This window comes from Myxine glutinosa, chromosome 8 (assembly GCF_964187855.1).
Source record: "Myxine glutinosa chromosome 8, kmMyxGlut1.1, whole genome shotgun sequence".
Lineage (NCBI taxonomy): Eukaryota > Metazoa > Chordata > Myxini > Myxiniformes > Myxinidae > Myxine > Myxine glutinosa.
This window is the reverse complement of record NC_136268.1, coordinates 98970938-99043026: the sequence shown is the minus strand read 5'-3', so window position 1 is coordinate 99043026 and position 72089 is coordinate 98970938. Positions and strand designations below refer to the sequence as shown.

The following is a 72089-nucleotide window of genomic DNA, read 5'->3' as shown; positions in this document are numbered from 1 at the left end:
TGCGTCCCCACTACAGGTATCAGTCACTAACTAATCTTAACGTTACCTAAGGTCATCTTCTCTAGATCCCTACACACAATATCCTAACCCACCCGGGCTAGTTTTCACTGCCATACACCCCATAATCTAGTGCTCCTTTGCCCCCCACCTGTGAGGGATGGTGGATTTGCCATCCCACCACATCGGGGGTCTCTCACTACCAATTTTGCACATCAAATTTCAACAAATCAAAAATTTGGCCAATCACTGCCCATCATCTGCCAATCACTACTGCCAATCCTTTGCCAATCATCAAATTTTGTTTTTCTCTAATTTTGGGTCCAAAACACTAACCTCATCACCCAGTCGACTCACTAATACCTCTCGGTGCGCCAATCCCTGTCCAAAGCCCGGCTTCGTGAAGCCAAGCAATGGATGCTGGTTGTTTTGTGCCAGCGGCTGGATGCATCCCGCATTCGGTGCAGGGAAGGAGGTTTACCCGGCCCGAGATCCCACGCATCACCTCGGCGTGGAGCCATCCAATGTCCCGATCTCGACCTGCCGGCACGTCTCAACAAAACGTGGTCGCCATAACGACCCTTCCTATCCTGCCGCCCGCTCCGCCTGGTGGAGCACGGACGCGGCCGTTCAAAGCGAGGCCCAGCACGCACCGAGGGCCCGATTCGGCTAAAAGTCGCTCTAACCTCTAACCCGTGTAACGTCGATGCTTCACCTGCATGCTTACACCCCGCAGCCCGTTCCTTGCTCACACATCCAGCCGTGCCCATGCTCCTCGTACCTTTCCTTACACACCCAGGTACACTCATTCCACTCACAGCCTTGGTCACACACCTGACCACCGAACATTTTGGCACACATTCGTTCGTAGCACACCTCACCAAAACACCTCTTCGCGCCCCCTCCTCGGTCACCTCCTCTGTGACAATCACAGGTGTGCTCTCATTCGCACACCCAACCACGTGCCTCACCACCAACTCCAGCGTGCATTCCCACTCACGCTCTACCATTCCAGGTGTGCATCCTTCCATCCCAGGTGTACATCCTCGCTCACCTGTCACAACTAACTCACGCTCCATGTCACTCTCACTACTTTCACCTCCATTCCTGACAGCGCACTCACCCTTACTCTTGACAGCACACTCTTTCCCCATGCACCTGTCCGTCACACACCTTTCTCGCGCACACTCTCCCGTCACACCCTCTGTAACACTCACCACAGGTGGACACTCTTCCTTACTTCTGACAGCGCACTCTTTCCTCATGCACCTGTCTGTCACACACCTTTCTCGCGCACACTCCTGCGCACACTCTCTCGTCACACCCTCTGTAACACTCACCACAGGTGGACACTCTTCCTTACTTCTGACAGCGCACTCTTTCCTCATGCACCTGTCCGTCACACACCTTTCTCGCGCACACTCCTGCGCACACTCTCCCGTCACACCCTCTGTAAAACTCACCACACCGCGCTTCCATGTGCCCCCTCGCACACGCGCTACGACCGACTCACTCTCGCCAGCACACTCACTCCTTGGCACGCACTTTTTCCTCACACACCCGAGTCGGACTTTCTTGCACACCTCCATTTTCGCACACCAGACCTGTCGCACACTTCACCAACGGCCTCTCACGAACACCCGGGTCTATCTCGACCCCCAAGCTTATTAAATCCCCTGGCGCATCATACGCACGACCATATTGGTCACCACTTACACCGGGTCCTCTTCCTCTTCGCTTCTCCTCCATCACCTGCGAATCCCTCATCCGGTTAATGAGCACATCACGATCCAAACACAGACTTTGGACCAATTCTTTTATCTCCTCTTTTATCTCTTTGTTATCCCCTCTCCGTCGCTTCTTAATTTCGCTCACCCCTTCTTCCACTTCTTCTAATTTGTGCCTCACCTCTTTTATTCCCCGGTACGTCTCCTCAAGCTCATCCTCTAAGGCTACCTTGACCGTTTCCATGTGCGTCCTCACCTGCCGGTCCTTCGTCTCCATTACCTCTATCACCTCGTCCAACCTCGTTGTCAGTCCCTCACGTACCATCTGACATTCCCTCTTCGTCGCTACCAAGTCATCTTTTAGTTCTTTCTGTGTCGCCTTTAAACCTCCTAATACCGCAGTGTTCCTTTGAACCTGCTCCGTTAGTCCTTTTTGTCCCTCCGTCAGCTGTTCCACCTCCTGCGTCAGGACCTCTATGCCCCCTTGTAACTTTACAGTCCCCTTTCTCACCTCCTTCTCCATGTGCTCCTCACAGTGCCTCACCTCCTCGCGCACTCCTCCGACCTCCTCACTCACTCCTCTTCTGATCTCCTCTCCCGTCACTTGCATCTCCTGCCCAGATGCCACCCTCATCTGCTCCATTTCCTCCCTGTGAGCATCCAGTTTGGTTTCTACCCCCATTCTGACCCCCTCTATCTGCTGCTCCATTTGTTTAACTTCCCTTTCCGCTTGGTCCCTCATGTCCCTCAATTTGCCTTCCATACTGTTTTCTAACCCCTCTAACCCATTTTTCACTCCCTCTATCTGATTCTCCTGGGCAGCCATTCTATTTTCTACCCCCATTAACCCATTTTTCACTTCTTTTATCCCGTTGTCTAACCCCTCAAAATTATTGTCTATCTTCCCAAATTTCTTGTCTAACTCCTCAAAATTATTGTCTAACCCCTCACTGGTACCCCTCGCTTCGTCCCTCATTACCCCCATTTGCTCACTCTGAGCCCTCGCTTCGTCCCTCATTACCCCCAATTGCTCACTCTGAGCATCCATCCGGTTCCCCATTTGTTCCCTATCAGCCCTCATTCCCATCATTATTCTGCTTTCCATTTCTTCATTATTCTTGTCCATAAGGGCCTTCATTTGCATAAAAAACAAATTCCAATCCACCGGGGGCGCTGCCACGGTCGCTGGCGCGGTGATCAGCGAGGCGCCATTTTGCGCGCCCGCTTCTTCGTGCGTGACGGCGCTATTTTGCGAACCTGCCGCCCTCACTGCTTCGCTCTCCTCCTGTCCCTCATTTTGGTCCTGGATCGACCCTGCTTCACTCTCCCCTACCGGACCCCAGCTGTCTTGATCCGCCATAGCGCGACTTGCAAAATTCGAGTTTCGTAAAACAAATACAAATTTCGGCCGCTCCAAATTTTGACCAAATTTTTTTTTTTCTCTATTCGTTTTTTTTCTTCAAAATTTGGTCGGGCCTCGAATCTCACTCCCGACACCAATTGTTACTGATACGACTTTGATGGTATGGTGGGCCGAGCGGGATGGCCGCCGTATCCGTACAAGTTACCCCGATTGCACCCGGGGTTGACTAATCGCGCTATGCTAGACCAATGAAGGAAAAAGAAGACACCCGGCTGGGTTATAATGACACAATACGACACCAGGGGTTCAGTTCTCAAGACCTCCGGAGGAGGTTATATTAAGGCGGAAGGTTAGATTACAGGGACAAGAGGGAAACATAGGAAGGTGGGCACTTAGACACAACCTTATATTATTCCCGACAGACCACAGAGAAACAGGACAAAAACTGACTCACACGGGGATTGATGGCTAGGAAAGCGGGTATTCGATGGCCAGCACAAGGTGCACCTTGTGCTCAGGGACAGGATGGCGCGGCCCAACAGATGCAGGAGGTCTCTCAGCGCTCGAGGTGGCGTCTTGTCGTCTCAAGCTGGGGGCGCATCTGACGTCACGTCCGGCAAGCGGCTGCGTATATCCGGCGGGGAGTGACACGCCCTCGGCTCGTTAGCTCCGCCTCGTGGAATCGGCACGTTGCTTCTCATTGGGTGCGTGCGGGGGGGTTACTGGCTCCGCCCTTGATGAGGAGCTGACAGCCAGCCCCTTCGGGGTAACCCCGTGGAGCGCATGGTCTGGAGCTAATCGAGCCGGTGTGAGGACGCATCCTCCCCCGCTCCGCCGCCATCTCCTCTGTTGTTGTTGTAATTGTTGGTGTAGTTGTTGTTATTGTTGTTGTTTGGGGAAGAAGATGGGAGGAGGTATGGGAAAGGTCCTAAACTCACTACTGATGCCATATAATCACATTCTGGTGCAACGAAGAGTCATAATTAATGGAGACGAGGCCTTAACTGACATAGAATAAGAATAACTAGGAAGATGTCCGAAAGTTGTCTACGTGTGGTGCGGTGGACCTGGGCACGACATTTAATGGGGGAATAAGGGGAAGGTCGGCTCTACTGATTGTTATTTACATGCAATGGGACTAGGGAATGGGGGATCGGGGAAAGTTGGGGAGTATTGGAGAAAATAGGGGAATATTTACAAGCGGATATGGAGGCCAAATTCCATATTCGCAACAATATATTTGGATGTGGGGTCAGCCAGTGCTGCCGCTGGCCAGCAGGCAAAATGTAACCACCATGAAGTCAATAACTCCATAGCTTTTCAATATCCAACACATCTCAAAATCAGCGACGGGATAAGCTTTCAATCACTCAGCTGGGCAGCACCGGGTATCCCTCCCACACCCTCCCTCGACCCCCATTCCCATAGGTAGCCTCTGCTAGTCTATACTATGAGATGTTTGCGTGTCTGTCTGTGTGTCGCCATGTTTCTCAGAGATGGCCAAACGGATCTTCTTGAAACCTCAGAGGTTCATCAGTGAGTGCCAGGGAGTGTTTCCGGGGGTAGGGGGGGGGGGGGGGGGAAGGAATTTTTTTTTTAAAGTGTTGGAATGTTTTTGTATTTTTTTAAAATCTGTTTTCTAGTGCCTAAGCCTTTGAAGCTCTGTGAAAGGTAATATTATATGATCTCCAACCCCATTCCCCAGGGATGGGTTTTAGTCTCTAACACACACAAAAAAAATTTGATTTGTTGTAAATGCCAACAGGATTACAACAGCAAACAGGATGTTGTTATTCCCCTGCTGGTATTAATAAGGCAATTATCTGCACGTGTATGTGTGTACGTGTGAAAATCATATCTAAAAAAAATAAGGCTGGGCCGAGTCCACCAAATTTTGCATTCGTGTTGGTAGTGCCCAGGGTCAGTTAAAGGGCGTAAGCCCCAGACACTCCCTGTGCAAGAGGGTGGGGGAAGACAACTTGTAATTTTTGCCTGTACACGTGCCACAGTGCAAGTGGATTACTGACCCCTGCTGTAAACAGGGGGAATTATTATTCACGGCACAAAATATATTTGCCCCACCTCCTCCATTATCCCCTTCCCTCCCCCTCTCCAGGCTGCTCCTGAGAGGGTACTTCTAGTAAGGATCCAATTGGTGATTTTTTTTTCTTATTGTCGATGTTTTATGATGATTACTGTGGACTGGCAGGATAGCCTAGAGTCCTAAACCCGAGAGGTACACACACTCTCTAAGGTGACGAGCCTCGGTTTGAATCCTGACCCAGCTATAACCTGTCATCCCGGTGTTTCATAGGCATGGTGATTCATCAGTGTGTGTGTACCGTCCCTCGGGTAGACCTTCGATTGGCATCCCATCTGTCGACATTCGTTGGTGGACGTTGAAGATCCCACGGTGTCTTTTGAGAAGAGTAGGCGAGCTATCCTCAAGGGATCCACGCTTGTCAAATTACCTTGCTACCATGAACACCACGAACAAATCCCAAATTCCTGCCTGGACTGCAGGTAACAAGTGTCCTGGTCTTGGTGGAGGCTCCTTGATGCCAACAGGGTTAGAGGACAGCACCGGATTTACAGGTGCAGTTACAAAAGACTTGTCCTTACACTACTTGTTATGTTAAAGTGTGATCGCTGTCAGGCAGCGGCTTCTGCACCTGCACCATAAATAAATTGACCAGGTAGTTTGCATTTTCCACGTGATTGGGATTCTTCAGATACAAAGGAAACAGAAAAGAACAGGATATTACTGTGTACTTTGAATCGTGTCCATGTCGTGAGCTGTATATTAAAGGATTGGTGGAAAATGAATGTATTAAATCGCAACCTCAACTTTAAACATCACTCGGTGAATCTGATTTGTTTTGTCGATTTTTTTTTTTACACCTCTTTACCTGTGCTGCTTTACAAATCCCATAAACCTATGGAAATAGGACTGTACTTTGTTATTTCGTTAATTGTTTTTTTTTTGTGAATAATTCGGCGAAGACTCGTAATAGAGCACACACACACACACACACACACACACACACACACACACACGCACACGCACACACACACTCGTATGACTTGAACCGGTTAAATCAGATAGGTGTTTTTTAGGAGACACCATCTCCTTACTGGATGGACGTTGGCTCCCTATGCAAGCTCATCCGCCCTTTTCCAGGTGTTGTTTTTGGTCCTGGCAGGGTGTGTCACAGTCACCCTTCCCACTAGCAAAAGCCAGTGAGGGGTGTCGCTTTAGTCAATGGCCACCCGACCATGTGACAGGTAGCACTGGATTACATGTTACCAGTGGTGGTCCCAAAAGACTGAGCTGACCTGACTTGCTTACATTCAAGTCTGATTACCTCCGCCACCAAAGGTGGATGGAGAACTTGTGTTTTCACCCGCCTGTCTGTTTGCTTGTTTGTTTGTGGGCAGGATGTCTCAAAAATATGTGACACGGACAAAATTATTCGATTTTGGTGAAGACCGGATCTGGATCTGAGAATTTTTTCAAAGATTCTTCACCATTGAGAGATAGGGCTGAAACCATGATACACCAAGATATCTCAAAAAGTTGTGACACGGACAAAATTATTCGATTTTGGTGAAGACCCGGATCTGGATCTGAGAATTTTTTCAATGATTCTTCACCATTGAGAGATAGGGCTGAAACCATGATACACCATGATATCTCAAAAAGTTGTGACACGGACAAAATTATTCGATTTTGGTGAAGACCGGATCTGGATCTGAGAATTTTTTCAATGATTCTTCACCATTGAGAGATAGGGCTGAAACCATGATACACCATGATATCTCAAAAAGTTGTGACACGGACAAAATTATTCGATTTTGGTGAAGACCCGGATCTGGATCTGAGAATTTTTTCAATGATTCTTCACCATTGAGAGATAGGGCTGAAACCATGATACACCATGATATCTCAAAAAGTTGTGACACGGACAAAATTATTCGATTTTGGTGAAGACCGGATCTGGATCTGAGAATCTTTTCAATGATTCTTCACCATTGAGAGATAGGGTTGAAACCATGATACACCATGATATCTCAAAAAGTTGTGACACGGACAAAATTATTCGATTTTGGTGAAGACCCGGATCTGGATCTGAGAATTTTTTTCAATGATTCTTCACCATTGAGAGATAGGGCTGAAACCATGATACACCATGATGTCTCAAAAGTTGTGACACGGACAAAATTATTCGATTTTGGTGAAGACCCGGATCTGGATCTGAGAATTGTTTTCAATGATTCTTCACCATTGAGAGATAGGGCTGAAACCATGATACACCATTATATCTCAAAAAGTTGTGACACGGACAAAATTATTCCATTTTGGTGAAGACCCAGATCTGGATCTGAGAATTTTTTCAATGATTCTTCACCATTGAGAGATAGGGCTGAAACGATGATACACCATTATATCTCAAAAAGTTGTGACACGGACAAAATTATTCGATTTTGGTGAAGACCCGGATCTGGATCTGAGAATTTTTTCAATGATTCTTCACCATTGAGAGATAGGGCTGAAACCATGATACACCATGATATCTCAAAAAGTTGTGACACGGACAAAATTATTCGATTTTGGTGAAGACCGGATCTGGATCTGAGAATTTTTTCAATGATTCTTCACCATTGAGAGATAGGGCTGAAACCATGATACACCATGATATCTCAAAAAGTTGTGGACGGATTGGGCCGAAATTTGATGGAGAGGTTGAGTTTGTTTTTCTGTTACGGCAATGTTGGAGCATCACTTGATAATAGTCACCAATGGGAGGGAGTTAATGTAGAGGATTCTGTGTGGATTGAGATTAGGAATTGTCGGAACAGCAAGGTGCTTGTACGATGCATTTATATGGCTCTTAGTGTGAGGGAGGAGCAGGAGGGAAGGATTCATGAAGAATTCAGAAAGGCCTGTAGAAAGCACAGAGTGTTGATTATGGGCGATTTACATTTGCCAGGGATAGATTGGTTCCATCAACGGGGAAAGTGCAGAACAGAGGAGGATTTTCTAAATCTATCCCAGGATTGCTTTTTAAATCGGTTGTAGAAAAGGCCACGAGGGGGAGTGCGGTTGTGTTAAATCTTTTTTTAAGCAATGGTTCCATTATGGTGGTGGTGAAGTTAATCACCTGGGGACAAGCTACCACAGCATAGTGTGTGCAAATATATTGTTGAGATGTTGAATTTGGAATACTAGGGTAAGGTTTCAGATTTCTCCAGATTGGGAAAAGGTAACGCGCGGACAGTCTGCATCAGAGAAATGGGCAACCTTCAATGACAGCAAATGTGTAAGGAGCAGAGTAGGTTATTTATCCATTCCTCCACAAGCTGACATTCCAGTGAGGTATAAAGGTAGAGGGAACCTTCTAATAGCTGAGAGTTTCTGTCACCTGGATGGTGAGTAAGGGCTTCTTGTGAAGATCCAAATAGGAGTGGAGGAAGTAAAGAAACACCTCGAAGAACTAAGGGATGATAAACGAGACCAACGAGAGGATTGGAGAGTAGCAAATGTAACCGTTATTTAATAAATTTATTAGAGACAAGAATTGGGGAATTATAGACCTGGTAGTTTGACTTCAGTTGGAGGGAAGGTGTTGGAATCAATGAAGGAACGGATAGGGAATCATTTAAATCATTTCAAAATAATTAAAGTTAGTCTCCATGGGATTACTCATTTATTGGAATTCCATGAGGCAGTTTCTGAATGGGTGGATGAGGGAGGTGCAGTGGATGTAGTTTATGTTGATTTTCAAAAAGCTTCTGATAAGGTCCAACATAGAAGGTTTTTACCAAGGTGAGGGCTTTGTGGAGTCGTTGGTGGAGTAGCTAACTGGATTGGAAACTGGCTTAGTGATGGGAAGCAAAGGGTGGCTGGTCGTGCAGCTAAATGGATTGGAAACTGGCTTAGAGATGGGAAGCAAAGAGTGGCTGATAGAGTAGCTAACTGGATTGGAAACTGGCTTAGAGATGGGCAGCAAAGAGTGGCTGGTAGAGTAGCTAACTGGATTGGAAACTGGCTTAGTGATGGGCAGCAAAGAGTGGCTGGTAGAGTAGCTAACTGGATTGGAGACTGGCTTAGTGATGGGAAGGAAAGAGTGGCTGGTAGGGCAGCTAACTGGATTGGAAACTGGCTTAGTGATGGGAAGCAAAGGGTGGTTGGTAGAGTAGCTAACTGGATTGGAAACTGGCTTAGTGATAGGAAGCAAAGAGTGGCTGGTAGAGCAGCTAACTGGATTGGAAACTGGCTTAGTGATGGGAAGCAAAGAGTGGCTGGTAGAGTAGCTAACTGGATTGGAAACTGGCTTAGTGATGGGAAGCAAAGGGTGGTTGGTAGAGCAGCTAACTGGATTGGAAACTGGCTTAGTGATGGGAAGCAAAGGGTGGTTGGTAGAGTAGCTAACTGGATTGGAAACTGGCTTAGTGATAGGAAGCAAAGAGTGGCTGGTAGAGTAGCTAACTGGATTGGAAACTGGCTTAGTGATGGGAAGCAAAGAGTGGCTGATAGGGTGGCTAACTGGATTGGAAACTGGCTTAGTGATGGGAAGCAAAGAGTGGCTGGTAGAGTAGCTAACTGGATTGGAAACTGGCTTAGTGATAGGAAGCAAAGAGTGGCTGGTAGAGTAGCTAACTGGATTGGAAACTGGCTTAGTGATGGGAAGCAAAGAGTGGCTGATAGAGTAGCTAACTGGATTGGAAACTGGCTTAGTGATAGGAAGCAAAGAGTGGCTGGTAGAGTAGCTAACTGGATTGGAAACTGGCTTAGTGATAGGAAGCAAAGAGTGGCTGGTAGAGTAGCTAACTGGATTGGAAACTGGCTTAGTGATAGGAAGCAAAGAGTGGCTGGTAGAGCAGATAACTGGATTGGAAACTGGCTTAGTGATAGGAAGCAAAGAGTGGCTGATAGAGTAGCTAACTGGATTGGAAACTGGCTTAGTGATAGGAAGCAAAGGGTGGCTGGTAGAGCAGATAACTGGATTGGAAACTGGCTTAGTGATAGGAAGCAAAGAGTGGCTGATAGAGTAGCTAACTGGATTGGAAACTGGCTTAGTGATAGGAAGCAAAGAGTGGCTGATAGGGCAGCTAACTGGATTGGAAACTGGCTTAGTGATAGGAAGCAAAGAGTGGCTGGTAGAGTAGCTAACTGGATTGGAAACTGGCTTAGTGATGGGAAGCAAAGAGTGGCTGATAGAGTTGCTAACTGGATTGGAAACTGGCTTAGTGATAGGAAGCAAAGAGTGGCTGGTAGAGTAGCTAACTGGATTGGAAACTGGCTTAGTGATAGGAAGCAAAGAGTGGCTGGTAGAGTAGCTAACTGGATTGGAAACTGGCTTAGTGATAGGAAGCAAAGAGTGGCTGATAGAGTAGCTAACTGGATTGGAAACTGGCTTAGTGATAGGAAGCAAAGAGTGGCTGGTAGAGTAGCTAACTGGATTGGAAACTGGCTTAGTGATAGGAAGCAAAGGGTGGCTGATAGAGTAGCTAACTGGATTGGAAACTGGCTTAGTGATAGGAAGCAAAGAGTGGCTGGTAGAGTAGCTAACTGGATTGGAAACTGGCTTAGTGATAGGAAGCAAAGGGTGGTTGGTAGAGTAGCTAACTGGATTGGAAACTGGCTTAGTGATAGGAAGCAAAGGGTGGCTGATAGAGTAGCTAACTGGATTGGAAACTGGCTTAGTGATAGGAAGCAAAGGGTGGTTGGTAGAGTAGCTAACTGGATTGGAAACTGGCTTAGTGATAGGAAGCAAAGGGTGGTTGGTAGAGTAGCTAACTGGATTGGAAACTGGCTTAGTGATAGGAAGCAAAGGGTGGCTGATAGAGTAGCTAACTGGATTGGAAACTGGCTTAGTGATAGGAAGCAAAGGGTGGTTGGTAGAGTAGCTAACTGGATTGGAAACTGGCTTAGTGATAGGAAGCAAAGAGTGGCTGGTAGAGTAGCTAACTGGATTGGAAACTGGCTTAGTGATAGGAAGCAAAGGGTGGTTGGTAGAGTAGCTAACTGGATTGGAAACTGGCTTAGTGATAGGAAGCAAAGGGTGGCTGATAGAGTAGCTAACTGGATTGGAAACTGGCTTAGTGATAGGAAGCAAAGAGTGGCTGATAGGGTGGCTAACTGGATTGGAAACTGGCTTAGTGATGGGAAGCAAAGAGTGGCTGGTAGAGTAGCAAACTGGATTGGAAACTGGCTTAGTGATAGGAAGCAAAGAGTGGCTGGTAGAGTAGCTAACTGGATTGGAAACTGGCTTAGTGATGGGAAGCAAAGAGTGGCTGATAGAGTAGCTAACTGGATTGGAAACTGGCTTAGTGATAGGAAGCAAAGAGTGGCTGGTAGAGTAGCTAACTGGATTGGAAACTGGCTTAGTGATAGGAAGCAAAGAGTGGCTGGTAGAGTAGCTAACTGGATTGGAAACTGGCTTAGTGATGGGAAGCAAAGAGTGGCTGATAGAGTAGCTAACTGGATTGGAAACTGGCTTAGTGATGGGAAGCAAAGAGTGGCTGGTAGAGTAGCTAACTGGATTGGAAACTGGCTTAGTGATGGGAAGCAAAGAGTGGCTGATAGAGTAGCTAACTGGATTGGAAACTGGCTTAGTGATAGGAAGCAAAGAGTGGCTGGTAGAGTAGCTAACTGGATTGGAAACTGGCTTAGTGATAGGAAGCAAAGAGTGGCTGGTAGAGTAGCTAACTGGATTGGAAACTGGCTTAGTGATAGGAAGCAAAGAGTGGCTGGTAGAGTAGCTAACTGGATTGGAAACTGGCTTAGTGATAGGAAGCAAAGAGTGGCTGATAGAGTAGCTAACTGGATTGGAAACTGGCTTAGTGATAGGAAGCAAAGAGTGGCTGGTAGAGTAGCTAACTGGATTGGAAACTGGCTTAGTGATAGGAAGCAAAGGGTGGCTGGTAGAGCAGATAACTGGATTGGAAACTGGCTTAGTGATAGGAAGCAAAGAGTGGCTGATAGAGTAGCTAACTGGATTGGAAACTGGCTTAGTGATAGGAAGCAAAGAGTGGCTGATAGGGCAGCTAACTGGATTGGAAACTGGCTTAGTGATAGGAAGCAAAGAGTGGCTGGTAGAGTAGCTAACTGGATTGGAAACTGGCTTAGTGATGGGAAGCAAAGAGTGGCTGATAGAGTAGCTAACTGGATTGGAAACTGGCTTAGTGATAGGAAGCAAAGAGTGGCTGGTAGAGTAGCTAACTGGATTGGAAACTGGCTTAGTGATAGGAAGCAAAGAGTGGCTGGTAGAGTAGCTAACTGGATTGGAAACTGGCTTAGTGATAGGAAGCAAAGAGTGGCTGATAGAGTAGCTAACTGGATTGGAAACTGGCTTAGTGATAGGAAGCAAAGAGTGGCTGGTAGAGTAGCTAACTGGATTGGAAACTGGCTTAGTGATAGGAAGCAAAGGGTGGCTGATAGAGTAGCTAACTGGATTGGAAACTGGCTTAGTGATAGGAAGCAAAGAGTGGCTGGTAGAGTAGCTAACTGGATTGGAAACTGGCTTAGTGATAGGAAGCAAAGGGTGGTTGGTAGAGTAGCTAACTGGATTGGAAACTGGCTTAGTGATAGGAAGCAAAGGGTGGCTGATAGAGTAGCTAACTGGATTGGAAACTGGCTTAGTGATAGGAAGCAAAGGGTGGTTGGTAGAGTAGCTAACTGGATTGGAAACTGGCTTAGTGATAGGAAGCAAAGGGTGGTTGGTAGAGTAGCTAACTGGATTGGAAACTGGCTTAGTGATAGGAAGCAAAGGGTGGCTGGTAGAGTAGCTAACTGGATTGGAAACTGGCTTAGTGATAGGAAGCAAAGGGTGGTTGGTAGAGTAGCTAACTGGATTGGAAACTGGCTTAGTGATAGGAAGCAAAGGGTGGCTGATAGAGTAGCTAACTGGATTGGAAACTGGCTTAGTGATAGGAAGCAAAGAGTGGCTGGTAGAGTAGCTAACTGGATTGGAAACTGGCTTAGTGATGGGAAGCAAAGAGTGGCTGATAGAGTAGCTAACTGGATTGGAAACTGGCTTAGTGATAGGAAGCAAAGAGTGGCTGATAGGGTGGCTAACTGGATTGGAAACTGGCTTAGTGATAGGAAGCAAAGAGTGGCTGATAGGGTGGCTAACTGGATTGGAAACTGGCTTAGTGATGGGAAGCAAAGAGTGGCTGATAGAGTAGCTAACTGGATTGGAAACTGGCTTAGTGATAGGAAGCAAAGAGTGGCTGATAGGGTGGCTAACTGGATTGGAAACTGGCTTAGTGATGGGAAGCAAAGAGTGGCTGATAGAGTAGCTAACTGGATTGGAAACTGGCTTAGTGATAGGAAGCAAAGAGTGGCTGGTAGAGTAGCTAACTGGATTGGAAACTGGCTTAGTGATGGGAAGCAAAGAGTGGCTGATAGAGTAGCTAACTGGATTGGAAACTGGCTTAGTGATAGGAAGCAAAGAGTGGCTGATAGAGCAGCTAACTGGATTGGAAACTGGCTTAGTGATAGGAAGCAAAGAGTGGCTGATAGGGTGGCTAACTGGATTGGAAACTGGCTTAGTGATGGGAAGCAAAGAGTGGCTGATAGGGTGGCTAACTGGATTGGAAACTGGCTTAGTGATAGGAAGCAAAGAGTGGCTGATAGGGTGGCTAACTGGATTGGAAACTGGCTTAGTGATGGGAAGCAAAGAGTGGCTGATAGGGTGGCTAACTGGATTGGAAACTGGCTTAGTGATAGGAAGCAAAGAGTGGCTGATAGGGTGGCTAACTGGATTGGAAACTGGCTTAGTGATGGGAAGGAAAGAGTGGCTGATAGGGCAGCTAACTGGATTGGAAACTGGCTTAGTGATGGGAAGCAAAGAGTGGCTGATAGGGTGGCTAACTGGATTGGAAACTGGCTTAGTGATAGGAAGCAAAGAGTGGCTGATAGGGTGGCTAACTGGATTGGAAACTGGCTTAGTGATAGGAAGCAAAGGGTGGCTGGTCGTGCAGCTAACTGGATTGGAAACTGGCTTGGTGATAGGAAGCAAAGAGTGGCTGATAGGGTGGCTAACTGGATTGGAAACTGGCTTAGTGATGGGAAGCAAAGAGTGGCTGATAGGGTGGCTAACTGGATTGGAAACTGGCTTAGTGATAGGAAGCAAAGGGTGGTTGGTAGAGTAGCTAACTGGATTGGAAACTGGCTTAGTGATAGGAAGCAAAGAGTGGCTGATAGGGTGGCTAACTGGATTGGAAACTGGCTTAGTGATGGGAAGCAAAGGGTGGTTGGTAGGGTGGCTAACTGGATTGGAAACTGGCTTAGTGATGGGAAGCAAAGAGTGGCTGATAGGGCAGCTAACTGGATTGGAAACTGGCTTAGTGATGGGCAGCAAAGAGTGGTTGGTAGAGCAGCTAACTGGATTGGAAACTGGCTTAGTGATGGGAAGCAAAGAGTGACTGGTAGAGTAGCTAACTGGATTGGAAACTGGCTTAGTGATAGGAAGCAAAGAGTGGCTGATAGGGTGGCTAACTGGATTGGAAACTGGCTTAGTGATGGGAAGCAAAGAGTGGCTGGTAGAGTAGCTAACTGGATTGGAAACTGGCTTAGTGATAGGAAGCAAAGAGTGGCTGATAGGGTGGCTAACTGGATTGGAAACTGGCTTAGTGATGGGAAGCAAAGAGTGGCTGGTAGAGTAGCTAACTGGATTGGAAACTGGCTTAGTGATAGGAAGCAAAGGGTGGCTGATAGAGTAGCTAACTGGATTGGAAACTGGCTTAGTGATGGGAAGCAAAGAGTGGCTGATAGGGCAGCTAACTGGATTGGAAACTGGCTTAGTGATGGGAAGCAAAGGGTGGTTGGTAGAGCAGCTAACTGGATTGGAAACTGGCTTAGTGATAGGAAGCAAAGAGTGGCTGGTAGGGTGGCTAACTGGATAGGAAACTGGCTTAGTGATGGGAAGCAAAGGGTGGTTGGTAGAGTAGCTAACTGGATTGGAAACTGGCTTAGTGATAGGAAGCAAAGAGTGGCTGATAGGGTGGCTAACTGGATTGGAAACTGGCTTAGTGATGGGAAGCAAAGAGTGGCTGATAGGGCAGCTAACTGGATTGGAAACTGGCTTAGTGATAGGAAGCAAAGAGTGGCTGATAGGGTGGCTAACTGGATTGGAAACTGGCTTAGTGATGGGAAGCAAAGAGTGGCTGGTAGAGTAGCTAACTGGATTGGAAACTGGCTTAGTGATGGGAAGAAAAGAGTGGCTGGTAGAGTAGCTAACTGGATTGGAAACTGGCTTAGTGATAGGAAGCAAAGAGTGGCTGATAGGGTGGCTAACTGGATTGGAAACTGACTTAGTGATGGGAAGCAAAGAGTGGCTGGTAGAGTACCTAACTGGATTGGAAACTGGCTTAGAGATGGGCAGAAAAGAGTGGTTGGTAGAGCAGATAACTGGATTGGAAACTGGCTTAGTGATGGGCAGCAAAGAGTGGCTGGTACAGTAGCTAACTGGATTGGAAACTGGCTTAGAGATGGGCAGCAAAGAGTGGTTGGTAGAGCAGCTAACTGGATTGGAAACTGGCTTAGTGATGGGCAGCAAAGAGTGGCTGGTACAGTAGCTAACTGGATTGGAAACTGGCTTAGAGATGGGCAGCAAAGAGTGGTTGGTAGAGCAGATAACTGGATTGGAAACTGGCTTAGTGATGGGAAGCAAAGAGTGGTTGATAGAGCAGATAACTGGATTGGAACCTGGCTTAGTGATGGGCAGCAAAGAGTGGTTGATAGAGCAGCTAACTGGATTGGAACCTGGCTTAGAGATGGGCAGCAAAGAGTGGTTGGTAGAGCAGATAACTGGATTGGAAACTGGCTTAGAGATGGGCAGCAAAGAGTGGCTGGTACAGTAGCTAACTGGATTGGAAACTGGCTTAGAGATGGGCAGCAAAGAGTGGTTGGTAGAGTAGCTAACTGGATTGGAAACTGGCTTAGTGATGGGCAGCAAAGAGTGGTTGGTAGAGCAGCTAACTGGATTGGAAACTGGCTTAGTGATGGGAAGCAAAGAGTGGTTGATAGAGCAGCTAACTGGATTGGAACCTGGCTTAGTGATGGGCAGCAAAGAGTGGTTGGTAGAGCAGCTAACTGGATTGGAAACTGGCTTAGTGATGGGCAGCAAAGAGTGGCTGGTAGCGTAGCTAACTGGATTGGAAACTGGCTTAGAGATGGGCAGCAAAGAGTGGTTGGTAGAGCAGCAAACTGGATTGGAAACTGGCTTAGTGATGGGCAGCAAAGAGTGGCTGGTAGAGTAGCTAACTGGATTGGAAACTGGCTTAGAGATGGGCAGCAAAGAGTGGTTGGTAGAGCAGCAAACTGGATTGGAAACTGGCTTAGTGATGGGCAGCAAAGAGTGGTTGGTAGAGCAGCTAACTGGATTGGAAACTGGCTTAGTGATGGGCAGCAAAGAGTGGCTGGTAGAGTAGCTAACTGGATTGGAAACTGGCTTAGTGATGGGCAGCAAAGAGTGGTTGGTAGAGCAGCTAACTGGATTGGAAACTGGCTTAGAGATGGGCAGCAAAGAGTGGCTGGTAGAGTAGCTAACTGGATTGGAAACTGGCTTAGTGATGGGCAGCAAAGAGTGGTTGGTAGAGCAGCTAACTGGATTGGAAACTGGCTTAGTGATAGGAAGCAAAGAGTGGCTGGTAGGGTGGCTAACTGGATTGGAAACTGGCTTAGTGATAGGAAGCAAAGAGTGGCTGATAGGGCAGCTAACTGGATTGGAAACTGGCTTAGTGATGGGAAGCAAAGGGTGGTTGGTAGAGCAGCTAACTGGATTGGAAACTGGCTTAGTGATGGGAAGCAAAGGGTGGTTGGTAGAGTAGCTAACTGGATTGGAAACTGGCTTAGTGATAGGAAGCAAAGAGTGGCTGGTAGAGTAGCTAACTGGATTGGAAACTGGCTTAGTGATGGGAAGCAAAGAGTGGCTGATAGGGTGGCTAACTGGATTGGAAACTGGCTTAGTGATGGGAAGCAAAGAGTGGCTGGTAGAGTAGCTAACTGGATTGGAAACTGGCTTAGTGATAGGAAGCAAAGAGTGGCTGGTAGAGTAGCTAACTGGATTGGAAACTGGCTTAGTGATGGGAAGCAAAGAGTGGCTGATAGAGTAGCTAACTGGATTGGAAACTGGCTTAGTGATAGGAAGCAAAGAGTGGCTGGTAGAGTAGCTAACTGGATTGGAAACTGGCTTAGTGATAGGAAGCAAAGAGTGGCTGGTAGAGTAGCTAACTGGATTGGAAACTGGCTTAGTGATAGGAAGCAAAGAGTGGCTGGTAGAGCAGATAACTGGATTGGAAACTGGCTTAGTGATAGGAAGCAAAGAGTGGCTGATAGAGTAGCTAACTGGATTGGAAACTGGCTTAGTGATAGGAAGCAAAGGGTGGCTGGTAGAGCAGATAACTGGATTGGAAACTGGCTTAGTGATAGGAAGCAAAGAGTGGCTGATAGAGTAGCTAACTGGATTGGAAACTGGCTTAGTGATAGGAAGCAAAGAGTGGCTGATAGGGCAGCTAACTGGATTGGAAACTGGCTTAGTGATAGGAAGCAAAGAGTGGCTGGTAGAGTAGCTAACTGGATTGGAAACTGGCTTAGTGATGGGAAGCAAAGAGTGGCTGATAGAGTTGCTAACTGGATTGGAAACTGGCTTAGTGATAGGAAGCAAAGAGTGGCTGGTAGAGTAGCTAACTGGATTGGAAACTGGCTTAGTGATAGGAAGCAAAGAGTGGCTGGTAGAGTAGCTAACTGGATTGGAAACTGGCTTAGTGATAGGAAGCAAAGAGTGGCTGATAGAGTAGCTAACTGGATTGGAAACTGGCTTAGTGATAGGAAGCAAAGAGTGGCTGGTAGAGTAGCTAACTGGATTGGAAACTGGCTTAGTGATAGGAAGCAAAGGGTGGCTGATAGAGTAGCTAACTGGATTGGAAACTGGCTTAGTGATAGGAAGCAAAGAGTGGCTGGTAGAGTAGCTAACTGGATTGGAAACTGGCTTAGTGATAGGAAGCAAAGGGTGGTTGGTAGAGTAGCTAACTGGATTGGAAACTGGCTTAGTGATAGGAAGCAAAGGGTGGCTGATAGAGTAGCTAACTGGATTGGAAACTGGCTTAGTGATAGGAAGCAAAGGGTGGTTGGTAGAGTAGCTAACTGGATTGGAAACTGGCTTAGTGATAGGAAGCAAAGGGTGGCTGGTAGAGTAGCTAACTGGATTGGAAACTGGCTTAGTGATAGGAAGCAAAGGGTGGTTGGTAGAGTAGCTAACTGGATTGGAAACTGGCTTAGTGATAGGAAGCAAAGGGTGGCTGATAGAGTAGCTAACTGGATTGGAAACTGGCTTAGTGATAGGAAGCAAAGAGTGGCTGATAGGGTGGCTAACTGGATTGGAAACTGGCTTAGTGATGGGAAGCAAAGAGTGGCTGGTAGAGTAGCAAACTGGATTGGAAACTGGCTTAGTGATAGGAAGCAAAGAGTGGCTGGTAGAGTAGCTAACTGGATTGGAAACTGGCTTAGTGATGGGAAGCAAAGAGTGGCTGATAGAGTAGCTAACTGGATTGGAAACTGGCTTAGTGATAGGAAGCAAAGAGTGGCTGGTAGAGTAGCTAACTGGATTGGAAACTGGCTTAGTGATAGGAAGCAAAGAGTGGCTGGTAGAGTAGCTAACTGGATTGGAAACTGGCTTAGTGATGGGAAGCAAAGAGTGGCTGATAGAGTAGCTAACTGGATTGGAAACTGGCTTAGTGATGGGAAGCAAAGAGTGGCTGGTAGAGTAGCTAACTGGATTGGAAACTGGCTTAGTGATGGGAAGCAAAGAGTGGCTGATAGAGTAGCTAACTGGATTGGAAACTGGCTTAGTGATAGGAAGCAAAGAGTGGCTGGTAGAGTAGCTAACTGGATTGGAAACTGGCTTAGTGATAGGAAGCAAAGAGTGGCTGGTAGAGTAGCTAACTGGATTGGAAACTGGCTTAGTGATAGGAAGCAAAGAGTGGCTGGTAGAGTAGCTAACTGGATTGGAAACTGGCTTAGTGATAGGAAGCAAAGAGTGGCTGATAGAGTAGCTAACTGGATTGGAAACTGGCTTAGTGATAGGAAGCAAAGAGTGGCTGGTAGAGTAGCTAACTGGATTGGAAACTGGCTTAGTGATAGGAAGCAAAGGGTGGCTGGTAGAGCAGATAACTGGATTGGAAACTGGCTTAGTGATAGGAAGCAAAGAGTGGCTGATAGAGTAGCTAACTGGATTGGAAACTGGCTTAGTGATAGGAAGCAAAGAGTGGCTGATAGGGCAGCTAACTGGATTGGAAACTGGCTTAGTGATAGGAAGCAAAGAGTGGCTGGTAGAGTAGCTAACTGGATTGGAAACTGGCTTAGTGATGGGAAGCAAAGAGTGGCTGATAGAGTAGCTAACTGGATTGGAAACTGGCTTAGTGATAGGAAGCAAAGAGTGGCTGGTAGAGTAGCTAACTGGATTGGAAACTGGCTTAGTGATAGGAAGCAAAGAGTGGCTGGTAGAGTAGCTAACTGGATTGGAAACTGGCTTAGTGATAGGAAGCAAAGAGTGGCTGATAGAGTAGCTAACTGGATTGGAAACTGGCTTAGTGATAGGAAGCAAAGAGTGGCTGGTAGAGTAGCTAACTGGATTGGAAACTGGCTTAGTGATAGGAAGCAAAGGGTGGCTGATAGAGTAGCTAACTGGATTGGAAACTGGCTTAGTGATAGGAAGCAAAGAGTGGCTGGTAGAGTAGCTAACTGGATTGGAAACTGGCTTAGTGATAGGAAGCAAAGGGTGGTTGGTAGAGTAGCTAACTGGATTGGAAACTGGCTTAGTGATAGGAAGCAAAGGGTGGCTGATAGAGTAGCTAACTGGATTGGAAACTGGCTTAGTGATAGGAAGCAAAGGGTGGTTGGTAGAGTAGCTAACTGGATTGGAAACTGGCTTAGTGATAGGAAGCAAAGGGTGGTTGGTAGAGTAGCTAACTGGATTGGAAACTGGCTTAGTGATAGGAAGCAAAGGGTGGCTGGTAGAGTAGCTAACTGGATTGGAAACTGGCTTAGTGATAGGAAGCAAAGGGTGGTTGGTAGAGTAGCTAACTGGATTGGAAACTGGCTTAGTGATAGGAAGCAAAGGGTGGCTGATAGAGTAGCTAACTGGATTGGAAACTGGCTTAGTGATAGGAAGCAAAGAGTGGCTGGTAGAGTAGCTAACTGGATTGGAAACTGGCTTAGTGATGGGAAGCAAAGAGTGGCTGATAGAGTAGCTAACTGGATTGGAAACTGGCTTAGTGATAGGAAGCAAAGAGTGGCTGATAGGGTGGCTAACTGGATTGGAAACTGGCTTAGTGATAGGAAGCAAAGAGTGGCTGATAGGGTGGCTAACTGGATTGGAAACTGGCTTAGTGATGGGAAGCAAAGAGTGGCTGATAGAGTAGCTAACTGGATTGGAAACTGGCTTAGTGATAGGAAGCAAAGAGTGGCTGATAGGGTGGCTAACTGGATTGGAAACTGGCTTAGTGATGGGAAGCAAAGAGTGGCTGATAGAGTAGCTAACTGGATTGGAAACTGGCTTAGTGATAGGAAGCAAAGAGTGGCTGGTAGAGTAGCTAACTGGATTGGAAACTGGCTTAGTGATGGGAAGCAAAGAGTGGCTGATAGAGTAGCTAACTGGATTGGAAACTGGCTTAGTGATAGGAAGCAAAGAGTGGCTGATAGAGCAGCTAACTGGATTGGAAACTGGCTTAGTGATAGGAAGCAAAGAGTGGCTGATAGGGTGGCTAACTGGATTGGAAACTGGCTTAGTGATGGGAAGCAAAGAGTGGCTGATAGGGTGGCTAACTGGATTGGAAACTGGCTTAGTGATAGGAAGCAAAGAGTGGCTGATAGGGTGGCTAACTGGATTGGAAACTGGCTTAGTGATGGGAAGCAAAGAGTGGCTGATAGGGTGGCTAACTGGATTGGAAACTGGCTTAGTGATAGGAAGCAAAGAGTGGCTGATAGGGTGGCTAACTGGATTGGAAACTGGCTTAGTGATGGGAAGGAAAGAGTGGCTGATAGGGCAGCTAACTGGATTGGAAACTGGCTTAGTGATGGGAAGCAAAGAGTGGCTGATAGGGTGGCTAACTGGATTGGAAACTGGCTTAGTGATAGGAAGCAAAGAGTGGCTGATAGGGTGGCTAACTGGATTGGAAACTGGCTTAGTGATAGGAAGCAAAGGGTGGCTGGTCGTGCAGCTAACTGGATTGGAAACTGGCTTGGTGATAGGAAGCAAAGAGTGGCTGATAGGGTGGCTAACTGGATTGGAAACTGGCTTAGTGATGGGAAGCAAAGAGTGGCTGATAGGGTGGCTAACTGGATTGGAAACTGGCTTAGTGATAGGAAGCAAAGGGTGGTTGGTAGAGTAGCTAACTGGATTGGAAACTGGCTTAGTGATAGGAAGCAAAGAGTGGCTGATAGGGTGGCTAACTGGATTGGAAACTGGCTTAGTGATGGGAAGCAAAGGGTGGTTGGTAGGGTGGCTAACTGGATTGGAAACTGGCTTAGTGATGGGAAGCAAAGAGTGGCTGATAGGGCAGCTAACTGGATTGGAAACTGGCTTAGTGATGGGCAGCAAAGAGTGGTTGGTAGAGCAGCTAACTGGATTGGAAACTGGCTTAGTGATGGGAAGCAAAGAGTGACTGGTAGAGTAGCTAACTGGATTGGAAACTGGCTTAGTGATAGGAAGCAAAGAGTGGCTGATAGGGTGGCTAACTGGATTGGAAACTGGCTTAGTGATGGGAAGCAAAGAGTGGCTGGTAGAGTAGCTAACTGGATTGGAAACTGGCTTAGTGATAGGAAGCAAAGAGTGGCTGATAGGGTGGCTAACTGGATTGGAAACTGGCTTAGTGATGGGAAGCAAAGAGTGGCTGGTAGAGTAGCTAACTGGATTGGAAACTGGCTTAGTGATAGGAAGCAAAGGGTGGCTGATAGAGTAGCTAACTGGATTGGAAACTGGCTTAGTGATGGGAAGCAAAGAGTGGCTGATAGGGCAGCTAACTGGATTGGAAACTGGCTTAGTGATGGGAAGCAAAGGGTGGTTGGTAGAGCAGCTAACTGGATTGGAAACTGGCTTAGTGATAGGAAGCAAAGAGTGGCTGGTAGGGTGGCTAACTGGATAGGAAACTGGCTTAGTGATGGGAAGCAAAGGGTGGTTGGTAGAGTAGCTAACTGGATTGGAAACTGGCTTAGTGATAGGAAGCAAAGAGTGGCTGATAGGGTGGCTAACTGGATTGGAAACTGGCTTAGTGATGGGAAGCAAAGAGTGGCTGATAGGGCAGCTAACTGGATTGGAAACTGGCTTAGTGATAGGAAGCAAAGAGTGGCTGATAGGGTGGCTAACTGGATTGGAAACTGGCTTAGTGATGGGAAGCAAAGAGTGGCTGGTAGAGTAGCTAACTGGATTGGAAACTGGCTTAGTGATGGGAAGAAAAGAGTGGCTGGTAGAGTAGCTAACTGGATTGGAAACTGGCTTAGTGATAGGAAGCAAAGAGTGGCTGATAGGGTGGCTAACTGGATTGGAAACTGACTTAGTGATGGGAAGCAAAGAGTGGCTGGTAGAGTACCTAACTGGATTGGAAACTGGCTTAGAGATGGGCAGAAAAGAGTGGTTGGTAGAGCAGATAACTGGATTGGAAACTGGCTTAGTGATGGGCAGCAAAGAGTGGCTGGTACAGTAGCTAACTGGATTGGAAACTGGCTTAGAGATGGGCAGCAAAGAGTGGTTGGTAGAGCAGCTAACTGGATTGGAAACTGGCTTAGTGATGGGCAGCAAAGAGTGGCTGGTACAGTAGCTAACTGGATTGGAAACTGGCTTAGAGATGGGCAGCAAAGAGTGGTTGGTAGAGCAGATAACTGGATTGGAAACTGGCTTAGTGATGGGAAGCAAAGAGTGGTTGATAGAGCAGATAACTGGATTGGAACCTGGCTTAGTGATGGGCAGCAAAGAGTGGTTGATAGAGCAGCTAACTGGATTGGAACCTGGCTTAGAGATGGGCAGCAAAGAGTGGTTGGTAGAGCAGATAACTGGATTGGAAACTGGCTTAGAGATGGGCAGCAAAGAGTGGCTGGTACAGTAGCTAACTGGATTGGAAACTGGCTTAGAGATGGGCAGCAAAGAGTGGTTGGTAGAGTAGCTAACTGGATTGGAAACTGGCTTAGTGATGGGCAGCAAAGAGTGGTTGGTAGAGCAGCTAACTGGATTGGAAACTGGCTTAGTGATGGGAAGCAAAGAGTGGTTGATAGAGCAGCTAACTGGATTGGAACCTGGCTTAGTGATGGGCAGCAAAGAGTGGTTGGTAGAGCAGCTAACTGGATTGGAAACTGGCTTAGTGATGGGCAGCAAAGAGTGGCTGGTAGCGTAGCTAACTGGATTGGAAACTGGCTTAGAGATGGGCAGCAAAGAGTGGTTGGTAGAGCAGCAAACTGGATTGGAAACTGGCTTAGTGATGGGCAGCAAAGAGTGGCTGGTAGAGTAGCTAACTGGATTGGAAACTGGCTTAGAGATGGGCAGCAAAGAGTGGTTGGTAGAGCAGCAAACTGGATTGGAAACTGGCTTAGTGATGGGCAGCAAAGAGTGGTTGGTAGAGCAGCTAACTGGATTGGAAACTGGCTTAGTGATGGGCAGCAAAGAGTGGCTGGTAGAGTAGCTAACTGGATTGGAAACTGGCTTAGTGATGGGCAGCAAAGAGTGGTTGGTAGAGCAGCTAACTGGATTGGAAACTGGCTTAGAGATGGGCAGCAAAGAGTGGTTGGTAGAGCAGCTAACTGGATTGGAAACTGGCTTAGTGATGGGCAGCAAAGAGTGGCTGGTAGAGTAGCTAACTGGATTGGAAACTGGCTTAGTGATGGGCAGCAAAGAGTGGCTGGTAGAGTAGCTAACTGGATTGGAAACTGGCTTAGTGATGGGCAGCAAAGAGTGGTTGGTAGAGCAGCTAACTGGATTGGAAACTGGCTTAGTGATGGGCAGCAAAGAGTGGGTGGTAGAGTAGCTAACTGGATTGGAAACTGGCTTAGTGATGGGCAGCAAAGAGTGGTTGGTAGAGTAGCTAACTGGATTGGAAACTGGCTTAGTGATAGGCAGCAAAGAGTGGTTGGTAAAGCAGCTAACTGGATTGGAAACTGGCTTAGTGATGGGCAGCAAAGAGTGGCTGGTAGCATAGCTAACTGGATTGGAAACTGGCTTAGAGATGGGCAGCAAAGAGTGGTTGGTAGGGCAGCTAACTGGATTGGAAACTGGCTTAGTGATGGGCAGCAAAGATTGGCTGGTAGAGTAGCTAACTGGATTGGAAACTGGCTTAGTGATGGGCAGCAAAGAGGGGTTGGTAGAGCAGCTAACTGGATTGGAAACTGGCTTAGTGATGGGAAGCAAAGAGTGGCTGGTAGAGTAGCTAACTGGATTGGAAACTGGCTTAGTGATGGGCAGCAAAGAGTGGCTGGTAGAGTAGCTAACTGGATTGGAAACTGGCTTAGTGATGGGAAGCAAAGAGTGGCTGATAGGGCAGCTAACTGGATTGGAAACTGGCTTAGTGATGGGCAGCAAAGAGTGGCTGATAGGGCAGCTAACTGGATTGGAAACTGGCTTCGTGATGGGAAGCAAAGAGTGGCTGGTAGAGCAGCTAACTGGATTGGAAACTGGCTTAGTGATGGGAAGCAAAGAGTGGCTGATAGGGCAGCTAACTGGATTGGAAACTGGCTTAGTGATGCGCAGCAAAGAGTGGCTGATAGGGCAGCTAACTGGATTGGAAACTGGCTTAGTGATGGGAGGCAAAGAGTGGCTGGTAGAGCAGCTAACTGGATTGGAAACTGGCTTAGTGATGGGAAGCAAAGAGTGGCTGATAGGGCAGCTAACTGGATTGGAAACTGGCTGAGTGATGGGAAGCAAAGAGTGGCTGGTAGGGCAGCTCACTGGATTGGAAACTGGCTTAGTGATGGGAAGCAAAGAGTGGCTGATAGGGCATCTAACTGGATTGGAAACTGGCTTAGTGATGGGAGCAAAGCGTGGCTAGTAGAGCAGCTAACTGGATTGGAAACTGGCTTAGTGATGGGAAGCAAAGAGTGGCTGATAGGGCAGCTAACTGGATTGGAAACTGGCTTAGTGATGGGAAGGAAAGAGTGGCTGGTAGAGTAGCTAACTGGATTGGAAACTGGCTTAGTGATGGGAAGGAAAGAGTGGCGGGTAGAGCATCTAACTGGATTGGAAACTGGCTTAGTGATGGGAAGTAAAGAGTGGCTGATAGGGCAGCTAACTGGATTGGAAACTGGCTTAGTGATGGGAAGCAAAGAGTGGCTGGTAGAGTAGCTAACTGGATTGGAGACTGGCTTAGTGATGGGAAGGAAAGAGTGGCTGGTAGAGCAGCTAACTGGATTGGAAACTGGCTTAGTGATGGGAAGGAAAGAGTGGCTGGTAGGGCAGCTAACTGGATTGGAAACTGGCTTCGTGATGGGAAGCAAAGAGTGGATGTGAACGGGAGGATATCTGACTGGGAATATGTAATTAGTGGGATCAGTTCCAGGCCATTCATCTATCTATAATTCCAGTAATCTCTGTGTGTTTGTTTGTACGTTTGTACGTTTGTACGTTTGTTTGTTTGTCTGTGACCGCTGTTTCTCGACAACCACGGGTCCGATATACTTTTAACTTGCCAGGTATATTGCTGGGGACCCGAGGATGTGCCTTTTCAAGGTTTCATATTAATCGGACAATTACTTACCGAGCTATGTCCAAAAAACGATTCAACCAATCAGAGAGCAGCGAACTATCGCGTGTGCCGAACGTGGCGGACACACTCTGCCTCGGATGGCACATTTGAGAGCGTATTCATTTATTTCACATTTGCAAACTATGTTGGCGCTATGTTGGCGTTAAACTATGTTTTAAAACTAATAAAAACCATTTCATGTAAATAGAGGGGGGGGGGGGGGATTGTCACTGTACTCGCACGAGCAGATGGCGGAAGTGCCTGACCGCCAAGTGAAGTCCGAGCAACTCGCGGTCGAAGGTACTGTAACGGCGTTCGGGCGGGCAAAGCTGCCGGCTAAAGAACGCCAGCGGTTGCCAAGCTCCGTTTTAAAACTAATTAAAACCCCGGGGGGATTGTCACTGTACTCGCAAGCCGTTCGCCGTTCGCTTTGGCGTTGCGAATGGACCAAAACATTTCATGCACCAAACCATTTCATGTAAAGCGTTCGCCGTTCGCTTTGGCGTTGCGAATGGACCAAAACATTTCATGGACCAAACCATTTCATGTAAATAGAGGGGGGGATATAATTTTAGATATAGATATAGTACGGGCATGCCCTAGTATTCATAATTTCCATCAACTCGTGAGATACCCGTGCTACGCACGGGTGGGAGGCCAGAAGCAAACAGGCAATGCAGATACGGCGAATGCTAAAGCATGAAACCAATAAATTCCACATTCCTGTAGCACCTTCAGTCGCACATCAGACATGGACAGCAAGTTCGTGAAGGACTTCCATGAAAAACGTACCGGTTTGCAAACAAATGGGTACGTTCACGTATAGAAACATCGATCGTGGGTCCGTGGCGAATCTGCATATGGCGATCCGCGAAGTTCACGTTCCGAAAGTAGAAACCATCACGGCATGTCGTCATTCACTTGAACTCGATATCTCTTTTTTCATTCCAAACAACATAACTCCAATCACAAATTAATCACAAAATAAACTTTTAACAACATTGTTAATGTTTCCTTCATTGTGAAAACTACCAAGTCAACATTTAAAAGGATTTTGAGCCGATAGGTGTTACGGCCTCGACAATATCGATGGAGACAGCGATCTGTTGGCTTATACACCGCCCAAATAGCTATGTGGAATTCTCTCATGTAGAGATTAAACCCACGTCGTTTGAACTTTAGCCGAGGTCATTATTTACTTTTAATGATGTTTATATACGAATCAAAAAGAAGATAATTGGTTTTGGGTTGTCCTTTCCGCATATCTCGTGGGATTGTGAGTTGGAGAGACGACCGTTATGGCGGGGAGGGCATTGCCATTCTCTCAAGCAGGGATTTAACCCATGTCCTTACAAAATGTTTTTGTCCGACGTCACCGAGTCCGATCGGTGCAGCCGTTTGTGCGGCACCCGGGAAAATAACGTTATGCGGGAGTCCAAACCTGAAAATGCTGGAGGCCAAAGCTGGAATTGGAAAAAACAATATAGCCTGTTTTACTCCAGGAGATCCCAGGATTACCCACCCAAAATATCGTTGCGATCGGTTCAGCCGTTTTTGCGGTACCTACGAACGGACGGACGGACAGACAGACGGACGGACAGACAGACAGAGACAGACGGACGGACATTTGGTGAATTATAGTAAGATTTGGTCATATGATCTTATTGGCTCATTTGGGCTGGTGATGAAGGATCTTTGGGGCTGCCGAATATGGGAGTTGATATCAACTGAGATTGCAAATAAGTGATGAAGTAAACAAATCGGAGGTACCGGTAATAAAATATTTCAATATGAGGACCACGTTGTGTCATATAAGCTGTGTTTATGTATAAAACCAGCCCACAGGCCCTTGGAGTAGACAGGTCCACCAGGCATTTACCTGAACTGCCTGCCCTGTGGCTAGTCCAGCCATGGATACATGGGTATAAGCACACAGTGCCAACTAGCTATAGGTAAAGCTAATGGGTGTGGGGTGTCAGGTTGTATCCGTAGGGGCATAACTTATAAATCAAGGGAGGTAGTTTTAACACTGAATACCCTGGGTAGTTTAACCCTGCTCTGCTCACCAAACTCTCCTCCTTTGGTATCCATGGAAATCTCCACGCATGGCTGGCGGACTTCCTCTCTGGTCGTAGTCAACGTGTGGCCCTGAATGGGTTTCTCTCATCTCCTCTTCCTGTTCAGGCTGGAGTTCCCCAAGGTAGTGTTCTGCGCCCTGTGCTTTTTCTGGTCTTCATCAATGATCTCTCTGACTCTCTTAAAAATCCTCTCTATCTCTTTGCTGACGACTCTACTCTCTGTCGCTCCATTCCTCATCCCTCAGATCGGCAGTCTGCAGCCTCCTCACTCTCTGCAGACCTGGACAAAATCACAGACTGGGCATCCAAATGGAACATGTCTTTCAATCCTGATAAATCTCACACTCTTACGATGTCTCTCCGAAAAGACCGACTGGACAACCCTCCCATCCACTTTCTGAATAATCCTCTCCAAGAAGTTCTGTCACTCAAGCTTTTGGGTCTCACTATTTGCCATGATCTTTCCTGGAAAAACCACATTTCAAATCTGGCCTTCAAAGCCAGTCGCCGACTGGGCATCCTCCGTCATGCGAAGTCCTTCCTTGGCTTGGCACACCTGAGCTCCTCACCACATACAAGGCTTTCATCCGCAGCTCTATGGAATACTGCTCTCCCCTCTGGTCTGGTGCTCCTGCCTCACACCTAGCTCGTCTTCACGCTGTTGAAACCAAAGCGTTCAGAATCATTGGAATCTCCCGTGATGAAGCTAACTCCAAGGGCCTTTCACTCACTCACCGCAGGCAGGTTGGTGGTCTTTCCGTCTTCTACCGACTCCTCTCTGGGCTTGCCCCCTCCCCCCCCCCCCCCCCCAGCTCTCTCTGGGCTCTGTCCCCCAAATATTCCTGCAGGTTGCACAAGATCTGCCTGCAACCCTCTTATGGTTAAACTGCCAAAATCAAGACTTTCTGCTCACCTTCACTCCTTCATTCCTCTTTTCTCCTGCCTCTGGAACAAACTCCCTCACTCTCTTCAATCCCACTCCACCCTCCAGGTCTTTAAAACAGCTGTTCACCACCATCTCTTATCCTCCCCCATCCAAAACCTTGATCTTTTCTACCCCCGCTAATTTCGGTCCCCTTGTGTTTTATACCTCTCCCCCCCCTTCCCACGCCTCCTCCCCCCAAGCCCTCTCCCTCCCACACTTCTCCCTGCTCTCAAATGTTGTGGTTGTGTGCTTCCCCTTCTCTCCCCATCTTGTCTTCCGCTCCCTCTTTTTGTATATTTTGTTTGTCTGGTTGTTTTGTTAGTGAAATAAATGTTAGCTCTTTCACGAGCCTCGATTCAGTATACAAAAAAAAAAAAAAAAAAAAATAAATAAATAAAAAAATTGGAATTTAGTGAGGGCTCATGTAGAATATTGTGTACAGTTTCGGTCGCCACACCTGGAGGATGAACCTCCTACCATAGAGAGGGGACAGCATAAGGCTACCAACCACATTGATTCCGGGCCTAGTTAGACTAAGCTATGACGGATGGGACTTCATACATTAGAAATGAGGAGATTGCGAGGGATCTGATAATGATGTTTCAGACAATGAGGGGGTAGAGACAAAATAAGTGCAGATTAGAAAGGGGTTAACTGTGAATGCTTGGAATGGTCTTCCTGCAGGGATAATGGCAGTAGAGTCAGTGGACAGTTTTAATATTGAGTTGAACATGCATCTGGAAGAAGTGCGGATGGCACGACGATGTTGGCATGATTGTTCAGGTATGAATGGCCTCTTCTTACATTGGAGGTCCATGAATATAAACATCTCCACGTGGATTGCAAACATGCATACAAACAACAACAACAGGCATTTTAAGGCCATTTTCCCTGCAAGAGCGGGGGTTAGCCTTGCGGTCCCCAAGACAATCTTCTCCATTTTGGCCTATTTTCTGCATCTCCCCTTGTTAACCCCCTTGCCCGCATTTCTTCTTCATTTCCACGTGGATTGTAAACATGCATGTTAATATTTCCACGTGGATTGTAAACATGCATGTTAATATTTCCACGTGGATTGCAAACATGCATGTTAAATGTTAATATGTCCACATGGATTGTAAACATGCATGTAAATATCTCCACGTGGATTGTAAGCATGCATGTTAATATCTGCATGTGGATTGTAAACATGCATGCTAATATTTCGACGTGGATTGCAAATATGTGTGTGAATATCTCCACGTGGATTGTAAAGATATGTGTGAATATCTCCACATGGATTCTAAACATGCATGTGAATATCTCCAGGTGGATTGTAAGCATGCATGTTAATATCTGCATGTGGATTGTAAACATGCATGCTAATATTTCCACATGGATTGTAAATATGTGTGTGAATATCTCCACGTGGATTGTAAACATATGTGTGAATATCTCCACATGGATTGTAAACATGCATGCTAATATCTCCACGTGGATTGTAAACATGCATGTTCATATTTCCACGTGGATTGTAAACATGCATGTTCATATTTCCACGTGGATTGTAAACATGCATGTGAATATCTCCACGTGGATTGTAAACATGCATGTTAATATTTCCATGTGGATTGTGAACATGTGTGTGAATATCTCCACGTGGATTGTAAACATGCATGTGTTACGTGCTCCTCCGCAAACCCCGGTCACGGTGTACCTCCGAGCCCCGAGAGGAGTCACGGCAGAAAGATGTGTTATTCTGTATGCCAAGGATCAATAGTGAAACTACACCAATTGTTACCAACAAACAAGTATTGTATAAAGGTCACACAAGAATAACGGTACAGTAACAATATTAATCAAAAGTACAATCAATATATATCATTCCTGTGATGGTACCATCAGTTTCGTAATATATAACTCACTGTGCTCCAAGTGAGCGAAAAGAACATCCCCAATGTCTCTTTCCCGGCTTCAAGCCAAAGTTGATTCCAGCTTCAAGCCAAAGTCGATCCACTCCAGTGATCGTCCGTACGATGTCGTATCGAGATCAGAATCCCGTTGGGTTGGCAGTTACACTGCCAAAGATGGGCGAAGGTGTCCTCGAGAAGCGACGGAGAAATCACACCTTCAGGTATGGACGATTGACGGCTCTCAATCGGCGAACCGCAGATTTCCCACTCAAAAGCCACGTTACACACACACACACCAAATTAACGTCTGGATGCGGTGAGAATGGTTGAAGCGAAGTGAAAAACCTTGAGCGATGCGCAAAGCACGCGAGTCAAAATGGCCGACGGCCCGTTCTCGAGGCGTAACGGCACTACGATGATTCTCCTCGGAATCAACCGCAAAACCTGACACGCAGGTTGATCTGTCACAGCGATAACAACTCTGTCGCAGGAATCCCTTTCCCGGGAAACCCAAAGTTCACTCGTGACCCTCGTTTGCCAATCGTTCGCTCCAGACCTCGAAGCAGCTCGGCTTCTTGTCTGACTCACTCGCTCCGCCTTCTCTTCCTCCTCTCCCTCTTCGTCGTCGTCCAGTTCTGGTTTCATTTAAAACATTAACTTTTTACCTTTTGAAAATAGTAATCTCTATTTCCCCCAAACGACAACAATAATAGTACATGGAATCAAAAATGTTTACAGTGGATGAAAACCACAACAACGGAAGTGACAAATCCATAACACATGTTAATATCTGCATGTGGATTGTAAACATGCATGTTAATATTTCCACGTGGATTGTAAACATGCATGTTAGTATTTCCACGTGGATTGTGAACATGTGTGTGAATATCTCCACGTGGATTGTAAACATGCATGTTAATATTTCCACATGGATTGTAAACATGCATGTTCATATTTCCACGTGGATTGTAAACATGCATGTTAATATTTCCACATGGATTGTAAACATGCATGTTCATATCTCCACATGGATTGTAAACATGCATGTTCATATTTCCACGTAGATTGTAAACATGCATGTTCATATTTCCACGTGGATTGTAAACATGCATGTTCATATTTACACGTGGATTGTAAACATGCATGTTAATATTTCCACGTGGATTGCAAACATGCATGTTCATATTTCCACGTGGATATATTCGTGCCCTTGCAGTGCTGTGTGTGATCATGTTGTAACCAGTAGGTGGCAGTCTGTTCCACCCTCCTAGTTTCGCCGCTGTAACCGGTTCCTTTTACTACACACGTCACGTCAAGCTGTTCCTTATTAACAGTACTAGGGCATGCCCGTACTATATATAAGCTAGGACGTGCCCGTACGTGGGTGCCCGTTCCTTGCCAAAAAAAAAAAAAATTTGTGTAGGGGTGTGTGTGTGTAAACATCCTAGGGCGTGCCCGTACGTGGGTGCAAAAAAACATGCGTGCAAACAACAACAACAAAAAAAAACTTTGAAACCACGTGGCAGTAACGACCACAGAACCCCCCCCCCCTCTATTTACATGAATGGTTTGGTCCATTCGCAACGACCACAGAACCCCCCCCTCTATTTACATGCAATGGTTTGGTCCATTCGCAACGCCAAAGCGAACGGCGAACGGCTAAATCGCCATAGCTCGGTAAGTAATTGTCCGATTAATATGAAACCTTGAAAAGGCACATCCTCGGGTCCCCAGCAATATACCTGGCAAGTTTAAAGTATATCGGACCCGTGGTTGTCGAGAAACAGCGGTCACAGACAAACAAACAAACGTACAAACGTACAAACATACAAACATACACACAGAGATTACTGGAATTATAGATAGAAGATGTATGTGTCGAACTCCTAAAAGATTTACTTTGAGTACGAAATGAACAGAAATATTGTACAACACAACTGAACGTCAATCCCACAAATGTTTCTCTCTTATCCGATGTTGACGTCATATATGACCATTTATTTGCGGACTGCACGTACAAACGACCTCGTTTTTTTTTGTTGGAATGTTCATTTCCGACGTTTGAGGTCGCGGAGCCACAGTTTGGAGAAACGAGCGCAGAGCGAGCGCCGCCCCCGCCTCCGCGGTCCCACCGAGCGTCATATAAAGGAGCGCGGACTTTCTCGTGGGAAATGCAGAGGGCGGTCAAGCTGCTGCCCGTGCCGGGATTGGGAAAGGGGGGGAAAAGAACGAAAAACGGGGAAGGACAGCGAGAGGCATGCGGCGTATTGCACCCCGTGCGCCGCCCTTCGGTGGGGGTTGGGGAGGCAGACCGCCGGGTATCCATAACGACCGACATTCCTCCCTCACCCGAAGCCGCTCCTCCCCCGCTCCACTTTCCAGCACACACACACACAACGTTATCATGGAACCATGTCGCTCATCTTTTCTGTTTCCTCTTAATACCTCTTCTCCCCACAATCGTGACACAACCTCCAACGTGTTTAACAATCACAAGCTCTGTGGAAAAGAAGACTTTAATTCCACTTCTATATGTATATGTCCTCCTTCACTGTATATGGAGCCCCAGCCCCCACTACGACGACCCCTCATTCCCTCCCCATCCCCCCCCCCCTCCTCCTTTCTTTTCTTCTCGACTCTCGCTTCGCACAGTCCTCGACGTACAGCATAAGCAACCTGACTTTATACCCGATACAAAGGAACTATCGAGTATAATATACACGTGTGTTACATGTTTTATTGTTGTTTTTAATCAGACCGTCACGTGACATGTTAATTATTGCGAATTATCCACATTTACCGCATCACAACCCTCCCGCCCAAAAAGGTTCCTCTTCCGGTGTTCTAATCCAGTCCGACGAATCCGAGTCACGTGACTATAGCGCGTCATTCGTCCACATCCATCAGGGCAAGTAATACAATACACCGGACTCGAACATGCAACTAAATTGGAAGTTTATAGTTCAATAGTTGTTATTTTTCCTTAGCTATCTGGTGCCAATAACTTCAAATGAGGGTTGTATAAATTACAGCACTAGGTGGTTTGCCATTGCCTTCCCACTTCGCAGCAGCAGTAGGTAGGGCAGGAAGTTGTTCAGGGTCCTGGTACGAATCCCGATCCTGGTATTTCACGGGCAGGGCGACTGATCATCCTGGCGAACGTTAAGCCGGCTGTCTTGTCTGCTGGCATTAGATGGTGGACGTTATATAAAGACCCCCACGGCGTCCTTCGCCAAGAGTAGGCGAGTTATCGCCGGCATCCTGAACAAATTACGAATTCCTTCCCTAACTACTGCTGGGAAGGCAATGGTAAACCACCCAGTATAACCTTCGCCAGAATATATAAATATATAAACTGCGACAGCCCTCTTTTCTTTTCTTTTTACATGGATAAACCGCTTTCCCTCCCGCTGTGTTCGACCTGGGATACGTACGTGCACACGTGACCTCGAGAGGCTCTCTCTATGCAAATGTGCTCAGCTGATGGTCTGTGCATGCGAAATGAGCGCGCGCGTCACGCGCGAACCGCATCATCGTGAAGCCCACTGTACGTCAACTGTACACCCTTCACACGCCTCAGTCCCTCGACGAGAACACTTCGCTCGTTCCGCGGACGTCTCTCACTCATTCATGTCATTTTACAAACAACGTCCCGCAATGAAGAAATCCTTGCACAGAATATCGTTTTCGATTACAAATTAAAACGACTTTTTAATAATTACAAATCAATCCGAACCACGCGTGAGGAAATCGAGACCAGAAAAAGTAAGAAACATTTCCTGTACTGTATACGGTGCAAGTATGATGAATGATTAACGAATGATCTCAGAATGAATGATAAACTTGACAAATGAGAAAAGGGCACGGAAGGAAAAAAAAAAAAGAACCCGGAACATGTATGAAAAAAGGGAACAGCGTTCTGATTGGCTACCCTAACCTGCCGTGCTCATTGGAGCAGCGGAGAACGTCCGGCAACGCGATTGGTCCATCCAAACGGTGGAAAATTACGTAGGCACAAAGGTTTTAAAAACGCTCAGGAGGAGGAGGTGCTTCCTTTCCTTACACGTTGGCGGCGTGGTCAGGCGGGCGCCATTTCGCATCGTCCAAGTGGGAACGGCAGCGCGAAACTCAAAAGGAAGATAAGACAAGATCGAGTTGTTACTGCAGTCGGTGAGGTGAGGAACAGGGCGCCTGAGGGAATCGCGAAAAGAAAGTGGGGGCGACGTCGGAGAGGGTTCGAGCCGAGTACGACCTTTCGGGACGGAAAGGGTGGTGATGGATCCTCAGCAAGTGATCTCCCTTTCTTTGGGGAAGATCCATAGCTCGCGGGTTCAGCGAGGGGGGGTGAAGCTCCACAAGAGCCTCCTCGTCTCCTTGGTTCTGCGGAACGCGCGGCAGGCCTGTTTGCACGGCCTCGCCGCGTCCTCGTGGCTGTGCGAGCCCGACCTCACGACCCCCGACCCCACGGGGGGAGACCCGGACCGCCCCGCGGACGAATCGGGCCCGTTGGACGCCGGCGGAGCGACAGCTTTCTGCGCCGGGCCCTCGGAACTGTCGGACGACGGCGCGTTCGTGTCCGGGTGCGGAGGCGGGTGCCGTTGCTGCGGCATGGACACGTCGCACGTCGAGGAGGGCGTCTCCGGCGAATGTGAAACGACCGTCCTGGACTTGGACACGAACACTTTGCTCACCACGGCCGAGGCCGGACGGCAAGAGCAACAACTGCAGTCGGCGGTGAAGAGAAAGCGAACCGTGTCCGTGGACCCGGGCGCCGCGTTACTCACGGACGAGGTGCGGGAGGACGATACGGCGACGCGGGCGAGATTGGGGGACTCGACCTCGACGCCGCCGTCGACCGACCCGACGTCGCCACCGCCGAACAAGAGGACGAGGCTCGAAGACCTTCCCGCGGCGCCGCCCGACGGCGCCAACATCCTCAACCTGATCAGCATCTTCGGAGCGGGTTTCTCGGGCCTGGCGAGCGTTTGCTCCCCTCGGCCGGCAGACTTCGGCCCCGCTGTGCAGACGCAGAGTCCTCCCGTGGAGTCGGCCCAGGCCGGGTGTGCCAAGCTGAGCTTGGGGGACGTGTGTGCCCTGAGCGGGCAACCTGTGGCTGCGTGTTGAGATACCTGGCGTGTTCCGTACCAGGAATTGATGAATAATGATTGATGTAGATGATCTGGAAGTCCATGTTGGTGCTGTTCGATCATATCGTCTTGGTGGTGGGGTGGTGGGGGGGAAGGGGGGGTGGTGCTGTTCGATCATATCGTCTTGGTGGTGGTGGGGGGGGGGGGGGGGAATGGGAGGGATTGGTGCAGGATTTGCCCCTTACCATCGCCGTCTATTTCTTACCCCCCTCCCCCATATCCCACCTACTTCCCTGCCTTCCCCCATTTCTCCGAATCAAATTACCTTCACTTCCCCCCTCCTCCCCCACTCCAAACCTCTGCCCCGTTCTCCCCTTTACCTTTTCCATTTCCCCCTCTTTCTCAGCAATTTGTTTCGACTCTTTCATCCATAAGTTATTTTTTCTGCAACCCTCCCCCCTCACTCCCCCCACCCCCCAATATGTTTCTTTCCTGCACCCTTCTCCCTTCCTCACCATTTATTTCCTTCCCCACCTACTTATTTTATTTATATTGTTATCCCTTCAATTTATTTATCTCGTTACTACGTCGACCTATGTTATCCTCTCACTTCACTTCTCTGTTCATGCTGTTTCGCGATTTCCCCCCTTCCAGCCTCATTCCCCACTTAACCCCCAATCTCCCTTTCCAAAAAGCTTTTTTCCTGTCTGCTTCCATTTCATTGTCTGAGTCTTTCTATTCTGACATTTGTGCTACTGTTGGCTCTGCCAACATTACATTTATGTCCACCACCATAGCCCTCTCCATAACCACCACAGCTCTCAACACCACCACCACCACCACAGCTCTCAACACCAACACCACCACAGCTCTCAACACCAACACCACCACAGCTCTCAACACCAACACCACCACAGCTCTCAACACCACCACCACCACTACAACTCTCAACACCACCACTACCACCACCACAGCTCTCAACACCACCACCACCACCACCACAGCTCTCAACACCAACACCACCACAGCTCTCAACACCAACACCACCACAGCTCTCAACACCACCACCACAACTACAACTCTCAACACTACCACCACCACAGCTCTCAACACCACCACCACCACCACAGCTCTCAACACCACCACCACAGCTCTCAACACCACCACCACAGCTCCCAACACCACCACCACCACCACAGCTCCCAACACCACCACCACAGCTCTCAACACCACCACCACAGCTCTCAACACCACCACCACAGCTCTCAACACCACCACCACAGCTCTCAACACCACCACCACAGCTCCCAACACCACCACCACCACCACAGCTCTCAACACCACCACCACCACAGCTCTCAACACCACCACCACCACAGCTCTCAACACCACCACCACCACAGCTCTCAACACCACCACCATAGCTCTCAACACCACCACCACCACCACCATAGCTCTCAACAACACCACAGCTCTCAACACCACCACCACCACCACAGCTCTCAACACCACCACCACCACCACAGCTCTCCTCAACACCACCACCACCACAGCTCTCAACAACACCACCACCACAGCTCTCAACAACACCACCACCACCACAGCTCTCAACACCACCACCACCACAGCTCTCAACACCACCACCACCATAGCTCTCAACACCACCACCACCATAGCTCTCAACACCACCACAGCTCTCAACACCACCACCACAGCTCTCAACACCACCACCACCACCACCACAGCTCTCAACACCACCACCACCACCACAGCTCTCAACACCACCACCACCACAGCTCTCAACAACACCACCACCACAGTTCTCAACACCACCACCACCACAGCTCTCAACACCACCACCACCACAGCTCTCAACACTACCACTACCACAGCTCTCAACACCACCACAGCTCTCAACACCACCACAGCTCTCAACACCACCACAGCTCTCAACACCACCACCACCACAGCTCTCAACACCACTACCACCACAGCTCTCAACACCACCACCACCACCACAACAGCTCTAATTAAAGGCTGTAGCAAAAAAGAGAGATCCTGAACTTGCTTTTTGTAACTTAACGATTATACCTCTGTGCCTGTTGTTGGAGGCTTTGGTTCACTGAGAGCCTCAGCTGGAACAGCGTTATGTCCTATCTGCTTGGCTCCATTTGCCCTGACTTGCAAGATCTTGACCTTTTGGTGAACCTCTGTTACTGTTTTTGCACAGTTTATAGTTTTTTTTCACCTGGTTTTGCTTTGTTCTTGCTCTGTTATGAGGTGATCGTAGATGGAACCATATAAAACTGCATTAAAGCAATAACGTTTACAAATCAAATGTTTGAATTGTTCTTTGCTGAAACTTGTACATATTCTGTTTCTACATATTGTTTCACCTATATGTTGAAATGTTTTGAATTATTGTTTTTTTTTTATATACAGTAATTAAAGTTTTTGTTTTTAAACTGACAAATGCTTTTGGGTGTTACTTTAACCGTCCATTGCATTTTATTTTGCTTTACATCAGGAGTTAAGATGGTGTTTTCCAATCTGTTTTGTATGCACTTCACCTCTCCCTACTCCTCCTCCCCTCGAATATTGAGGCTATGATCTTCTACTTCTTAAGTCGGCTCTTAGGCCGAACTGGGTCAACGTTGATCCTCAGCTTCCAGTCCTCTCGATCAAGCATTGCTGTGTGCAGTTCCGCTGTCTCCAGGTCTGTATGATCTAAATTTGCTATGATCTACCTTGTCTCCATAATCTACCTATATGCAATGTTTTAAAAGCTACCTGTACACATTTATATATCATTATGGAATGTTGACCTCATTTTACAGCCACCTTCATATTTTTTTTTTAATTGATGGTTTCACTTGTCCCGAGTCATATTAATTACGTATGTGCACATGTAGAATTTATGATCTGCATGCCCCTTCCATTACTTCTACTCCCTCCCAAACGCTCCACTCTTTCTACAGTAATTTATTTTTTTCTAATTTCGTTTTCGAATTTAAAAGTAATTTAGTGTTCCTCATCACCTTGTCCCGTTTTCCTAATTTATTTTAGCGCCCCCCCCTACTCCCCCCTTTCCCTATGCACATCTAAGATGACCTCCAACCTGCAGCTGATATTCACAGTGATGATCCGTTTTTTTTTTTTTTTTTTTTTTTTTTTTTTTTGTTGTATACAAGGTCGAGGCTCGTGAAAGAGCGAACATTAATCACACAGAAAGACAAACCGACACATAAAACATATAACATAGGGAGCGGTAGACAAGATGGGGAGAGAGGGGGAAGGACACAAACACAACATTTGAGAGCAGGGACCGAGAGACATGGAGACATCGAGAGATCTGAGAGAGGGCGAGGGCTTGGGGGGGGGGGGGGGCGTGGGAAGGGGGCGGTGGGAGAGGTATAAAACATATGGACACTGCCAGGACTTCCAGGAAAGAAGTTGGAATTTCAAACAAGGTGGATCTGGGGTGAATTAGCGGGGGTAGAAAAGATCAAGGTTTTGGATGGGGGAAGATAAGAGATGGTGGTGAACAGCTGTTTTAAAGACCTGGAGGGAGGAGTGGGATTGAAGGGAGTGAGGGAGTTTGTTCCAGAGGCGGGAGAAAAGAGGAATGAAAGAGTGAAGGTGAGCAGAGAGCCGAGATTTCGGCAGTTTAACCATCAGAGGGTTGCTGGCAGATCTTGTGCGACCTGTAGGAATATTTGGGGGACAGAGCACAGAGAGAGCTGGGGGTGCAAGGCCGGAGAGGAGTCGGTAGAAGACAGAAAGACCACCTACCTGCCTGCGGTGAGTGAGTGAAAGGCCCTCAGAGATAGCTTCATCGCGGGAGATTCCAATAATTCTGAAAGCTTTGGTTTCAACAGCGTGAAGCCGAGCTAGGTGTGAGGCAGGAGCACCGGCCCATAGGGGAGAACAGTATTCCATTGAGCTGCGGATGAAAGCCTTGTATGTGGTGAGGAGCTCAGGTGTGCCGAGGAAGGACTTCGCACGACGGAGGATGCCCAGTCGGCGACTGGCTTTGGAGGCCAGCTTGGAAATGTGGTTTTCCCAAGAAAGATCATGGCAGATAGTGAGACCCAAAATCTTGAGCGACAGAACTTCTTGGAGAGGATTGTTGAGAAAGTAGATGGGAGGGTTGTCCAGTCGATCTTTTCGGAGAGACATAGTAAGAGTGTGAGATTTGTCAGGATTGAAAGACATGTTCCACTTGTTTGACCAGTCTGTGATTTTGTCCAGGTCTTCAGAGAGTGAGGAGGCAGCAGACTGCCGATCTGAGGGAAGAGGAATGGAGCGGCAGAGAGTGGAGTCATCAGCAAAGAGATAGAGAGGATTTTCGAGAGAGTCAGAGAGATCATTGATGAAGACCAGAAAAAGCACGGGGCCCAGAACACTGCCTTGGGGAACTCCAGCCTGAACAGGAAGAGGAGATGAGAGAAACCCATTCAGGGCCACACGTTGACGACGACTAGAGAGGAAGTCCGCCAGCCATGCGTGGAGATTTCCATGGATACCAAAGGAGGAGAGTTTGGTGAGCAGAGCGGGGTGCCAGACCGTGTCGAAGGCACGTGATATGTCGAGGGAGACAGCTCTAATTTCCTGTTTGGCATTGAGGACCTCCATCCATTGTTGAGACAGCAGAAGCAGCATGTCCAGAGTAGAGTGACCTGGTCTGAAACCAAATTGATGATCAGAGATCAAGCCATTGGAGAAGAGGAAAGATTTCATATCCGAAGCAATGATGGATTCCATGACTTTGCTGATAATTGGGAGAAGGCTGATTGGTCTGTAGTTGCTAGGATCTGTTTTTGCACCTTTTTTGTGCAAAGCGGTGATGTTGGCTGATTTCCAAGCAGATGGCAGTTGACCTTGAGCAAAAGAGAGGGTGAAGAGAACAGAGAGAGGGTGAGATAGAGCAGCAGAGCAGGATTTTAGGACCCGTGGGCTGATGCCGTCGGGTCCAGTTGCAGATTCAGAGTCGAGGGTTGACAGAAACTTTTCCACCTTGTCAGGAGGAAAGGACACGGAGTCCAGGAGCAGCAGGGTACGACTGGGTATGGTGGGTACAGAGAGGGATGGGTTTGGGACACAAGATTTAGAGGCAAACACAGAGTTGAGGCATTCAGCTTTTTCACGTGCGGAGTCAGCTGTGTAGCCGTTTGAGGTAAGGGAGGGGATGGAGGGGGAACAAACACCAGAAACGGATTTGACCAGACGCCACCAGGATTTGGAAGAGGGAGACAGATAAGAGAGTTCGGTCTTGAGAACGGAGAGATATTGTTTCCTGGCTCTCCTGAGGGTGGACACACACTTGTTTCGGGCTTTGTGAAAGGAAATGAGATTTCCTTCCGTTGGATTTGCTTTCCAGGAGACGAAGGCAAGTTGTTTCTGGGCAACAGCCTCACCACAAGATTCCGTGTACCATGGACGGGAGGAAGGGTATGACAACTGAAGACGAGATGGGATAAATCTGTGCATGAGAGAGAGCAATTTACTTTGGAAGAATTCCCAGGATGAGTTGATGTCAGAGGTGGTAGAGATGGGAGACCAGTCCAGATGATTGATGGCTGCTTGAAGACCGTGCCAGTTGGCCTGAGTGAAATGCCAGACTCGTCGACGCTGAGCAGGCTCTCTGAGGATGGTCAGAGAGATGTCCACTTTAACAAGGACATGATCAGATGATCCGATCGGAGCAGAAGAAGAGCAGCAGACATTTTCAGGGAAGTTAGTCATAACCAAGTCCAGAAGAGAAGATGTTCCGTTGACTGAGATCCGGGTCGGGAAATTGACAGATTGTGTCAGTCCCAGTGAGTCGCAGAAGTCCTTTGCTGAGGAGCCATGGCTGGTGAGAGAGGTACCCACACCCAGCCAACTGGCATGATGACAGTTGAAATCACCACATATGAGGAAGAGAGAGTTGGGATGAGTAGATAGAAGTTGGTCCATATCATCAGACAGCGAGATGTAGATTGAGTCATCACTGTTTGGTGGACGGTACAACACACATATGAACAAGAGGTGGGAGCGAAGGGGAAGCCGTAGCCAGAGGTATTCCTGGGGGTGAGGTGGAGAGAGTGCAGTGCAGGGCGAGTGAGGAAGAGAGTTTTTGATAAAGATAGCAACCCCGAAATAAGTTTATTTAGGACTCCAGTCGGTAAATATTACCTTTCATTTCGGTGACTGAAGTTATGGTATCAAGCTGCTTCATGCTGTAGTCACCTTCATGCAATTGCATCATTTTCCTATTTGAGCAGTAATTTCTTCCATATTCCCTGAATGGATTTACTTGAAGGACTTTGTCATTATGTGAAATAGGGCTTGGCTTAAAGAACGTTAAGTTTGGAAGTGTGTAACAGAAGGTTCTGAGTGGCAAGGTCCCCAAATACATAGAGGCAATGGTGTATGAATGACCTTGTTTTGGCATCCATGGTCAAAATTGCTGTGATCACAGTCATGTGACGAGACCCTTACTTCTGAGCATCTGGGAAAATCCGTTAAGCTGGGTTAAAGTTGGAGGTTTTTATAATATGGATCCTAAGGCTCGCTCGTGCATCTACGACAGCTCATATGGACACTGGTGGATTGAGGGACATTGTAGGAATGAAAGTTGTAATAATGACTGGATATATGCTTAAATTAATATCAATGAAGCACTGAACCCTAAACAACAACAACAACAGGCATTTTAAGGCCATTTTCCCTGCTAGAGCGGGGGTTAGCCTTGCGGTCCCCATGACAATCTTCTCCATCTTGCCCTATTTTCTGCATCTCTCCTTGTTAACCCCCTTGCCCGCATTTCTTCTTCCATCACCTTTAGCCAAGTCTTTCTCGGTCTTCCCCGTCCTCTACTTCCTTCTACATTCATTGCCATCACTCTTCTCATCCAGTCACTTTCATCCTTCCTCAACACATGACCAAACCATCTCAACCTGTTTCACTGAACCCTAAACATTCCATTGAAAAGAGAACCGCTGTTCTAAAAGTATCTGGGCCACTCACAAGCAAGGATTCTGAGGGTCGAACAAGTACATCGTTTTTAATAGATAGAGCACATAAAATGCCAGATTGTTTAAAATACCTTTAAAGCCTGTTGTAATATGATCAAAATTAACATTATTAAAGGGTGTCCTGTATAATGAGCTGTGGATGGATGCTGTGAAGAGGAACAGGTTGAGATGGTTTCGTCATGTGTTGAAGGGTGAAAGTGACTGGTTGAGAAGAGTGATGGAAATGAATGTAGAAGGAAGTAGAGGACGGGGAAGACCGAGAAAGACTTGGCTAAAGATGGTCGAAGAAGAAATGCAGGCAAGGGGGTTAAAAAGGAGAGATGCAGAAAATAGGGCAAAATGGAGAAGATTGTCATGGGGACCGGACCGCAAGGCTAACCTCTGCTCTAGCAGGGAAAATGGCCTGAAAATGCGTTGTTGGTGTCCTGTATAATGAGCTGATTTATTTTATACTCGTGATTTGTAATCATGGTGCTTTGTTTTGGTACTCGTGCTCTATCATGGATTGGCAATTGTCCTTGGTGCTAATGTGTGATGCAATAGTTCTCCATAAGCTTAAGTGTACACCTTTATTGCAAGTATGCATGGTGATTTCTGGAGTCGAAAATACTGAAAACCGTGACCTCACTGCCCTCAAAACACATCAGAGCCTTAAAGGAACGTTGTTTTGCATGTTATCACATTTTAGTAAATATCACATCGGACTATGCTGCCCATCTTGTATTGTGGAGAACAAGTGAAAGATTATCTTGTTACAATAAATGTAAGGCGTTGGTAAGGATGCGACAGGATGGTACAGAGGCAACGCATTTACCTTTGAGCTGTCTAAGTCTGGGTTCGATTACCGAACAGACTATGAATGAATGAATGAATGAATGAAATAAATGATCGTTTTAAGGCCATTTTCCCCGCCAGAGCGGGGGTTAACCTTGCGGGCCCCATGACAATCATGGTTCCTTGTTTGAGGCAATGTTTTATGGCCAGATGCCCTTCCTGACGCCAATTAACTATTGACTATAAACTATATATATATATAACTATAAAAAACCACCTTTAGAGGCCATTTTTCCCCGCAAGCGGGGGTTGGCCTTTTTCGGGGACCGTGGTTGTTGTTGTTTTTTTGGTCCCCTTTTTGAAGCGATGTTTTACGGCCGGATGCCCTTCCTGCCGCCAACCCTTTTTGTTGCCTTTTTACGACAAACAGGGAATTACCAGTGATCTGGTACTCAATTTGCCGACCTCGGAAGGATGACAGGCTGAGTCAACCCCCCTGGCGTTAATTCAGCGATCGACCGGGATTCGAACCCAGGATCCTAGGATCCTAAGCTGGCACCCTAGCCGCTAGCCCAACACCAGGCTGTATATATATAACTATATAAACTATATATATATAATTAACTATATATTGATTAACTATTGACTATTAACTGATGCCAATAGACTATAAACTATTGAATTTATGCTTCGCAGGCAGGGTGATAAATTGGGGTGCCATCTCTCGGATGGACATTAAGCTTTGTGTGCTCTTTATAATCCACAATTTCTGGACGTTCAAAATCCCACGGCGTCCTTCGTGTGGACCATAGAGTATTGCCGACACCCTAATATTACAAATTCCTTGGGAAGATCTAGGTAAACTACTCGGGGTAATCCTTGATGTGGTGTGCTACTGAATGATAAATGGCACAGAAAGGTTTGGGATACTTCAAGCATAGTTCCAATTCTACACATACATACGCAGTCGTAAACATAATTGTTTTCTTGCACACTTTCTCACTTTCATTTGGCGATTTAAGAAAAATCGACAATGCCCAACAAAATGAAGGGTTTTTTTTTTTTTTTTTTTTTTTTTTTTGCAGGGGATAGGCAGTGATTGTTCAGCATCATAAATTACATGGTACTTGCAAAGAACCCATCTTGGACCAGTTAATCCCCTCATTTGCTGAGAGTCTTAACTCGTGAGGAATATTTTATCACCTCCAGCACCGAAGGTGGATGGACATTATGTATTCACCCCAGACTTTGTGAGCAGGATATCTCAAGTTATGGACAGATTTGGATGAAACCTGGTGGTCTGATTCGGTGTGTGACAAGAACAAATCGATTAGATTTTGGTTAAATCCAGATCCGGATCAGAGAATTTTTTGGGATTATTCACCATTGAGATGCAAGGCCAAAAACTATATGTAGCATGATGTTTCTAAAAGTTATGGATGGTTAAAACAAAAGTTGGTGGATAAGTTTGGTAGGTGACAAGAACGAGCTGATTGGATTTTAGTTATTACTCGTAATACTGCCCATCACTGTGAGATGTTGTATGGCACATTTAAATGGAGTAAATTTGGGTCCTCCCCTCACCCTGAAATCTGGGGCAATGAATGCTTTTCACCCCTAAAAGTGTACTCGTGCCCCCACCACCTCCCCCCACTCACCAACACCAGGTGTCAATTCACGAGAAACACCTGCTACATCTGGGAACGGCCTGGTAGGTGAGGGAGGGGGGGGGGGGTGGCTATCTAGCCCATGACCTGCCTCTGGATACCCCCATAAAGGATGCAAAGTTTGGTAGAGATTGCGCAGCAGCTTTGGATTCTCATAAATATCAGATGTACATATGTAGAGAATTACCCTATTTGATGTACTGTACAAGGTATGCATTAATATGACATCTATTTCTGTGACAAAGGAAGATTGAACAAAATAAATCATGTTTTTCGTATACTTAGGTGAAGTACTTGTATGGGAGATTGTGCGGATGATGAATAAATAAATGGATGAGGTGTGTGCGCGTCTAAAGGTGTTTTTTTGTGGAGTTCTACTGGAGCTTTCTGATGTGTAATGTGGTACACCAAAATATCGTAATGATCTGAGTTGATGAGGCTTACTAATTACAAATAATCTGGAAGAATCCCTGTTTCGAAACGCACGCCATGTTAAGGTGTATACAGTGACTTCAGAATGTATTCACACCCCTTGACTTTTCACATTTTCTTGTCACAGCCTAAATTTAAATTAAGTTTTTTTATTTTTTTTTTGGTCACTGATCCACACATAATATCCCATAATGTCAGTGGAATTTTTTTTTTTTAAATAAGTTTTCACAAATTAATCAAAAATGAAAAGCTGAAATGTTTTGAGTCAAGTATTCAGCCCCTTTGCTATGGCAAAAAATTGTGCTCAGGTGCATCTAATTTCCTTTGATCATTCTTGATCAAATTTTTTAAAATTTGTTTCTTGATTCTTGTTTCTTGATTCTTGGTTTTTATTCTTGATCAAATCTCTATGCCTCTACAACTTGATTGGAGTCCACTTGTGGTCACTTCAATTAATTGGACATGATATAGGAAGAAGCACATTTTTCTATTCAAGAACGGCACTCGGTCAAGAGCATACCTCCGCCTGGTTAGCCATATCACTCAATGGTGAAGAATCACTAAAAATTCCAGTAGTCGGATCCGAATCCGGATCTTCAAAATCTAATAATTTCGTTCTTGTCACATACAGTGCATTCAGAAAGTATTCAGACCCCTTCACTTTTTTTACATTTTGTTATGTTGCAGCCTTTTGCTGAAATCGTTTGAATTCATTTTTTCCCTCATCAATCTACACTCAATACCCCATAATGACAAAGAGAAAACAGGATTTTAGAAAGTTTTGCAAATTTATTAAAAAGAAAAAACTGAAATATCACATTGACATAAGTATTCATACCCTTTGCTATGACACTTGAAATTTAGCTCAGGTCCCTCCCATTTCTCTTGATCATCTTTGAGATGTTTCGACACCTTGATTGGAGTACACATGTGGTAAATTCAATTGATTGGACATGATTTGGAAAGGCACACACCTGTCCATATAAGGTCTCACAGCTGACAGTGCATATCAGAGCATAAACCAAGCCATGAGGTCGAAGGAACTGCCTGCAGAACTCAGACAGGATTGTGTCAAGGCACAGATCTGGGGAAGCCTACAAAAAAATTTCGGCTGCATTGAAGGTTCCCAAAAGGCACAGTGGCCTCCAAAATTCTTAAATGGAAGAAGTTTGGAACAACCAAGACTCTTCCTCGAGCTGGCTACCCGGCCAACTGAACAATCGGGGGAGAAGGGCCTTGGTAAGAAAGGTGACCAAGAACCCGATGGTCACTGGCTGAGCTCCAGAGATCCTGTGTGGAGATGGGAGAAACTTCCAGAAGGACAACCATACTGCAACACTCCACCGATCTGGGCTTTATGGCAGAGTGGCCAGACGGAAGCCTCTCCTCGGTGAAGGTCACATTCTTGGTCACCTCTCTTACCAAGGCCCTTCTCCCCCGATTTTTCCGTTTGGCCAGGCGGCCAGCTCGTGGAAGAGTCCTGGTTGTTCCAAACTTCTTCCATTTAAGAATTATGAAGGCCACTGTGCTTTTGGGAACCTTCAATGCAGCAGAATTTTTTTTGTAGGCTTCCCCAGATCTGTGCTTCGACACAATCCTGTCTCTGAGTTCCCTATTGCATATGGAAGAACCCTATTGAAAATTAGGTCACCACGTTAAAATCCAAGATGGCCGCCGCCATGTATGTCTGAACCTTGTGAGCGGAATATCTTGAAAAACAAATGAACTACTAACTTCTAATCTGGTGTGTGGGTGTATCTCGGCATAAGGAAGAACGCTATTGAAAATTGGGTCGCCACGTCAAAATCCAAGATGGCCACCACCATATATACTTATGTCCGTGCGTGCATAAGCGAAGGACCGAATTCTAATTTGGTGAGTGGGTGCAACTAGGCATATGGAAGAACCCTATTGAAAATTGTCGCCACTTCAAAATCCAAGATGGCCGCCGCCATGTATGTCTGAAGCTTGTGAGCGGAATATCTTGAAAAATAAACGAACTATACACAAAGAATTAAGTTAAGCACCCCCCCCCGTTTTTTTACAACCTCGCACATTACAAGTTTGTTGTCGTCAAAACAGTGTAATATACCCATGATATTGCTATATTTTCTGGAGAAGTGATATTATGGTCACATAAAAACATAACAATCATGCCGTTTTCAATATTTTATTCTGAATAATTTAAGGTGAAATTTTTTGGGAATTTTAGGCATATTTTCACCTCAATTTAAGTATGGAGCTATAGGTCCATCATGGACAGTGTGGATGACGTTTATGTTTTCTAACGTACAGTCATTGTTCTGAGAAGACCTCTAGCGATCTTTGCGTCAATAACGTGTGTAGGACCCACGTGATCGGATCACTGACTCAACCAATCACTTTTTTTCACTTTGATCACTCAATTTCATCAATGGATAATTGCTATTGTCATACCAATCATTATTTGATCTCACATACCTTAGAATATATGCCAATGTATACATATACACAAAGAATATATATTAGGGGGTGCTTACCTTAATTCGTTGTGTAGGGGTGCTTAACTTAATTCTTTGTGTATACTAACTTCTAATCTGGTGTGTGGGTGTATCTACGCATAAGGAAGAATGCTATTGAAAATTGGGTCGCCACGTCAAAATCCAAGATGGCCGCCTTGCGTCTTCCACTTTGTCAACTCACATCACTTTACCGACGGGGGACCGAGGCGTAACGCTTGTTCTTAAATGGAAGAAGTTTGGAACAACCACGACTCTTCCTCGAGCTGGCCGCCCGGCCAAACTGAGCAATCGGGGGAGAAGGGCCTTGGTAATAGAGGTGACCAAGAACCCGATGGTCACTGGCTGAGCTCCAGAGATCCTGTGTGGAGATGGGAGAAACTTCCAGAAGGACAACCATCACTGCAACACTCCACCGATCTGGGCTTCATGGCAGAGTGGCCAGACGGAAGCCTCTCCTCAGTGAAAGACACATGAAAGCCCACAGAAGCTTGTTTCTCACAGTCTGAGAGTCCTTTAGGTGCATTTTTGCAAACTCCAAGCGGGCTTTCATGTGTCTTTCACTGAGGAGAGGCTTCCGTCTGGCCACTCTGCCATAAAGCCCAGATCGGTGGAGTGTTGCAGTGATGGTTGTCCTTCTGGAAGTTTCTCCCATCTCCACACAGGATCTCTGGAGCTCAGCCAGAGTGACCATCGGGTTCTTGGTCACCTCTATTACCAAGGCCCTTCTTCCCCGATTGCTCAGTTTGGCCAGGCGGCCAGCTCTAGGAAGAGTCCTCGTTGTTCCAAACTTCTTCCATTTAAGAATTATGGAGGCCACTGTGCTCTTCGGAACCTTCAATGCAGCAGAGATTTTTTTTGTGGGCTTCCCCAGATCTGTGCCTCAACACAATTCTGTCTCTGAGCTCTGCAGGCAGTTCCTTCGACCTCATGGCTTGGTTTTTGCTCTGATATGCATTGTCAGCTGTGAGACCTTATATAGACAGGTGTGTGCCTTTTCAAATCATGTCCAATCAATTGAATTTACCACAGGTGGACTCCAATCAAGGTGTAGAAACATCTCAAAGATGATCAAGAGAAATTGGAGGCACCTGAGCTAAATTTCAAGTGTCATAGCAAAGGGTATGAATACTTATGTCAATGTGATATTTCAGTTTTTTCTTTTTAATAAATTTGCAAAACTTTCCAAAATCCTGTTTTCACTTTGTCATTATGGGGTATTGAGTGTAGATTGATGAGGGAAAAAATGAATTTAAAGGATTTCAGCATAAGGCTGCAACATAACAAAATGTGAAAAAAGTGAAGGGGTCTGAATACTTTCTGAATGCACTGTAGCAAGTCCAACAGACCATTTGCCATGAAAATATCTGTAGAATAAACCAAGTGTGGCAATCGACCTCCGGTGAGAGAGTGGTTGAAGAGTTAAACCAATCTCCACACCAAACAGGTTGACTGCCATTCTGGAGCCTATCAAGTAAAGATAAGTGGCAGGCTGGTGCTCTAGCCCCAATATGGCAACAGTACTCCATGAAGGGACGTATAGTCGTCTTATACAGGTACAAAACGGCCTCAGGAGGTAAATACCTCTGTGCTCGATAAAGACAACCAACTCGCTTGGAAGCACTCTTAGAAATACCAGAAATGTACTTATCCCAATGGAGGTTAGAGGAGATGTCCAGACCAAGAAGCCAAAGCTCAGATGATGCTGTTAAGGTTGAAGACCCCATGTGCCGAGAAGGGAAAGACCTATTTCTAGAGCGAGATATGGACAACAATTTAGTTGCCTTTGCATTGAAGGTTACCAGCCAGGCATGCCCCCATTTCAACACATTCTCGAAATCATTGTCCAGTGAAACTCCAACCTCATTAGTGGCGTTGAGTGAATCAACAGATATACAGTAAAGTGAGAAATCACCAGCATGCATTGCAAGCTGAGATGGAACATTATCAGGAAGATAATTGTTATAAACAAGGAGCAAAGTTGGACCAAGGACAGAGCCCTGTGGAATACCAAAATTGAAGGAGCAACTCGGAGAGATTGACTCTCAGATACCACCATCTTGCGATTTGTAAGGATAGCCGAAATGATTGAATGCATCGCTCCTGATACACCATATGACTGAGGCTTGTGTAGTAGACCCTTGTGTCACATTTTATCAAAGGCTTTTGAGATATCCAAAGCAAATAATCGAGCTTCACCCTTGAGCTCCACTGCCCTGTTGAAAGGAGCCATGATTAAGGACAGCAGATCAGTAGAGCGAGAATAGCGAAAGCTATACTGACAGTAAGTGAGAATTTCATTCCCCTCCAGATGGCTGAGAAGTTGTTCATTGATGAAGCATTCAAATACCTTACTTATTACAGGGAGCAGGCTGATGGGGTGTTAGTTACTTGGTTCAGCATGCTCACCGGCACCCTTGAAAACAGGGACAACAGAAGCCACCTTTCATGATGAAGGAAACACTGAAGCAGACAAGCACAGGTTGTATAGCTTGGCAACAATCGATGACAGTTCAGGACAACACATCTTCAATACAATCACAGGGATTCCATCAGCACCAGTCACTTTTAAGTCATCTAGGGTACGAATACTTCTGGCAACCTTCTTGGGGGTGATAAATGGAACAGAAATATCAGAATCTATGAGATGGAAAATCAAGAAGAGGGTATCCCTGATCATTGAGGGTACAATTAGAAACAAGAAAGAGCAATCAGAGATTGCAAACCCTTGCCAGGATGTATTTTCCATGGTTTTTAAGGCTTTTGTGTTAAAACAAATATGGCGGCCGAACCATGTGACCGATGACGTCGTCATTTTTTTTTCCCCTAAACGAATTTATTCCGAGATTATGCTCAATAAATTTCATCTTGATCGGATGAAGTTTTGTACTTGTCGAATTATGACGTCATAATGGAGGCACCTATGACATCATCATTAACATATTTTATTCCCCATGGAGAGTTCTTTACAATGAGGCATGTCTCAAGTTTTTCTATTCAGCGCTGTCGGAGATATATAGGTGCAAAGGTTTTCGGTTTTTCCAAGGTGGCGGCCAAACCACGTGAACGATGACGTCTTCATTATTTTTTTTCCTCCACCAGTTTATGCCGACATGGCGCTCAATAAATTTCGTCTTGATAGGCTGAAGTTTTGTACTTGTCGAATTATGATGTCATAATGGAGGCACCTATGACATCATCATTAACATTTTATTCCTAATGGAGAGTTCTTTACAATGAGCCGTGTCTCAAGTTTTTCTATTCAGCGCTTTCCGAGATATAGAGGTGCAAAGTTTTTCGATTTTTCCAAGATGGCGGCCAAACCACGTGAGCGATGACGTCATAATTATCATAAAAAAATTATACAGGAGGAGTTGCACCTATGGTGAAAATTTCCTGTCAATCGGACTAACGGTTGCAGAGAAATCATATTATTCTGTGCGGACAAACAAACGGACTCATGCAATACCCTCTCCTCTGGCGAGGGTAACGAAGCGATTTGAAAAGAGGTTAGCCTTATCCAGAGGTGAGGTAACCATCTCATATCCATGACAGAGAGGAGGTAGAGAAGATTTATTGTGGTTGAGTACACTGTTGCCAATCTGTCACAAGTCCCGAGAGCCAAGGCGTTGTTTTTTTTTTTGTATACATAATCGAGGCTCGTGAAAGAGCTAACATTTATCACACAAACAAATCAAACAGACAAACAAACAAAGTATATAAAAAGGGGAGCGGTAGACAAGATGGGGAGAGAAGGGGAAGCACATAAACACAACATTTGTGAGGGACATCGGGAATGTGTGGGAGGGAGAGGGCTTGGGGGGAGGCAGCGTGGGAAGGAGGAGGGGGGTGGGAGAAGTATAAACACAAGGACACCAAGGACTTCCAGGAAAGAAGTTGGTATTTAAAAAAAGTGGATTTGGGGTGAAATTAGCGGGGGTAGAAAAGATCAAGGTTTTTGATGGGGGAAGATAAGAGATGGTGGTGAACAGCTGTTTTAAAGACCTGGAGGAAGGAGTGGGATTGAAGGGAGTGGGGGAGTTTGTTCCAGAGGTGGGAGAAAAGGGGAATGAAGGAGCGAAGGTGAGCAGAAAGCCTAGATTTTGGCGGTTTAACCATAAGAGGGTTGCTGGCAGATCTTGTGCGACCTGTAGGAATATTTGGGGGACAGAGCACTGAAGGAGCTGGGGGAGCAAGGCCGGAGAGGAGTCGGTAGAAGACAGAAAGACCACCAACCTGCCTGTGGTGAGTGAGTGAAAGGCCCTCAGAGTTAGCTTCATCACAGGAGATTCCAATGATTCTGAACGCTTTGGTTTCAACAGCGTGAAGACGAGCTAGGTGTGAGGTAGGAGCACCAGCCCAGAGGGGAGAGCAGTACTCCATTGAGCTGCGGATGAAAGCCTTGTATGTGGTGAGGAGCTCAGGTGTGCCAAGGAAGGACTTCGCACGACGGAGGATGCCCAGTCGGCGACTGGCTTTGGAGGCCAGATTTGAAATGTGGTTTTCCCAGGAAAGATCATGGCAGATAGTGAGACCCAAAAGCTTGAGTGACAGAACTTCTTGGAGAGGATTATTCAGAAAGTGGATGGGAGGGTTGTCCAGTCGGTCTTTTCGGAGAGACATCGTAAGAGTGTGAGATTTGTCAGGATTGAAAGAATGGCTACGGAAGCAGTATATTGCTGCTTGGCATCCTCAAGAACTCTTTTACAGTGGTTACTTGCTTTGCGGAACAGACATTTGGACTCCTTGCACTGCTTGAAATAGTGGTTGCGATGAGCAATGCTGGTGCATGAGCCAGAGTGAATCATGGATGTGAATCAACCTTCACTTGATAGGTATGTTGGGGAATATAAATGTCGATACCAGTGCAAATCCTTTGGGATATTTCACCGACACCCATATCAGAACCAAGACTGAAAACTGAGGTCCATGCACATCAGCAAGAAATGATCGGAATCCATCCCAATCAATTTTTCCAAACTGAAACACAGAGCGATGAAAAGGATGCACTGGAGTTGAGAATGAGGAATAAGAGACAGAAACAGTTACCAATTGGAAGGAGAACATTGGCAACACAGTCATCAGGATTAGAACAGAAAAAGAGATCAAGCAAGTATATTCCATCAAAAGCATGGACAGGAAGGAATATGAGTGGGAGAGGAAACAATTTGGGTGAGATTTTGAGAGATTGAGAAATGATAGGTATCGATACCAGGAGTCTCACTATTGCGAGAGTGTACCAGCCACTCCTTGTGGTGAACACTGAAGTCACTAAATACCATGATGTGTGCAAAAGGGTGGAGTAAAATAACCCTGTCAATGCTGGAAATCGGCCAGATCTGGACATGAACCAAAATCTAATTGGCTTGTTCTTGTCATCTAACCAACTCATCCACCTAGTTTTGTCATAATCGGTCCAAAACGTTTTGAAATATTGTGCTATATATCGTTTTTGGCCCAATTTCTCAATGGTGCAGAATAATTTAAGAAATTGTCTGATCCGGATTTGGATCTTCACCAAAATCGAATCGATTCGGCCTTGTCACAAACCCAACTCGTCCACGTTTTGTCCGAATCCGTCCACAACTTTTTGAGATATCGTGTTTTATATATATATTGTTGCGGTTTTGAGTTTTGATAAGTCAGTATAATAAAGGTAAAATTTCCCCCTCATAGTTAGTCACACAAGCAACATGTAGCCTCGCGATAGTGTAGTTATCTCTTAGTATTTGTGAGCTTAGTCCTTTTCTTATGTTAGTTCTGCGTTGAGTAGAGTAAGGAGAATAGGTCCTACTTCTACTGACTATCCCACCTCCCTAGCCTCATGCCTCTTTGTGCTGACTTTGGTTCATTTTGGGCGAATTAACTCGAGGCAGGCCTAGGAGGGTCGGGGTGGGGCCGAATGAGGGCGGCAGAGGAGCTGACGGTAAGCGTGAGCCGCCAATCAGGGCTCAGAGGGTGTGGCGGCAGCACTGCATTACAGGGCGTGGTTGGAAGGTTCCAGAGGGTTCAAGAAGGTTCGGGGCGTATCTCTCTAAGCCGTTGCGCAAAGCCCCCAAGAGGACTCGCGCAAGGAGGACCCGAGCGTCAAAGGACTCGTTGAGTAAGGACTGAGCACCAGCGGTTGAGAGTTGAGTTCCAGCAGTGCGGTGAGCCGAAGAGGACTTTGAGAGATACGCGAGTGGAGAAAGACGCGCATTGAACCAGGATACGCGCTGATATATAAAGCGACGCTCGGTTGAGCTTAAAACCGAGCTGCGTACAGTGCATTAAGTTACGTGAGTGATAACGGCTGTGTAACCGCCAGCCGCGCTGAGAGACGCGTATTTTCCTTCTTACCTCATCGGCTGCCTTTTGTTCGGGAGACGCGCTACGAGGACCCTTCCACCGCCTGCTTGCCATCTTCGCGGGACGTGCTGGGACCGTGGAGAGCCGGACGGGGCCGTTCCTGGACGACCACGTCGGCGCGGTTGGCCTGAACATCAACCTACCTGCAATCCCCTGTGTGAGTGTGACGGGCCCGAGTCTGGGCAGTAAGATAAGACTGACTAAGTGCTACTCTGTGTTTCTGCATCCACTGATCATTGTATATACGTGTGGGAATCATAATTAAACCTGTGTTCTTCCTTTTCCATTCGATCGTCCTCGTGATTTCCTCATTGACTAAGTGTGGTACGAATAGAACTGCTCGAATCGGGGTCCAATATTTAACGGTAACTGCACGGACCACGTGGTACTCAATCCGCTCGGCGTACCCAAATCACACGTGGCTCGTGCGAGGCTTGCTTCCCCGCTTCCATGGTGGTGCAAGGATTTAGGTACGAGCGAGACTTGGTCCCGAAACCCTACCTTGCGTTTGGCCGGAAGAGGCATTTCAAGTCTCTCGGTTCCGTCAAGCCCAGAAAGAACAAGGGGATTAATCCCCCCTTGGTAAGGGGAAGAAGGGCGGCGGAGAACCGTAACGATATATATCGGTTTTTGCCCGATCACTTAATGGTGAAGAATCGCTTAAACCATTCTCTGATCTGGATCCGGATTCGAATTTACACCAAAATTAATTCAATTCTTGTTGATCACACCTAACCTGTCCACCAAGTCTAATCCAAATTTGCCCACAACTTTTTGAGATATTGTGATAAACATCGTTTTTTCCCTATCAATGGTGAAGAATCGCATACATATTTCTCAGATCCTGATCCAGATCTTCACCAAAATCGAATCATCTCATCCTTGTCGCATAGCTTGAAATAGTGGTCACATAGCCTTCACCCAACCTCTCCACCAAATTTTGTCTGAATCCATCCACAAGTTTTTGAGATATCCTGTTCACAAACAAACCATGGTGAAAACATAATGTGTCATCTATATCTATCTATAATTCCAGTAATCTCTGTGTGTGTGTCTGTGTGTATGTCTGTGTGTCTGTGTGTTTGTCTGTGACCGCTGTTTCTCGACAACCACGGGTCCGATATACTTGAAACTTGCCAGGTATATTGCTGGGGACCCGAGGATGTGCCTTTTCAAGGTTTCATATTAATCGGAGAAGTAGTTACCGAGCTATGTCCAAAAAACGATTCAACCAATCAGAGAGCAGCGAGCTATCACGTGTGCCGAACGTGGCGAACAGACTGCCTCGGACGGCACATTTGAGAGCGTATTCATTTATTTCACGTTGGCAAACTATGTTGGCGCTATGTTGGCGTTAAACTATGTTTTAAAACTAATTAAAACTAATTTGCGATTCATCGTAACTGCGATATGCGACCTTCCGGACAGTCAAATGAGGACGTCACTTCCGGACTTACGGATAGTCATAGTGACGACGTACTGATGCTGAACGTGGCGAGCAGACGCTGTAAGGTACGATCGATTGTAGTACACGTTTATAATAACTCTGCCGATACAGGCCCGATTAACTGCAGCGCCATCCGAGCTGCGGCGTCGGGACGATACATTCATTGTACGGTCACATCACGCACTTACGGGCACGCCCATGGGCCCATGGGCACGCCCATGCATGCATGGGCGAAGACATTTTTTTTTTTTTTTTTGGCAAGGAACGGGCACCCACGTACGGGCACGTCCTAGTATATATAAAACACAGTTTGTGTGTTTGTGTGTGTGTGTGTGTGTGTGTATATATATAATGTTACCGGTAGACTCCTAAACGGAGAGGCTCACGTACTTGATATTTGGCACAGACATGGCCATTGAGCCTGGGAAGAACATGGCTGACCTAAAAATTTATTTCATAATATTTTTTTCCCATATTTTTACCTCAGCGCATTTCAGCGAGGAATATTATGCACCGAATCTGACCGGTGGCAGAGCAGTGCGCTGATTCGCTCAGAGCGATCACGTGATGTTCCTTGCCGCCATTAACTCAGTTACGCATTCGCACGTATTTCAGAGCGAAAAGCGATTGCGTTTTTTCACATTTCAGTGAGGAACATTGCCATTCACACCACATAGGTTTTTTTTCCTTTCATCTTTAGATCCATATTTTTTATCAGCGAATCTGAATCGGTGGCAGAGCAGCGCGCTGATTCGCTCATTCGCGCTCAATGATAACGATCACGTGATGACATGATCACGAATGATGTTCGTGACGCGATCACGTGATGTTCCTTGCCGCCATCAAGTAGCATAGATTTGATTTTAGCATGATTAGCATTTAGCATGATTTAGCATGATATAGCATAGATAGTAGCATGTTTCACATAGATTTTTTTTCAGCGAGGAATATTATACACGGATTCTGACCGGTGGCAGAGCAGCGCGCTGATTCGCTCAGAGCGATCACGTGATGTTCCGAATAAGCACAATCAATTGAGTGTGCCACATGAGTCTGCGATAAGTGTTTAAAGTAAAGTTAAAAAAAATAAAAAATGTTAACGTGCCGTTGTTAGCCTATTCATGTATAGTTTGTGTTGTATTTAGCTGTGGCTGAGCTAAGATGTAGCTGAACTTCAGAGTCGTTGACTCTGGTATCCTTTGACCTCTTAATCACCTTGCTCCATTGGGACAAATCCAAGTAATAAGCGCATCGGCAGGTAAATCCACCGGAGCGAGGTGAAACACCTCTCAGGTTGAAATAATGTGAGTTATTCCATCTCCGCCGCCAGTTGGCTTCACTTTTCACGGAGTATGAGCGTTCTATATATTTTCAATTCAGTGCGCCCGACTCGCTCACGTACTTGATTTGTGGCATAGACATGGCCATTGGGCCTTCACGGTGTAATTTGTGCGAGGCTTTTGTCCGAGTGAGCTTGAGTCGAGAGGGCGAATGTACGGGTTGGGAATGTACGGGTCTCCCTTCCCCCACCCGGCAACGCCGGTACTGGAGGGCGTCACAGGATCGGTGAGTCTCCAAAATCCGCTTCGTGCTGTTGCGAAGATTCAGGACGATGTCGCGATTGTTGTGCTGCTCTCCGACCATGAGAACTGCAACGTCATTGTTGACTGGCCCTCCCCTTCCCTCCCCCTCCGTCCTCCCCCTCCCTTCCCCCTCCGTCCTCCCCCTCCCTTCCCCCTCCACCCTACCCTGTTCCCCTCCCCCTTTCCCCCTCCCTTTTCCCCCTCCCCCTCCCTTTTCCCCCTCCCCCTCCATTTTCCCCCTCCCCCTCCCTTTTCCCCCTCCCCCTCCCTTTTCCCCCTCCCCCTCCCTTTTCCCCCTCCCCCTCCCTTTTCCCCCTCCCATCCCTTTTCCCCCTCCCATCCCTTTTCCCCCTCCCCCTCCCTTTCCCCCCTCCCCCTCCCTTTTCCCCCTCGCCCTCCCTTTTCCCCCTCCCATCCCTTTTCCCCCTCCCTTTCCCCCCTCCCCCTCCCTTTCCCCCTCCCCCTCCCTTTCCCCCCTCCCCCTCCCTTTCCCCCCTCCCCCTCCCTTTTCCCCCTCCCCCTCCCTTTTCCCCCTCCCCCTACCCCTTCCCCCCTTTCCCCTCCCCTCCCCCCCTCCTCCTCTCCTCCCCTCCCCCCTCTCCTCCCCTCCCCCCTCCCCCTCCCCCATCTTCTCCCTCACGTTTATACACTGAATGCCGGGTACTTCCCCCCCCCCCCTTTTCTCCCCTCCCCCCCTCTCTCCCCCCTCCCCTCCCCCCATCCCCTCCCCATCCCCTCCCCCCTGCCCCTTCCCCTCCCCCCTCTCCTCTCCTCTCCCATCCTTCCTTCTCCTCCCCTCCTCCCCTCCCCCTCCCCCCTCTTCTCCCTCACGTTTATACACGGAATGCCGGGTACTCCCCCCCCCCTCTTCTCCTCCTCCCCCCTCTTCTCCCCTCCCCCCCCCTCTTCTCCCCTCCCCCCCCTCTTCTCCCCTCCCCCCCCTCTTCTCCCCTCCCCCCCCTCTTCTCCCCTCCCCCCTCTTCTCCCCTCCCCCCCTCTTCTCCCCTCCCCCCCTCTTCTCCCCTCCCCCCCCTCTTCTCCCCTCCCCCCCCTCTTCTCCCCTCCCCCCCTCTCCTCCCCTCCCCCCCCCCGTTCCCCTCCCCTCCTCTTGCCCCTCCCCTCCTCTTGCCCCTCCCCTCCTCTTCCCCCTCCCCTCCCCCGCCCGGCAATGCCGGGTACTTCTGCTAGTTATCAATAACAGCGAAGGCTTTCAGTGATCCTCATCTTACGTTCACACACACATGTGGGACACGTCTTGTAAACCTGGCTCTTCAAAAATCCCCAAAAGGAAGAAATCTGCTGGGGTCAAAGTTGGGGACCGGGATGCCCATGAAACATTCATTACTAAACTGAGAGATTATGTTTTCCCCTAACTGTTGCCTTAGAAATGCATAACAATTCTTACAATATGGCATTTTGCTCCATCTTGTTGAAACTATGCATCTGTGAACACTATTTCTACGCCGCAACACCGATTATGTGGACCGATTATGACATCTTCGTAAAATTAATTGACGAAGGAGAGAATGGTGTTATAGCCTCCTGAATGCTTGCTGAGTTGCAATAACAGAGCCTAATTTAATATGGAGTTGTACAATTTTAATCCACACGTCGTAATGCTCCATCATTCAAATCTGCAGGGCTTCACCTGTCTCACACACGCATCAAAAAAAATCAATTATACAGATATTTCGTTCAAATATATACATTACAAATGTGTCACATAAATGCCACACCCTGTAGTGGGATTCCTTCCAGCAGTCCAGGTGTGCATAGAAGTCAGACAGACACGAATCAAATTACATACAGTGTGATATGGAATGGAAGTTGTTTTCACCCCTGTCTGTCTGTCTGTCTGTGAACAGGATGTCTCAATAAGTTATGGACGCAAATTACATACAGTGTGATATGGAATGGAAGTTGTTTTCACCCCTGTCTGTCTGTCTGTCTGTGAACAGGATGTCTCAATAAGTTATGGACGCATTCAGACAACATTTGGTGGAGAGGTTGGGTATGTGACAAAGACGTAATGATTAGATTTTGGTGAAGATCTGGATTTGGTGAAGATTCTGAGTGATAGGGCCAAAAACGATATATAGCATGATATTTTAAAAAAAAGTTGTGAATGACATGGCAAAACTTGGTGGATGAGTTGGTTCGGTGACAAGAACAAGTCTATTACATTTTGGTTCAGGTCCGGATCCTGATCCGGCCTATTAGTGGCATACAAAACATAAACTTCCTCATTCCTCTTTACTCCCGCCTCTGGAACAAACTCCCTCACTCTCTTCAATCCCACTCCTCCCTCCAGGTCTTTAAAACAGCTGTTCACCACCACCTCTTATCTTCCCCCATCCAAAACCTTGATCTTTTATACCCCCGCTAATTTCACCCCAGATCCACTTTTTTTGAAATACCGACTTCTTTCCTGGAAGTCCTAGCAATGTTCATGTGTTTTATACCTCTCCCAACCCCCCCCCCCCCTGCCTTCCTATGCCTCCTCCCCCCAAGCCCCCTCCCTCCCACAGATCTTCCGATGTCTCTGTTCTCTGCTGTTGTACTTGTGTGCTTCCCTCTCTCTCCCCATCTTGTCTCCCACCCCCTTTATTGTATGTTTTGTTTGTCCGTTTTTTTTTTTTGTGATTGATGTTAGCTCTTACATGAGCCTCGATCATGTATACAAAAAACCCCCCCAAAAACCTATTCAGCCTGGCGGAGGTATGCGCTCCACCTAGTGCCGTTATAGTTGGTCCTGTATCCATTGAATCAACAGTTAATTCAGACATATATCTTTAATTTAATCCATATTTTAATCAATGCCATGCTCCATTATGACGTTTTACATCGCTTATGGAATATGGGCCGACACATTGTTTGAGATGCAATTGTTAATCTCTGCCATTGTTCCTGACTTTCTCCATAAAACTTTTGACACTGTCATTTCTTTCAAGTTTTCAGATAGGCACCAACTTGGAATAACTTTGGCTTGCTCCTTAGACCAGACTTGCGCATATATATTTTACGGGGACATCTGAAGAGTGTAGTCATTATGCAAAGGCCACAAATTCTCAAAAAATCCACAGGAACTGAGTAATTCTGCAATTCCATCGATGGAGACGTGTGCTGCAGACTAGTGAATGATGTAATCTTTCAGTTGGAGGAAGTGAAATGGCAACGTTGTAGTCGCCATTGTACATTGCTGCTTTACACATTTTCATTTCAGTATTTTTTTTATTGTTGAAGTAAAACATGGAAATTTTACATCCAGCTGGAGACTCGATTAAACAAAGAGTGCATCACACCCTTCTCACACAAGCATTAAACATGCGAATTGAGTTATAATAGGTACAAATGATAGTCTAGGATATAGGTTCTCAAAGTGGTCCCTACCGCCCCCCAGTGGGCGCTGGGAACTTTCAGGGGGGCGCTCGAGAGTCCACGGGCAGCAGGGGGGCGCTGGCAATGATTTGGGGGGCACTGGCGATTTAGAGGAGCAGCGGCGATTTGGAGCGCTCATTGGGCTTCCTGTAGTCTGAACAGGTTACCCGGCGCCATTCGGCAAATTGGCCATCCAATCAACGACCACATTCTTTCCCCCTTCGCATGGTTTTTATGATCACATATTCGCTGATGTCGTGTAGGTATTAGGTTTGACCCGTTTGCTTGCCCTCTTCTCAACAGTGGTCGAGTTTCTGTCGGAAATTGATACGGAGCTATCGGAGAAAGTGAATGCGATTGAGCATGATGTGGCTTACCTCACGGACATATTCACTATACTGAATGATGTCAACAAACAACTCCAGGGTGACCATATGACGCTGATTAAAGCAAAGAAAGTGATCGGCGCGTCCGTAACCAAGGTGACTCTGCACAGGGAAACCCTTGGCCGCAGAGATATGTACCACTTTCCCCAGTTGGCAAAGGAAACTGCTGTTTCTGATGAAGAGCTGCTCGTTTATTGCAATAACCTTGAGAAGATTCGTGGAGATATGGAGCAGCGTTTCAGAGACATGCTAGAACTGTCGGTGCCAGCATGGGTGATCAACCCATTCAAATGTGACATTCAAGATGTGAAGTGTGAATTACAGGACGAAATTATCAACCTCCACAATGATGATGAGGTGAAGGCAAGATTCTCACAGCATGAATACGGCAAATTCTGGATTCTGGAGCGGGGCGAATACCCCGCAATGTGGACAGAGGCAGAACTGCTGCTGATGGCGTTCCCCACATCATACCTCGTTGAAAGAGGGTTCAGCGCCGTGATGGTGCTGCTGACCAAGTATCGAAACCGCCTTGACATTACCAAGAGGGGTGATCTGCGTCTCTACCTCACTGAGATGGAGCCAGACGTTCGTAATCTCGCAGCGAGTCACCAGGCCCACCCTTCACACTAACGGCATTTGGGCCTGTGATAACAGATTCCCAGTTTGCCTCACCTGGACCTGTTCTGCTGAAACATTGTAGGTCGTGCAAAATAAAATAAAAAGTAAAGTAAAATAAAGTAAAATGTTATTCAGAAAATATTTGGCTTCTGTTATTTTTGCTTCCTATCTACATAAATTCTGGGTGTCCGACCACGAACGATAGGACAAGGGGGGCATTGGGCCGGTCCAAGAGGGCAGAAGGGGGCGGTAGTCCAAAAAAGTTTGAGAACCACTGCCAAGGACTACAGGACAAGGTGAGTGGAGCACAAAGGCAAATGCCTGAACAAATAAAATGTAAACAAACAAAGTCGGTGCGAGGGTTACACATCGATACTATGGGAGCGATTTGTATATTTATATACTTGTTTGTTTATATATGCTTCAAAAACTACAGAACCAAATTTTTCATGTTACCTAAGGGTACCGCAAGTATGTTTTCTGTCTGGTAAGATAGTATATCAGGGGGAGGAGGTTCAGAGTGAGGGAAGACTCCAATTATTGTCTCTACATAAATGTGTATTGTATAGTGCCACCTGGTGGTATCTGGTATTGCAAATCATCTTGTATAAAGAAAGTTTAAACAACTTGACAATATGCATGACGGTGATTTTAAAATCTGAGTGAGAATACTGCAAGATTTAAAAAATGTTTCATTTCAATGAGTTTTAGCAGAGGATCAAACCAAGGCATCCAACATGGATCTTCGTGTTGCTGTCACAATGATCAACTTTGAAATTTGAACAACAAAACAACTTTTGAAGTGAAAAAAATGGCAATTTGTAGAAATTTCTAAAAAAACAAAAAACAATCCGCTTTGACATTATGTGGTACCATGTGCAGATCAGTGACAAAACAACTGTCAATTTAATTCATTTGAAATTCAGACTGTAACAAGAAAATGTGAAAAAGTCAAGGGGTGTGAATACTTTCTGAAGGCACTGTATATGTATATATATACATATTATCATATACATTAAAAAGTGGGAGGGGGCCTGATATATATATATATATATATATATATATATATATATATATATATATATATATATATATATATTGTTGCGGATCTCAGCGCCGGCCTTCTCCCCTTACCAAGGGGGGATTAGTCCCCTTGTCTTTGACTGGCCGATGGGATCCGGGACCTATGACGTCCTTCCTGAACAGCGCGAAATCGGGTATTAGGACCAAGAATTCGCTATTACCTAATTACTCGCGCTGCCCTGAAAAGAGGAAATAAGTCCCGCACGAATCACGCGTGTTGAGACGCCGAGCGGTGCGTACACGCGATCCGTGCCGTTTAGTTGGTGACCCCGGTTCTAGCGATCTTATTCGTGCCATGCTAAGTCAATCGATAAATCACAAAAGCGGTCGAATTCAGAAGAAAAGGAAGAACAGGTTTATTTACACTATTTACAATGGTTCAGAAAAAGGGGACACAGTGCAGCCTTAAAACAGTCTTAACTTACTACCCAGGACAAACGGGCCCGTCTCACACACAGACACACTCACACGGGGCTTACAGCTGCAGGATGATGGTCCGCGTCCAAGGATGGCTCTCGTGCAGCTCCCCCCGGTCTCCGGCTCGTCCCATGCAGATTGTAAGCAGAGGGGCAGGAGCTCTCCGCGTGTCGTTTGGCGCACAAGGGTTAATACGGGGCGATTTGGTAGGGAGCGGACTTCGGCGGTTAGCGGTGATCACTGGCAGCTATTGCCGCATTTACTTGCGTGGCTGAGGTAGGCGCTATTCACCACCGGCGCGTATGGTTGCAGCCGTGTACTCAACGCCTCTTCTTCCTCTCCTCGGGCGCGTGCATTATACTGCGTGAGTTACAGTTCAATGCCTCCAAAGCGAGTGATGCAAGTCAAGTTCTCTCCACACGTCTTTTCACCAACACCGTGTGCCCGCGAGTTCTCTCAGTCCTCCAGCGCTAGTCCTCCGGTAGCAAGTCCTTTTCTCTGCGAGACCTGTGCAGTCCTCCGGTAGCAAGTCCTTTTCTCTGCGAGACCTGTGCAGTCCTTTCAAGGGCTTTGTGCAATCACTTATATAGGCACGCCCTGCAAACCTTCCAGAACTCACCAGACGCGCCTCTCCACGCCCCCTCACGCCATGCCGTTAGAGCCCTGGTTGGCTGGTGGCTCTTACCGTCATCGCCTCTGACGCTCCACCTTGACGCCGCCCCACCCCAACCCCGTGCTCCTCCTTCTTAGGCCTACCTCGTGTTACTCGACTAGTGAGTGAGCAAAGGGCAGCAAATGCTGCGGGCAGCCAAAGCGTAACAAATGCTGCGGGCAGCCAAAGCATAACAAACTGAGTGGGCCAGCCAAATGGGGCGCGGGATCAATTATGCCCATTGAGGTGGAATTGGAGGGTGGACGCAAAAATGAATGGGACCTAAAGTCATGTCTTTACACAACGCAGATATTACTCGGGGAAATGGCCTATACTTACACATACTATGACATAACTAATACTACAAGGTGGCCTACGTGTTGCTCGTGGACTAACTATGGGGGGCAACCCTTTAACCTTTAATGATCAATATGTGCAAATCTCAAATCCGTAGCTATATATATATATATATATATATATATATATATATCTATCTATATCTATATTCTTGTCGCGTGACTACCCTTAGTGAACACCTCAGGGTAGCACGGATGGCCAAACGAGCTGTTACTCCGAGACGTTCAGTTTAAAAAAATTACAGCGGAGTTAATACGCGTGGGGGAGCAAGAGGGAAAGGGGAAACCGGAGCGCTTGTCTTCACGGATCTCATCGGCAGTCCTCAAACCTGTAATAAATCAACTCAAACCGAGACGAGTTTAAAATGTACAAGGAAATGCCGGCTTTATTAAGAAATGCCGGTCACAAAATTGGAGCACTCCCAAACAGACCCGAACACAGACAAAGGATAAAATAACTGCAAATAAATAGCGTCTGTGTGCACTTAACTCTGATTGCTGGTGGAGTATCGTCAGTAATCGTCGAAATCGTCTGGGCCCTTGGAGGGAACCGCTCGTTCATTGGCTATTGGTTTCAAGGTTCACTATGTTTTTTCGTTCAAAATCATGGTAGATTAGCAAACCTATACATTTTTGGAAACGTTATTGCATGGAAAATCTGAAAATGAATGTTTACATTTGCCAATTCCGACCAATTCGATTCGACCAATCGACCAATTCGACCAATCGCTTCGATCGACCATTCGACCAATTCGATTTGCCAATCAATTTGACCGACCTTTGCTTGTGTGGAACGCACTGTGAAAACGATGCGGACTATATTGTCGGATACGACACACAGGACAGTGATGACGAACTCTAAATGGCATATTCTGTAATCGTGTATGTTTGATGCCATTGACTGCCTGTGTATATTTTGTCATTGACTGCCTGTGTAGATGTGAAGTTATACTGACTGCATGTGTATATATGATTTTGCCGACTGCCTGTGTATGTTTGGTGATATGAATTATTGTGACACATTTTGATGTTATTAACTGCCTGTACAAAATGATAACATGTATTTGATTATGCAACTTATCGCGAATATAAAGACAGTATTTTGCAATTCAAAACCTTTGATTCGTGTCTTACCATTCCCCATAGCACTAATTTGATACTTTCATTGGATTCCTTGTCCCTGAAAGTATAGGTTTAGTATATTTAAAAAAGTTTTTATGGTAATTAGAGGCAGGAATAGAACAAAATATGTATTTTACAGTGGCCATTTTGAAAATCCAAAATGGCCGCCATACAGGTATCTCTCCAAATGTAAACATTGATTTTTAGTTTCCTTATGCTATAACCTTTCCAAAAATGTATAGGTTTGCTAATCTACCATGATTTTGAACGAAATATAAGTTATTGACATGGTGAACCTGACTAACAGGACGGAAGAGCCAATTAGACCTATCAAGCCTGGGTTTGGCAGATGTGATTTAGCGTCTGAAGTGTCTGGAGAAACTTCTTCCATTTAAGAATTATGGAGGCCACTGTGCTCTTGGGAACCTTAAATGCAGCAGATAATTTTTTTGTAGACTTCCCCAGATCTGTGCCTCGACACAATCCTGTCTCTGAGCTCTGCAGGCAGTTCCTTCGACCTCATAGCTTGGTTTTTGCTCTGATATGCATTGTCACCTGTGAGACCTTATATAAACTTGTGTGTGCCTTTCCAAATCATGTCCAATCAATTGAATTTACCACAGGTGGACTCCAATCAAGGTGTAGAAACATCTCAAGAAAAATGGGAAGCACCTGAGCTAGATTTCAAGTGTCATAGCAAAGGGTATGAATACTTATGTCAATGTGATATTTCAGTTTTTTCTTTTTAATAAATTTGCAAAACTTTCTAAAATCCTGTTTTCTCTTTGTCATTATGGGGTATTGTGTAGATTGATGAGGGAAAAAATGAATTTAAAGGATTTCAGCATAAGGCTGCAACATAACAAAATGTGAAAAATGTGAAGGGGTCTGAATACTTTCTGAATGCACTGGACTTACAGAGCTCACTCGTCTGGAACACATTCTGACCATTATAATAGATATGCCCGTCCTGATATTCTGTTACGCAGAGGGAAATTATTTCAGGAATTCATATGACGAACATAACTCACCGTGGCTTCCTCCGGAGTAGCAATCAATACACGTCAGCACATTCACTGTGTGCGCATGGCTTGGAGTTTTACAGATCGTCAATCCTAACAGCTACTGTGTATGTGCTTATAAGGACACTTTTCCAGCCGAATCGCATTCAATTTCACCTTGTAACGATGTTTTTAGCGTCGTCACTAATATTTTCCAGGTGAGTTAAGGGCATTTGGGCGGACTGCACAACAAAAACTACGAACAGCGTCACAAAAAGCAATGGTATTCAAATGGTTGCTCGGACTTGTTTTCACCGAACGGAAATGGCGGTGACGGTCGCTGACCGGAAGTAATCCAAAGTTGCGTCCACCCATTTAACTCTTGTAATGCTTGGATCCGAACATCCGGGTACTTTCACCGGAAGCGACCGGTCTATAATCCACTGGGTGAAAACAACTGCGTCGTAACATATAGCAACGAAGGCGTTCAGTGTAATAGGAAGTGTCGCGTGCCGTGCCGCAGCTTTCTCTCCTGTGTTGTCTAATACAAACCGCTAGAAATGCCGGAAAGTTGCGGTGCTGTTGATTGCCACAATCATAATATCATGGTGGGGAAATCACTGTCATTTTGCATATTTCCCGATCGTGTGAAATGCCGCGAAAGAAAGATGGGGGAAATGGGTTAACGCCGTCGGGGGGGGGAGGGGGGGGGAGGGATGGGTTCACGCCGTCGGTAGGAAAAATCCAGACACCAACAAGCGGTGGGAGCCTTCATCAACATACACCTACGTTTGTTCTGAACATTCCATTTCAGGTATGAATCCATGAGAGTCTGATCATTATTTGCCATGTTCACAGATTAAATAAAATATGAAATTCCGCCAGAAATATCCGAAATGACGTCAGAAACTCAAGTGCATATATTAATGACCTACGTGGTGGGACTGCCCTCTACCTCTCAACACTGACGGACAAACTACCCCAACTACTGTCTCAGATTCCCCACCTCCCTCTCAACACTGACGGACAAACTACCCCAACTACTGTCTCAGATTCCCCACCTCCCTCTCAACACAGACGAACAAACTACCCCAACTACTGTCTCAGATCCCCCACCTCCCTCTCAACACAGACGGACAAACTACCCCAACTACTGTCTCAGATCCGCACCTCCCTCTCAACACAGACGGACAAACTACCCCAACTACTGTCTCAGATCCCCACCTCCCTCTCAACACAGACGGACAAACTACCCCAACTACTGTCTCAGATCCCCACCTCCCTCTCAACACAGACGGACAAACTACCCCAACTACTGTCTCAGATCCCCCACCTCCCTCTCAACACAGACGGACAAACTACCCCAACTACTGTCTCAGATCCGCACCTCCCTCAACACTGACGAACAAACTACCCCAACTACTGTCTCAGATCCCCACCTACCTCTCAACACTGACGGACAAACTACCCCAACTACTGTCTCAGATCCCCACCTACCTCTCAACACTGACGGACAAACTACCCCAACTACTGTCTCAGATCCCCACCTACCTCTCAACACTGACGGACAAACTACCCCAACTACTGTCTCAGATCCCCACCTACCTCTCAACACTGACGGACAAACTACCCCAACTACTGTCTCAGATCCCCACCTACCTCTCAACACTGACGGACAAACTACCCCAACTACTGTCTCAGATCCCCACCTACCTCTCAACACTGACGGACAAACTACCCCAACTACTGTCTCAGATCCCCACCTACCTCTCAACACTGACGAACAAACTACCCCAACTACTGTCAGATCCCCACCTACCTCTCAACACTGACGGACAAACTACCCCAACTACTGTCAGATCTCCACCTACCTCTCAACACTGACGGACAAACTACCCCAACTACTGTCTCAGATTCCCCGCTACCTCTCAACACTGACGGACAAACTACCCCAACCCAGACCCACGGCACGGACTTTCTCCTCGTACCGCTCACGAGCGACAGTATCCAATTCGTCTGCATAATTATACATACACCATATGTATACACCATACACTTTAGGAGTCGCGGAAGGCGAGAGGACGAGGCCATTTCGTAGGGTTCGAAGCTCGTTTATTCGTACAGAAATCTCCAGCACTCTAAACGCGAACGGAAGTGGTACAGCTTTTATAAAGCCAAAACACTCTTCGAAGGGCATGGCTCCACAACCGCGCGTGCGTCACTTCCACACAACCAAAAGCCCCACAGGCCCGTGCACGTGGATTATGACCAAACATAAGGTAACCGTCACATGCGAATAAGTTAACCGCGACATGCGAATAAGTTAACCGCGACATGCAAATAAGGTAACCGCTACATGCGCCCCCCCCCCCCCCCCCCAGAATGCACTCCCATGGCCATGTACGTAGTTCGCAGGCGCGCTCGGCAGTGCCGAGAAGGCTCGAGCAGTGCTCGGCCTCGGTACGCACGAAAAAACGCCGCCGTGGGGTTGAGCTGACCGAGGGGCTGGTCAAGGCCTCGGGGGAGGCTGCCGAGGTTCCTCACGGGCCTCCCGAGGTTGCAGTTCGCGGGCGCGCTCGGCAGTGCCGAGAAGGCTCGAGCAGTGCTCGGCCTCGGTGCGCGCGAAAAGGGGTTGACCAACCGAGGGGCTGGTCAAGGCCTCGGGGGAGGCTGCCGAGGTTCCTCGCGGGCCTCCCGAGGATGCAGAGTAGGAGTATTAGTTGCGCGAGTTGCAGCTTTCGACACGCGAGCTGTAGAGTTTTCGCGAGTTGCGAGCAGCAGTGCGTGCGAAGGTAACGAAGCAGCCGTGCCGCCAATGTCAGTGCGCGCGCAAGAGATGAGCAGCAGTGCCAACCACATCTCGTAACTGCGTTCCTTCGGAGGGTCCTGGAGCAGGCTCGCCCCTCTGGTCGTAGAGGAGGAGCCGAGCGCAGTGCGCGAACCACATGGCCGCTCGCCGTTTCCGAAACTCCGGCAGTTCGATCGAAACTGCGTTCGAAACCGCGCCCACATCCGTTCGGGAGAAGCCGGGGTCACCAGTTTAGGTGGCTTCCCTGGCCAGGGCGCGCTTGCCGTGTTCGTTTGCAGCCCCCGAATCCGTTCGGGGGCAGCCGGGGTCGCCAGTTTAGGAGTCGCGGAAGGCGAGAGGACGAGGCCATTTCGTAGGGTTCGAAGCTCGTTTATTCGTACAGAAATCTCCAGCACTCTAAACGCGAACGGAAGTGGTACAGCTTTTATAAAGCCAAAACCCTCTTCGGAGGGCGTGGCTCCACAACCGCGCGTGTGTCACTTCCACACAACCAAAAGCCCCACAGGCCCGTGCACGTGGATTATGACCAAACATAAGGTAACCGTCGCATGCGAATAAGTTAACCGCGACATGCGAATAAGTTAACCGCGACATGCGAATAAGGTAACCGCTACAACACCATATATATTATACACTGTGGCGGACACGAAAGCTCACTGGCGTGAGGGCATCATTCCGCGCACCAAGTGGGCGGCGGCCACGCCCGAGGGGTAGGCGTGGCCGCGGGATATACACCGGGTGCGCAGCCCGGAGCGCGCCAGTGCTACAGTTGAGCTCTTATCTATCTATAATTCCAGCAATCTCTGTGTGTATGTTTGTATGTTTGTATGTTTGTATGTTTGTATGTATGTTTGTCTGTGACCGCTGTTTCTCGACAACTACCGGTCCGATATACTTGAAACTTGCCAGGTATATTGCTGGGGACCCGAGGATGTGCCTTTTCAAGGTTTTAAATTAATCGCAGAAGTAGTTACCGAGCTATGTCCAAAAAACGATTCAACCAATCAGAGAGCAGCGAGCTATCACGTGTGCCGAACGTGGCGAACAGACTCTGCCTCGGATGGCACATTTGAGAGCGTATTCATTTATTTCCCGTTGGAAAACTATGTTGCCGTTAAACTATGTTTTAAAACTAATTAAAACTAATTTGCGATTCATCGTAACTGCGATTTGCGACCTTCCGGACAGTGAAGACTGCACTTCCGGCAGCCAATCACAGAACGCGTTATTGCGTAGGCGTGGCCGATGTGAGAGCGAGCCGAGCCCAGCGCGTGCGCCATTACGGTTCGTAATTCGATTTCTTCCGGAGAAAATAATAATTTCTCGATTTCTTATGCGCATTATTTCTCCCAATTCAGTCAGAGCGAAGGGCGGAAGCGAAGAGCGTTGTTTTTTTTGTTTACGGGCGTACGGGCGGGGGTAGAGCGTACGGGTAGCGTTTTTTTTTTTTTTTGGCAAGGAACGGGCACCCACGTACGGGTAAACTATGTTTTAAAACTAATTAAAACTAATTTGCGATTCTTTCGCTTTGCGATGCGATTTGCGATTGCGTTAAACTCGCTCGGGCGTTAAACTATGTTTTAAAACTAATTAAAACTAATTTGCGATTCATTCGCTTTCCTGCGCATTTGTGCACGCGATGGCGATTTCTTTACCAAACTCCGCAAGCCGTTAGCTTTGGACCAAACCATTTCATGTAAATAGAGGGGGGGGATTGTCACCGTACTCGCAAGCCGTTCGCTTTGGACCAAACCATTTCATGTAAATAGAGGGGGGGGATTGTCACCGTACTCGCAAGCCGTTCGCTTTGGACCAAACCATTTCATGTAAATAGAGGGGGGGGATTGTCACCGTACTCGCAAGCCGTTCGCTTTGGACCAAACCATTGCATGTAATTAGAGGGGGGGGGATATACTTTTAGATATATATATAGTACGGGCATGCCCTAGTCACTAGTCTATCTATAATTCCACTAATCTCTGTGTGTATGTTTGTTTGTATGTTTGTCTGTGACCGCTGTTTCTCGACAACTACCGGTCCGATATACTTGAAACTTGCCAGGTATATTGCTGGGGACCCGAGGATGTGCCTTTTCAAGGTTTTAAATTAATCGCAGAAGTAGTTACCGAGCTATGGCGATTTCTTTACCAAACACCGCAAGCCGTTCGCTTTGGACCAAACCATTGCATGTAAATAGAGGGGGGGGTTCTGTGGTCGTTGCGAATGGACCAAACCATTCATGTAAATAGAGGGGGGGGGGGGTTCTGTGGTCGTTACTGCCACGTGGTTTCAACGTTTTTTTTTGTTGTTGTTTGCACGCATGTTTTTTTTGCTCCCACGTACGGGCACGCCCTAGGATGTTTACACACACACACCCCTACACAAATTTTTTTTTTTTTTTTTTTTTGGCAAGGAACGGGCACCCACGTACGGGCACGTCCTAGCTTATATATAGTACGGGCATGCCCTAGTCTATCTATAATTCCAGTAATCTCTGTGTGTATGTGTGTGTGTCTGTCTGTGACCGCTGTTTCTCGACAACCACGGGTCCGATCTAATTGAAACTTGCCAGATATATTGCTGGGGACCTGAGGATGTGCCTTTTCAAGGTTTGAAATTAATCGGACAAGTGGTTCCCAAGTATGGTCACCGTACTCGCAAGCCGTTCGCTTTGGCTTTGCGAATGGACCAAACCA

The 72089-nt window shown here is 46.9% G+C and overlaps 2 protein-coding genes across 2 annotated transcripts; both read left to right on the top strand.

Moving 5' to 3' along the window:
* The first annotated feature begins 34988 nt into the window (after nucleotides 1–34988).
* On the top strand, nucleotides 34989–35837 carry IER5 (immediate early response 5). Its single transcript, XM_068125606.1, has one exon. The coding sequence runs from the start codon at nucleotides 34989–34991 to the stop codon at nucleotides 35835–35837; it is 849 nt and encodes a 282-aa protein (XP_067981707.1).
* Nucleotides 35838–38462: 2625 nt separating this feature from the next.
* LOC144893308 (zinc finger BED domain-containing protein 5-like) lies at nucleotides 38463–62232 on the top strand. Its single transcript, XM_078783570.1, has 2 exons — nucleotides 38463–38516; nucleotides 61250–62232. Exon 2 carries the CDS (start codon nucleotides 61381–61383, stop codon nucleotides 61963–61965), a length of 585 nt encoding a protein of 194 aa, XP_078639696.1. The 5' UTR covers nucleotides 38463–38516; nucleotides 61250–61380; the 3' UTR covers nucleotides 61966–62232.
* The last annotated feature ends 9857 nt before the right edge of the window (nucleotides 62233–72089 follow it).

What these genes read in the sequence shown, in the direction of transcription:
- IER5 (XM_068125606.1), top strand. Translation starts at nt 34,989, where the DNA reads ATGGATCCTCAGCAAGTGATCTCCCTTTCTTTGGGGAAGATCCATAGC.
- LOC144893308 (XM_078783570.1), top strand. Translation starts at nt 61,381, where the DNA reads ATGACGCTGATTAAAGCAAAGAAAGTGATCGGCGCGTCCGTAACCAAG.